The sequence below is a fragment of the Salvelinus fontinalis genome, chromosome 15 (genome assembly GCF_029448725.1).
Source record: "Salvelinus fontinalis isolate EN_2023a chromosome 15, ASM2944872v1, whole genome shotgun sequence".
Taxonomy (NCBI): Eukaryota; Metazoa; Chordata; class Actinopteri; order Salmoniformes; family Salmonidae; genus Salvelinus; species Salvelinus fontinalis.
Window position 1 is genome coordinate 33987149 of NC_074679.1, and position 52967 is coordinate 34040115.

The window sequence follows — 52967 nt, forward strand, 5'->3', positions numbered from 1 at the left end:
TGTGTATGTATTGATATGCAGGCTACGTGTGCCTTTACATGTTTTTTATGTAGTTCTGTCCTTGAGCTGTTCTTGTCTATTGCTGTTCTGTATTATGTCATTCTGTATCATGTTTCATGTTTCATGTGGACCCCAGGAAGAGTAGCTGCTGTTTTTGCAACAGCTAATGGGGATCCTAATAAAATACCAAAATACCTCTTTACACAGCCGCTGGAGGAGAAGCCCTGCAGCGCTCCCGTGTGGTGAAGAAGGTGGATGTGGATAGACAGTTCTACACAATACAGCGCTCACTGCCACTGCAGTACGCACCTGCCGGACCCAGTAAAGAGGGTAGACCAAGGTCAGTTAGCGATCCACTGAGATGCAGCAGAGGAGATCAGACCCAATGTAGAAACTATGGTACATCACCACAGACACCAGGCTACAGAGGGTGTCCCGTACGGGCCGACCCAGGGCCGGCCCCATCCACACCAGCACGGAGATAGTGTAGAGGAGGTCTGAGATTGATAGGTTGACCAGGTACACGGCCAAATTGTTGCCATTCCTCATTAGCAGCCAGGCCACCTAGAGAGACAGGCAGTTAGCCCGGGGAAGCCTACGAGGAAGAAGAGGGAGTACGGCGCTGGGTATACAGTATGTGGCGGTCCACCCGTTTTGTCTTTAATGCAGGGGTCAGGAAGGTTAGAATTGGTCTGATTGCGTGGTGCTACTGTTGGGTCCGTCTTTGCCTTCTCTGAGTTAGATGACTCTGCATGCTCTGTGCTGTAGTCAACTACTCTAATTGTATGGTTCAATGAGAAAAGGGATGTTGGGAGCCCCTCTATTCCATGTGAATTCTATGCATGCAAATTAATTTTCTGGAACTTGTGAGAATGGCTCTACCAATGTTAGTTGAGTAATGGGTATCCAAATATATATGAATAAATACTGTAAATGTTACGTATGCATTTGATGCACATGCATATTTCCCTGTTCCTGTCACCATGAAGACTTACCTGAAAAGGACAAATTGATAAGTAGGAATGTTATCTGGTTGATTTACCTCTGAAAAGACGGCGGCCCCACAAGCACACGTAATGTAACATAATGGTGTGCATGGACTGTTTAGGAGTGTATTTGTGGAAGGTGATGTGATGTTTTCCTCTTTTGTTTCATTGAGGTAGAGCGGACAAACAGCCTTACTGCATCAACCCACTGTTCTATCTCCTCTGTCAACATTTGATCACGCAAATTGTTACACTGCAACCATTTCCATGTACTCACAACAGGAGAGGAAAGTTTGGGTGAAGAAAACAGATGGCTCTTGTGTTCTTACACAGATGCCTGTCCAACAGTAGACATATTTCTCAGATATGTTTTGTTAAAAGTACATTAGGATACAAACATGGTCAAACAAAAATCGTGACACCCTATTTGAATGTAAATAATGATCATCTGGAATTTTGATGACATTTGTATCAAACATAATTTATTATTCCACATTTCTGTCTATTGGCATAGTTCAACCACGAAGCAGGACACTATAACCTAATTTCCTTCATGTTTATGATATTAATCTCCTCTATAGCGTTGGATGAAAATAGAAAAAGCTTTCATTATACATAATGGCAGATGTCACAAAGCGATGGATTTGTAGACTGTAAACAAGGTGAAATTAGTGTGAACAGTGCTGTTTTAGCTCTGTTGTAGCTGTTGGAGCCCCAGATGGCTAATACCCCTGATGGTCCATATAGCAGATAATTGAATGTCACTCGCGTAGCAATTATGTCAACCCCTAACTACATTTAAAATCCCCCCTAAACATATTGTAAACTGAAAGGGAGGAGACTGCGTGAATTTTCTAGGATGTAATATTTGGCACTCTTATCTGCTGTATGAAAATAAAACATTGGTAACATATTGTTCTTCTAGGTGTTTCTTTACTTTTGCTCTCACACAATATTTATTTCGGTGCCAAATTTCTGTCTCCATCAAGGAAAATATTTGCATAAGGGTTTTCCTCAGAAATGCCCTCATTCAAATGGTGAAAGTTCAACGGAGGTACTCTTGTGAATAATGTTTTGATTAGTCCTTTACTCTATTTATGTATTTACATATTAATTACCATCATCCCTGTGCACAATGACAAATAGAACAACTGCTCCCCCAAAAATCCAAGAAAAAACCCATTTGCCTTAATGGTTTTAAAAGTCAAGATTTTATCAGGAATTTCATGGCTTTTGCTCTAGAACCTGCATTCTCTCAAGCACCAGGGATGTGACTGTTTAACTTAGCATCCTAAAGTGAATGTCAAACATTATTAGTCTCTAGCATTTCTTTGTCTTGAATGTCACACGAAATCAGCACTGCAGGTGAGAGAGAACTGTGTGCTGAGAGAGTGAATGGTGAACTCAACAATTAAACATGGGTGGTTTGCAGTTCATACATCATATTTATGTGCATAAAGCACACAAAACAGGAGAGTTGTTTTTCAAAGGTGACTGGGGACCTTATCAGTTATGGTGCAGTCAGAGACAAGAGTAATGAGTACAACAGAATTTGTGCAAACAGTGGGCCACTCATGCAATAGGCTTTTAAGCTGTGCATGAAGCTGTGGGCCAATGTCTCCACGTCACGTTGTGAGAAATCTGAAGCCCTAATACAGCAGCTAGTTAGTGTGGTGGACACCAGCCCACAGATTTGTGCAGAGCTTGACTGCTTGTTGCATGAGTGGCCCACTGTTTTCACAAATTCTGTTGTACTCACTACTCCTGTCTCTCACTGCATCATAAGAGCTGACAAGGTCCCCATAAAGAAGGCCTACCTAGTGTCTTTGCAGAGGCAGGAGTTCATAGATAGACGGATCAAGGACATGGTGAGCAGCGGCAAGGTCAGACGTTCTACATCCCCCTAGGCCTCACTTGTAGTGCTTGTGAAGAAAAAGGAGGAACAAGGTTTTGTGTTGATTACAGAGGCATCAATGCGAAGAACCCTTTTGATGACTACCCCACGCCTCAAATTCAGGAAATACTGGAGTCCTTACATGGAGCAACAGTATTCAGCACTATCTACCTCAAGAGCAGATACTGGCAGTTGGCCATGGACTCTGACAGCATCCAGAAGATGGCATTTGTTACTCCGGGAGGCTTAATTGAGTTTCTCGCTCTTCCCTTTGGTTTGAAAAATGTTGGAACATCGCTCCAAAGGCTCATGGAAACGCACACACCTATGTAGCATTTCAAATCTATCACCCCCATGATCTTCCCTGCTATAATCTACAACCTCTCTTGCTTGTCTCAGAGAAAGGACTGGAAAAGTTATATTTAGCATTAAAATTGACATTGTGACATTGTGAGTACACAATATACGCTTCAGGAAACATCGTCACTATCTTACTTTTGAGACTATTATTTCCGTGCAATCTAAATCTGATAGGTCTACATAATGGGGTTCTAGATTGCACACATTTGATGTGGATATATTTGATAAATTGCGTTATTCATTAAAAATGCCATTTAGTTGATATCAAATCACAAATGTGCAGGAAAATGCAGGAAGACATGTCTGTATTACAAGAGGTTTGATTTGATCAACCCTTTGGCAATAGGTTGATACACTGGCATTTCAGCTTTCAGTTGCAGTAGAGCTCCTGCGATTCTTAGTTTTCCTGTAGATGGCGCTAACTTTCCTCCTAAATAACTGACCGGAAAATACTTACAGCACAGGGTTTAGGCTACTGTTCAGAAATGCTAGGTACGTTGAAATTTGGGTTCCAATATCCAAGGTATGATCCCACTTCTTGTCCAAGACCTCTAATTCACACAGTATATCGAGTAGGGTGAAGAGTTGAATGTGACTCCAACGCACAAGGAACAGCAGCGTCACGGCGCAAACGAGGACTGTGGCCTTCCTGTAGTTTCTATCCTCTATGTAAACACTCTCCCTCCTCTTCCACAGGGCTCTAATGATGTTACAACTGCAGGAAATAATCACCACAACAGATTGAATAAAGTCCACAATGTTCATCAGGAGGTTGTGGGTCAGCTTCCAAGATTCCCCAGAGTTCTCAGGATACTCCAGAATACACACCATTGTCTGAAGTTCATCAACAAACATCACCTTTCTGTGAATCGTCGCCAGCACCCCCATCAGCAGACCAAACAGCCACAGGATGAGGCAGCCCACCAATGCGTAGCACTTCCACCACAGCCAACTGGCCCTTATGGTCCTCACCAGCGCTAAGTAGCGGTCCACACTAACCATTGCCAACAGGTAGATGCTGGTATAGAAGTTGACCAGGATAGACTGATTGACTATGTGTCACAGGAAGTCTCCATATGGCCAGTTGTTGTCGTTGAGGATGTTCATGGCCTAGAAGGGCAGGCAGGCCACGAGGAGCAGGTCAGTCAGGGCCAGGTTTCCCAGGTATATCTCTTGTATGGGGCACTGGCCCCTCTGGAGATGGAAAACCAGAAGGATGAAGCCATTACCCAGCAGCTTCACCACACACAGGGTAAAGGTGTAGGGAGGGATGATGCTGTAGACCAGGATCCATTCTGTTGTGGAGAGGAGTCTAGATGGTGGGAAGTACTGTTTTCTGACAGTAGCATTGCCATGGAGATCACCAGCTCTGTGGTTATAGGAAAATATCTTATCTGTGCTTACTATTCACTAAGAAACAACAATATTAATGTAAATATTGTGACTCTGAAGTTGGATACTGTATTTGGCATGGAAATAGAAGCCACGGGGGAAAACACTGTAATTAATCTCCTGAACATTGTAGCCAGATATCTTTCAAAAATGTATGCTGAAGTCCAAACTCTTCAAAACTCCCTTGTAGGGTTACCGTATTCCAGTTAAGCTGTGGTTGCTTAAGTATGCAGAATCCACATACATGTTTAGTATTTCTGGTGTTGTTTGACAAAAGAGGGATTTAAGCATGATGTTTTAATAAAGACATGACAGGAGTCCTTGGAGTAATTGATCACACATTTTTTTATTACTATTTCTTCTAAAATGTGATTTAGTAACTCATGAAAGGTTTATCATGTGCGACTCTGAGTAGAACATTCTTAAAAATACAGATGGCTGATCAAACAACTATGCTTTCTTCTTGTCAAGTTGAATAACCTCTAAAAAGTGGCAGTCAGTGTGTTGGTCTATCAGTATTAATTTGTACTAAATTACTTTAGTCTCTATATAATTACTTTATTCAGATGCCTGGCTCGCAGAGCCATCTTTTTGAATGTCATGTAATAAATTGCTTACGTAGTGTTAATTTATTTTTGAAAGGAGTTTTGTAGTGTTGTTCATCTTTAAGCTACTCACTGAGTTAGGGAGAGATCTGCTGGAAAGTTTGGTTCTGTATACAACATTTTTTGACAACCTTGTCCCACCGTGTATGTCAACTTGTTTATAAGCCACTTTCAGTTTGCCTCCTGAAGCGCCAAAGGTTAGATCAGAATGTACGAATATTCAAGAGAGAACGTGTATTTTGTCAAGCGAACAGCTTGTTTGCCAAGTGTATAAACCCATTTAAGTGTACAAACCCATTTAAGTGTATAAACCCATTTAAGTGTACAAACCCATTTAAGTGTACAAACCCATTTAAGTGTACAAACCCATTTAAGTGTACAAACCCATTTAAGTGTACAAACCCATTTAAGTGTACAAACCCATTTAAGTGTACAAACCCATTTAAGTGTACAAACCCATTTAAGTGTACAAACCCATTTAAGTGTACAAACCCACTTTCCTTTTAGAATTATTTTAGAACATTATTATAACCTCTATGCAGTGGTCCGGAGCTTTTTGGCAGAGGTGTAAGAACACACATACATAACTGTAGGCCGAGGGCCAAGTAGCTGGCTTGATCTATGATTTCCTTTCTGTACCCCCTTTCTTTCGAGTAGATTTAAACTTAATCATTGAACAGCCTCTGTTTATATTTCATCATGAGTTGTTTGAAAGTGAATAACATTTTATTTGTCCCGTGCGCCGAATACAACAAGTGTAGACTTTACCGTGAAATTCTTACTTATGAGCCCTTTCCCAACAATGCAGTTAAAAAGTAAGAAAGTTAACAAATAGATAAAAATAAAATAGAATCACAATAAAATAATGTTTCTGGATTATAGAGTGTAATGGTAATGCATATTTTTACAGAAACATTCTATAGGTACTATACACTGAGTGTATAAAACATTAGCAACACCTGCTCATTCCATGACAGACTGACCAGTTGAAACCAGGTGACAGCTATGATGCCTTATTGAACTCACTTGTTTAATCCACTTCAACCAGTGTAGATGAAGGGGAGGAGACAGGTTAAAAAAGTATTTTTAAGCCTTGAGAAAATTGAGACATGGATTGTGTATGTGTCATTCAGAGAGGGAATTGGCAAGGCAACATAATGAAGTGCCTTTGAACATGGTAAATGCCAGGCGCACCGGTTTGAGTGTGTCAAGAACTGCAACATTGTTGGGTTTTTCACACTCAACAGTTTCCCGTGTGTATCAAGAATGGTCCACCACCCAAAGGACATCCAGCCAACTTGACACAACTGTGGAAAGGATTGGAGTCAATATGGGCCAGCATCTCTGTGGAACGCTTTCACCTTGTAAAGTCCATGCCCCCACAAATTGAGGCTGTTCTGAGGGCAAAAGGGGTGCAACTAGGAAGGTGGTGCTAATTTTCTGTACACTCAGTGTAGGCCCATGCTTTAGGTCCACTTAATGTGTCCGCCTTATTTCACTCTGGTTCATTTCTACATAGACCAAAACATCCACTTTAGTGTACAGAACAGATATATACAGTACAGACTACACCCCTCTGATCTTTCCCTTCTTTGGCACTCCAAAAACCATCAGTCATAGTCTCTGTAAACATACTTAGCTTCTGGTCTGTTATACTGTATGGCCGATATTCATCACAACAACCAATGTCTGTTTGCTGGCTAGACATCATCTTAGAGTTGAATAAGAATGTACTCTATATCCCCTTCTCACACATTATGACAATGTGAGGGTATATTTGGATTGTTACTCTGACCTGTCATTAACTACATTCAATCATTTCACATGGAATTGTGCATAGTAAGTACCAAACAAGTCATTGCAATCTTTATTGTGCAGTTTAGCTATTGAATAACTATTCCACAGTATTGGTCAGTAAAACATTCACTTATCATATAAAATAGATTATTATCAAGGACTTTACAGATGTTTTATTTGTATGAATTAATAAAAATGTCTAAACCATATAAAATCTAAAATCACTGAGAAACCTTTTTGAGATACAGGTATACCAGTGACTCGCTCAATAAGGAAGTGGTCAGATGACACGGATGCTACGCTACAGGACTGTTTTGCTAGCACAGACTGGAATATGTTCCAGGATTCATCCAATGGCAGTGAGGAGTATACCACCTCAGTCATTGGCTTCATCAATAAGTGCATTGACGACATCGTCGCCACAGTGACCGTACGTACATATCCAAACCAGAAGCCATGGATTACAGGCAACATCTGCATCGAGCTAAAGGCTAGAGCTGCCGCTTTCAAGGAACGGGACACTAATTCGGACGTTTATAAGAAATCCCGTTATGCCCTAAGACGAACCATCAAACATGATAAGCGTCAATACACGATTAAGATTGAATCCTACTACACCGGCTCTGACGCTCGTTGGATGTGGTCAGGCTTGAAAACTATTACGGACTACAAAGGGAAACTCAGACGTGAGCTGCCCAGTAACGCGAGCCTACCAGATGAGCTAAATGCCTTTTATGCTCGCTTTGAGGCAAGCAACACTGACTCATGCACAAGAGCATCAGCTGTTCTGGATGACTGTGTGATAACGCTCTTGGTGGCCGATGTAAGCAAGACCTTTAAACAGGTCAACATTAACAAAGCTGCAGGGCCAGACGGATTACCAGGACTTGTACTCAAAGCATGCGCAGCCCAACTGTCAAGTGTCTTCACTGACATTTTCAACCTCTCCCTGAGTCTGTAATACCTACATGTTTCAAGCAGACCACCATAGTCCCTGTGCCCAAGGAAGCGAAGGTAACCTGCCTAAATGATTACCGCCCCGTAGCACTCACGTCGGTAGTCATGACGTGCTTTGAAAGGCTGGTCATGGCTCACATCAACAGCATCCTCCCGGATACCCTAGACCCACTCCAATTTGCATACTGCCACAACAGATCCACAGATGACGCAATCTCAATCGCACTCCACACTGCCTTTTTCCACCTGGACAAAAGGAACACCTATGTGAGAATTCTATTCATTGACTACAGCTCAGCGTTCAACACCATAGTGCCCATGAAGCTCATCACTAAGCTAAGTACCCTGGGACTAAACACCTCGCTCTGCAACTGGATCCTGGACTTCCTGACGGGTAGGGGGTAGGCAACAACATGTCTTCTACGCTGATCCTCAACACTGGGGCCTCTCAGGGGTGTGTCCTATACTCCCTGTTCATCCACGACTGTGTGGCCAAACACGACTCCAACACCATCATTAAGTTTGCTTACGACACAACAAGGGTAGGCCTGATCACCAACAACGATGAGACGGCCTCTACGGAGGAGGTCAGAGAACTGGCAGTGTGGTGCCAGGACAACAACCTCTCCCTCAATGTGAGCAAGACAAAGGAGCTGATTGTGGACTACAGGAAAAGGAGGGCTGAACAGGCTCCCATTAACATCGACGGGGCTGTAGTGGAGCGGGTCGAGAGTTTAAAGTTCCTCGGTGTCCACATCACCAACAAACTATCATGGTTCAAACACACCAAGACAGTCGTGAAGAGGGCACGACAACGCCTATTCCCCCTCAGGAGACTGAAAAGATTAGGAATGGGTCCCCAGATCCTCAAAAGGTTGTACAGCTGCACCATCGAGAGCATCCTGACCGGTTGCATCACCGCCTGGTATGGCAACTGCTCGGCATCTGACCGTAAGTCGCTACAGAGGGTAGTGTGTATGGCCCAGTACATCACTGGGGCCAAACTTCCTGCCATCCAGGAGCTATATGATAGGCGGTGTCAGAGGAAAGCCCATCAAATTGTCAGAGACTCCAGTCACCCAAGTCATAGACTGTTTTCTCTGCTATCACATGGTAAGTGGTACCGGAGCGCCAAGTCTAGGACCAAAAGGCTCCTTAACAGCTTCTACCCCCAAGCCATAAGCCTGCTGAACAATTCATCAAATGGCCACCGGACTATTTACATTGCCCCCCCCCCCCCATTTGTTTTGTACACATCTGCTACTCGCTGTTTATTATCTATGCATAGTCACTTCACCCCTACCTACATGTACAAATTACCTCAACTAATCTGTACCCCTGCACACTGACTCGGTACCGGTACCCCCTGTATATAGCCTCGTTATTGTTATGTTATTGTGGTACTTTGTATTATTTTTTACATTAGTTTATTTGGTAAATATTTTCTTAACCTCTTCTTTAACTGAACTGTTGGTTAAGGGCTTGTAAGTAAGCATGTCACGGTAAGGTCTACACTTGTATTTGGCGCATGTGACAAATAAAGTTTGATTTGATTTAAAGAAAACACACAGTAGCAAAGCTAAATACAATGTGAACACAAAACACATTCACAAGTTGCTGTTACACAAAACAGTGATGCCAGTGCAGAAATATGTGCTTTAAAATGACATGGTTATTTGGGGTTTATAAATCATACCTTAGTGGAGTCTGTGTACTTAATGGTGGAGTTGAGATTGACAGTATGATAGGACTTCCTTCCCTTTCCACAGCACATCATCTGTCTACATACCCCTCTTGCCCTCTGCTTAAAGTGCTTCCCCACAATCACATACAGAAAAGGGTTCAGTGAGCTGTTGCTGTAGCCCAGGTAGGTAGCCAGTTGAGTGCTGATTTCTAATACATCCATCCAGCCACAGCCAGAGATGACCTCATAGTGATACAGGGTATCCAGGAAGATGACCACCTGGTAGGGCAGCCAGCAGAGGATGAAGATGGCCAGGACGATAAGCACCAGCTGGGCAGCCTTCCTCTCCGTGCCTGCCGCCGTTGTGCTCCTCCCCCTGCTCGCCTGGTTGTCCCGTAGGACACTGATGATGTGGTAGCTGCAGAAGGACACAATGGGTATAGGAACCAGAAAGCCCACTATGTTGACGGTCAGGTTGTAGCGCAGCCTCCAGCCGTCGTGGGGGTATGCCATGTAGCACGCCTCCACCCCCAGGTGGGGGAAGAACTGGACGGATCGGAAGAGCAGGGCTGGGAGGCTGAGAAGAGCGCCCACCACCCAGACAACCAGGCAGATCCCGCTGGCCCAGGCTGGTTTTCTTCCCCTGCCCTGGGACGACAGGGGACGGGCCAGCACCAGGTACCTGTCCACACTCACCAGCGTAAGGAACAGGACGCTGCAGTAGTAGTTCATCCCAATGACAATGTTCACCAGCTGACACATAAGCTCACCAAATGGCCAGTGGAACTCCTGTATGACCGCCACCACCCAGAAGGGCAGGCAGGACACCATGAGGAGGTCTGCAGCAGCCAGGTTCCCCAGGTAGATGTCTGCCACTGTGCTGTGTCTCTTCTGGAAGCAGAACACCCACAGCACGAAGGTGTTGCCCACCATTCCCAGCAGGCAGATGACGGACATGTAAACTGGCTGGATGGAGTACACCCAATCCCAGGCTGCTGTGTGGTTACACTCCATTAAAGGGTCCACCGACCAGTTTGAGACCATTTCAAGAGCTGTCTGAAGAGAGATTGTGTGTGTCAATGTTGGAGCACAATTTTATATTATAAAACATCAAAAAAGCTTTTAATTATGTCAATGCTACTGAACATGTGTACCACGACTAACTCATTTCAAAGTAAAGTAAACTGCTACCCTCTGGTTCAAAATAAAATGAATAATGTGCTAATGGACTGGGGAGGAAGAGAATGGAAGGGCTAATATTGATATTAGTAAGAGTACACAGGCTCTGCGTGCTGTTGCCTTGTGAAGCACACCTCAGCTCTTTACATAAACCACCGTGATGTACAGTCATCTAAATGGCTCTGCAGGCAACAGATGGTCCTTCTCTCTTATCTGGATGACATGTAGCACACTCTCTGTCGACTGACTCTGTCTACACCTCCCTCCCTCTGTACTGTAAGTCGGCACAGCTTCACTCAGTGGAATCCAGCAAGTATGTTTTCAGTCTCCCAAGAGAAAAGTAAAAGTGCATGGGGTACTCGCTCTGTGAGCTCTGTCTACACCTCCCTCACTGTACTGTAAGTCAGCACAGCCTCAGTGGAATTCAAAAAAGTGTGTTTTCATTCTATCAAGACACAAGTAAAAGAATGGGGTACCTTACAGTGAATGGGGGAGAATATTATTGTAGGTTACTCAGTATCACTCTTTTTGACTGAAGTTCCTAGGAGTACCACAGTTGTTTGGGGGACCCGGGCAGCAAAATAATTTCCTCTCTGCTCCTCATCAATTACTTCACCCACACAATGGTTTAAATTTCAGTTTCAAATTGTATTAGTCATATGTACAAGATAGACATGGTATACACTGTACAATGAAATGCTTACTTGCAGGTTCCTTTTCGACAATGCAACAACAACAAGAAATAATAAACGAGAAGAATATGAACGGCTAAATGGCTCAGTAGAAGATGGCTCAGTAGAATAGAATAAACATTTTACCATAAAATACAGGAAGGCACACTTTAAAGTACAATATCAACACATGTATAAGTGAAGGCGGGATTGGGGGGCAAGTGTTATGTATGTAAAAAAAAATCATAATATTTCTTGTCTCAGATATAGGACAGACTCTTCAGAACAAACTGATTTTATTTTGGGACTATCTGTTGTTCCATGTATTGAATCTGTTATTCTATGTGTTTGTATGGGCAGTAAGGACAAAACATTTTTTTCATCAAATTATATATTTTAAAAAATGTGATACTTCAAAGGGGTCTTAAACATTTTTAAACTTCTGACTTTCTTCACTGCAGCAAACCCTCCGATGCTTCCTGAAGTCAACAATCAACTCCTTTGTTTTGTTGACGTTGAGGTAGAGGTTGTTGTCCTGGCACCACGAATGCCAGTTCACTTACCTCCTCCCTATAGGCTGACTTTTCGTTGCTGTCACACCTGCTCCTGCGCTTCCTCCCCCTGGCGCTCGAGGGGCGACAGGATCCCCAGCATTACGAACTCAAGACACCGTCAGTACGCACACCTGCCTTCCCCCCGTCACGCACATCAGCAATCATTAGACTCACGTGGACTCAATTACTTGTGTCATTACATTCCCTATATCTGTCTGTTCCCAAACTCTGTTCTCTGCTTCGGGATTAATTGTTTCATATTCGTGTTACCCGTGTTCTGACGCTGTTCCTGTCTTGTTTCCTTGTCTGTTCCCGAATAAATGTCTGACTACCCGTAACTTCTTCTCCTGTCCGGCGTCGTTTTTTACAGAATCCCGAAGCCATCATACGCTGCCATCATACGCTGCCGATGGAACCGGGGGTGACTAGCCAGCTCGTCGGGGTTCCACGCCCTAGCTGGCTCGAGAGGTTTTGATTTCGAATTTTAAGACCCCTTGAAGTATCAAATATAAAAAATATGTCCTTGTTTTTTAAAGAAAAGCTCATTTTTGTCCATTAAAATAACAACAAATTGATCAGAAATACAGTGTAGACATTGTTAATGTTGTAAATTACTATTGTTGCTGGAAATGGCAGATTTTTTTATGGAGTATCTACATAGGCGTACATATGCCCATTATCAGCAACCATCGCTCCTGTGTTCCAATGGCACGTTGTGTTAGCTAATCCAAGTTGATCATTTTAAAAGGCTAATTGATCATTAGAAAACCCTTTTGCAATTATGTTAGGAAGCTGAAAACTGTTGTCCTGATTAAAGAGGCAATAACACTGGCCTTCTTTAGACTATTTGTGGTTTCAATTACAGGCTCAAAATGGCCAGAAACAAAGACCTTTGTTCTGAAACTCGTCAGTCTATTCTTGTTCTGAGAAATGAAGGCTATTACATTCGATAACTGAAGATCTCGTACAACGCTGTGTACTACTCCCTTCACAGAACAGCGCGAACTGGCTCTAACCAGAATAGAAATAGGAGTGGGAGGCCCCGGTGCAGAACTGAGCAAGAGGACAAGTACATTAGAGTGTCTAGTTTGAGAAACAGATGCCTCACAAGTCTTCAACTGGCAGCTTCACTAAATAGTACCCACAACACATCAATCTCAAAGTCAACAGTGAAGAGGCGACTCTGTGATGCTGGCCTTCTAGGCAGAGTTGCAAAGAAAAGCCATATCCTACAACAGGACAATTACTCAAAGCACAGCTCCAACCTATGCAAGAACTATTTAGGGGAGAAGCAGTCAGCTGGTATTCGGTCTATAATTGAGTGGCCAGCACAGTCACCGGATCTCAACCCTATTGAGCTTTTGTGGAAGCAGCTTGACCGTATGGTACGTAAGAAGTGCCCATCAAGCCAATCCAACTTGCGGGAGGTGCTTCAGGAAGCATGGGGTGAAATCTCTTCAGATTACCTCAACAAATTGACAACTAGAATTCCAAAGGTCTGCAAGGCTGTAATTGCTGCAAATGGAGGATTCTTTGACGAAAGCAAAGTTTGAAGGACACAATTATTATTTCAATTAAAAATCATTGTTTATAACCTTGTCAACGTCTTGAATATATTTACTATTCATTTTGAAACTCATTTCATGTATGTTTTCATGGAAAACAAGCAGATTTCTAAGTGACCCCAAACTTTTGAACGGTATATTTGATCAAATAATTTTGGGCCTGAGACCATACAAACGCATTGAATAACAGATTCGCTACATGGAACAACAGTCCCAAAAACATATATAAAGGAAGTTTGTTCTGAAGTGTCTCTCCTACATCTGAGAGATATACAGTTGAAGTTGGAAATGTACATACACCTTAGCCAAATACATTTAAACTCAGTTTTTCACAATTCCTGACATTTAATCCCAGTAAAAAATCCCTGTTTTAGGTCAATTAGGATCACCACTTTATTTTAAGAATGTGAAATGTCAGAATAATGGTAGAGAGAATGATTTATTTCAGCTTTGATTTCTTTCATCACATTCCAGTGGGTCAGAAGTTTACATACACTCAATTAGTATTTGGTAGCATTGCCTTTAAATTGTTTAACTTGGGTCAAATGTTTCGGGTAGCCTTCCACAAGCTTCCCACAATAAGTTGGGTGAATTTTGGCCCATTCCTCCTGGCAGAGCTGGTGTAACTGAGTCAGGTTTGCAGGCCTCCTTGCTCGCACATGCTTTTTCAGTTCTACCCACACATTTTCTATAGGATTGGAATAGGATTCTATTTAATATTTTATATTATATATAATATATATTTTTTATAATATTTTATTTTTCTAATTCTATAGGAATAAATGACCCCAAGCATTCTTCCAAAGTTGTGGCAAAATGGCTTAAGGACAACAAAGTCAAGGTATTGGAGTGGCCATCACAAAGCCCTGACCTCAATCCTATAGAAAATGTGTGGGTAGAACTGAAAAAGCGTGTGCGAGCAAGGAGGCCTACAAACCTGATTCAGTTACACAAGCTCTGTCAGGAGGAATGGGCCAAAATTCACCCAATTTATTGTGGGAAGCTTGTGGAAGGCTACCCGAAACGTTTGACCCAAGTTAAACAATTTAAAGGCAGTGCTACCAAATACTAATTGAGTGTATGTACATTTCTGACCCACTGGGAATGTGATGAAAGAAATCAAAGCTGAAATAAATCATTCTCTCTACTATTATTCTGACATTTCACATTCTTAAAATCAAGTGGTGAGCCTAACTGACCTAAAACAGGGAATTTTTACTAGGATTAAATGTCAGGAATTGTGAAAAGCTGAGTTTAAATGTATTTGGCTAAGGTGTATGTAAACTTCCTACTTCAACTGTATATTATTAGATACTTGAGGAATATTCCAGCGGTCAATAATTTAAAAAAAGAAAGGCGGCAAGAATATTTAGAAAACAAACAAAACATTGTCAGTAAAATAACAATTATTTATGGAATTAAAAGGGAACTACACCTGTTAATTTGGCCTCCTTTTTTGTCTTCCTCCTCAAGAAATGCTGGTGGGCATGACAGAAGCCAAACGTGAGTTGGGTTGGGAGTGTGGTTGGATGTGGGTGTTTCTTGGGTGTGTCCTTGCCACCACCAAGACACACCCACCTGTCAGAACCTTGCCTGCAGCTGTTTTCCCCCACCCAATCACAACAAACAACCCAATGGGCAAAAACTGGTTGAATCAACATTGTTTCCGTGTCATTTCAACAACAAAAAATTCTATGTGGAAAACTGATGACATTTTTTTTTAAAGTCATCAACATAAGGGAATTTTGTATTTTCTTTACCTAAATCCAATGACATGGTGAAATGTTTTGTTGATTTAATGTTGAATTCACATTAGTTGACAACTCTACCAAATGTAAATAAAAACTAGATGTTGAACTGGCGTCTGTGCCCAGTAGGAAACCCCCTGCAGGTTGAGTTCAATAACTACAGGCAGATGTATGGTGAGATGCTTTGAATAGGTCAGTAGCCTCCTGAATGTATGTACGTATTATAAACTAAGTGTTTTAATAACTTTCAAATGTAGTAACAGGTCCATGTAGAACAAACAACCCTTTACATAATACCATAGACACAGTGTTCTGCTAATTTCACAAAGTGACCTTTCACGTTTCATTGTCATTCCCAGCCGATACAGATACTGTGCCCATCGGCATTTTGTTAGGTGTTTAGGTGGCTACCTTGGCAAACATGTCAGTGGCCATACCTTCCTGTGTGGTGTCCTGTATACAACAGTTCCCTGATCCTGGTGCAGAATACACAGGGTGTCTCCCTCCCCATATTGACTGATACCATTCAATTCAATAACTTAAAAAAAGACAATTCAAGTAAAAGTTGTGTCTAGTAAAATGTTAATGCCGAGTGCCAGGTCTCTCTCAATTCAGTGACATCAGTATAAAGCCTGTCTGTCAGTCTGGACATCATCTTGTCTCTATGTGCTGACTCTTTTTATTTTTCTGAGAACACATACACACATAGTCACTGTTCTATTACCAATGGCAGTTAGGATGGCTAATATCTGACACACAAACAGGTACTATGTTGAAGTTTGAACAGGTCTGGCATTTGGCAAAAGCATCTGTAGTCCTCTCCATCTGTAGAAATAGGCAGAGTTGAGGCAAAGTTAATCAGTGACACATAGAATGAAAAGGCTGTTGCAAATGCTGGACATTTCTGCTGTACTGTATTTTTAGTAATCCCCTTCAGTCCCATATTGTGGATGTGTTGCATGCCAGGTCACTCTCCATCCAGAGACATCAATATCAAGCCTGTCTGTCGGTCTGAACTTCTTCACATCATCTTGCAGGTCTTGAAGATCTGTCTCCATAGATGCATCTGTAAACACAGACACAGTCCCTGTTATATATCCAATGGCAGTAGGATAGGTGATGTCTAACAAACAAACATGAACTACGTTGAAGTTTGAACAGGTCAGACTTAACATACCTAATTCTGGTCTCCCCATCAACGACCGTTGGTGAGCAGCCAGGAGGTGAGGCTGGAGGTAAGGACTTTGCCAGTGCCCCCTTGATTGGCATGGCAGTATAGATCAGCTCCTGGCCCCTCATCAAAGACACGGGTTGGTCACACACAAACACACACACACACAGTGCACTGCTTACGTGATCAATTGTGGTTCTGATTAGCATGGTGGAACCAACCCGATTGCTGCATTCACCTTTCTATTTCACTTCAGTTCTCATGATATGTGAAATGAGAATGGTAAACATAGCGATCAGAAGGTGAATTGGGACAAACTATGACCAGGTCAAACGTCACCAACCTGATTCAAGTGTCCTTCCTGTTCCATTTATAGCACTGCTCAAAGTGAGGGCATATCTGCGTGATGCTGAGGGTCCCCTTGTTGCATGTTCAGCTGTAAACTGAATCTCTCTCAAACAACTGCAGCAGGCAATCCTTATAAACAATGTACTTCCTCATATTATGAGGTGGTGTTGACTGGGAGGGGCTGTGACAGGGTGATACAATAGACAGCCAAGTGGTAAACTGCATTTTGTTGAAAAGAAAGGACAAAGCTTTTTGATAATGCACTTCACAACCAAAATGACTATATTACTTGTATCTGCTTTGCTGGGTAATTAACCTACTAGATTATCAAACCAGGTGTTTTTTAATAAAACTTTTCACATAACACACATTGTTGATGTAGCCATCTGTGTCATCAGGGCAGTAATTTGAGTCAAGCTAATTCTAGGTCGTCACTAGTTACGACAGCCACAAAGTGATTTTTTTTAACCTTTATTTAACTAGACAAATCAGTTAAAACCTCTTGAAGCAGATTTTTTTTTTTTTTTTAAATAACGTTACCAAGGTAAACGGACTATTTCTCAGGCCCAGATTGTAGAATATGTATATAAATATCCATTTAAAGGGGTATCAACCAGATTCCTTTTCCAATGGCTTCCTCAGGCTGTGACAAGGCTTTAGACATAGTTTCAGGCTTTTATTTAGAAAAATGAGCGAGATTTATCAAAACGCGCCAGTGGATGACCAGGTGTCCTTTGATTGGTTCCTGCGCAGAAGAGATTTGGCTCGACATTTTCTATCTCTGTAGAATTGAACAGTTTACCGTCTGGTTGAAATATGATTGATTGTGTATGTTAAAATCAACCTGAGGATTGATTATAAAAAACCTTTGACATGTTTCTACGAACATTACGGATACTTTTTGGAATTTTTGTCTGCCCTTCAGTACCAGAACGGACTTGTGGTTTTCTGAACATAACGCGCAAACCAAATGGCGATTTTGGTTATAAAACTAATCTTTATCGAACAAAAAGAACATTTATTGTGTAACTGGGAGTCTCGTGAGTACAAACATCCGAAGATTATCAAAGGTAAGCGATTCATTTTATTTATTTTCTGACTTTCGTGACCAAGCTAATTTAAGGCTAGCTTTTCTAGCAGTGATTGATACACTCACAAACGCTTGGATTGCTTTCGCTGTAAAGCATATTTTCAAAATCTGACACCATAGGTGGATTAACAACAAGCTAAGCTATGTTTTGGTATATTTCACTTGTGATTTCATGATTATAAATATTTTTTGAAATATTTTTGAATTTGATACTTTTTGGAATGTGTGTCTGCCTTTCAGGGCCGGAACGAGCATGTGGTTTTCTGAACATAACGCGCAAACGAAATGGCAGATTTTGGTTATAAAACTAATCTTTATCGAACAAAAATAACATTTATTGTGTAACTGGGAGTCTCGTGAGTACAAACATCCGAAGATTATCAAAGGTAAGCGATTCATTTTATTGATTTTCTGACTTTCGTGACCAAGCTAATTTAAGGCTAGCTTTTCTAGCAGTGATTGATACACTCACAAACGCTTGGATTGCTTTCTCTGTAAAGCATATTTTCAAAATCTGACACCATAGGTGGATTAACAACAAGATAAACTGTGTTTTGGTATATTTCACTTGTGATTCCATGATTATAAATATTTTTAGGATTATTTTTGAGCTTGGCGCGCTGCCAATTCAGCGGTTGTTTACGAAAATGATCCCGTAAAAGGGATCCGTGCGGCAAGAAGTTAAGAACAATTTTTTTATTTACAATGATGGTCTACCAGGGAACAGTGGGTTAACTGTCTTGTTCAGGGAAAGAAGGACAGATTTTTACCTTGTCAACTCAGGGATTCAATCCAGCAACCTTTAAAAGTAAATTTTTGTTTTCATGAATTTTTACAATATAGCCCATTTAAGACTTTGAGGCTGTGGTAACTAGTGGAAACCCCTAATTCTATGCTTTACAGATGTAGACTGACTGTAGCTCCAGATCACAGAAGGTTGGTGGCACCTTAATTAGGGAGAACGGGCTCATGATAATGACAGGAGCAAAGTAAGTGGAATGGTATCAAATACATCAAACACATGGTTTCCAGGTGTTTGATGACATTCCATTTGCTCAATTCCAGCCATTATTATAAGCCATTTTCCCCCCAGCAGCCTCCTGTGCTCCAGATTGGATTAGATTCAGGCCGGTGACGCTGCTACGGTTTGTTGCTCCTAGTTTACTGTATTAGTTAGACTCAGACATGAGTTCGCTACTACCATAACTGCATCCATTATTTCGTTTTGGACGAGACCATACAGAATACACTTGCATGAGCTACGAACTAACTTGCAAATCCAACTTGTAGGCTAACAGTAGCTAGCTTGTAGCTAGCTAGCTAGCCTGCCTCACTAGTATTATCAAATGATAACGTGACATAACCAGCAGTATCTAGACAATACACCAACTTGTATGTGCTATGACCTAAGTTTTAATGAGGTATGCTAAAGTTAGCTTAAACGTTAGCTAGCCTGCCTTGGTTTATCAAAAGATGTCCACCTACATAACCAGCAATAACGTTATCTAACGTTTTTAGGTAAGTTAAACCAGAGGTCATTATATTCCAGTATCTCTGGTTATACTCATCACCCCCGGTCATTGCACACCAAGCTAGCCTTACTGGTGCAAACATTGGGACCGACGAACTCCTACAAGCCATTCCGCATACTCTGGTCCTTCGGCAAAGAATGAAAACCATAGAACTTTGGCTGTGGAGGCATGGTCAAACCTTACAGGGCTTTTCAGTCTGCTTTCCTTTGAACGCATTGGGGATGATGAAACAACAGAGCCCCGTTCAATGAAGGGAAGCGGAGAGGCAATTTACACATGGAACTTGGCAAAAGGGGTCATGATATTATTTGTTGACATAATTTTGATCCAAACCCAACCTTCATTTACTGGTTCCAAACTTCGTTTTAGACAAAACTGACTTTATGGCCAAAATTATACTTTTTACACTTAATAAATAAATGTTTCTGACTCATATCGATGCCACATAGGCCGTTTTCAAAGGGATTACTTGCTTTTTAGCAGTGGTGGGCCGTCAGGGCCTGCAAGGCCTTCTCTGCTGGCCTAAACATCATCAGAATATATATATTTTTTAAATATACATTTTCCCACAAATATGTATTAAATTATTCCCCAGAGTAAGAGTTATACTCTTCATTTCATAGCTTTCCTCTTGGTTGCACTGCTCCCAGCCCCAGGTTGAGATTTGGAGGGCTGGTCTTTATGTTAGATCTTTTATCCAATCATATTCAGCCATCATGTGTTGCCAGGGGTCTAAAATCTGCCCTCAGGGCTTCAGAATCAACAGTGCGGGCGCTTGTAGCTTATAGTGAATGGAAATGAAAATTTTGTGTCAACCAATCAGCTTTAGAGTTGGCTATTGTACGCCTGCTGGCTGGCTCCAGTGTTACACAGGAGCCAGCTAGCAGGCGTAGTGCGTGCACGTCTTTTGATTGGATTACCAATACTGAGAGGCAGGTCCTATAGAGTTCTAGGAAACTGAATTTGATAAACAAATTAATTTGCGTACTACTAAGCTGTTTTTTCAACCCACAATGGCGGAAGGAGGAGAAGATATCGATTTGGTCGAGGATATAATTATAACGCCATTCTCAAGACGAACTTTTCAAGAAAAGTTAGACATTGTAAGGAGAGGTCGCCCGACGCCACAAAGCCTGTCACAGGCGGGAAAAGGCTTCGTTCGCTCGCCACTTTCAAAGTTTCAACTACGAGCGCTGTCAATGGCTCACAGGCTCCTTGGCTCCGAGAAGCACTGCAACTGTACTGCTGGGAATGCCTATTATTTGCAAGTGATCGATTTGGTGTTTGGAGCCACACTGGCTTTGCAAACTTGAGTTGTCCAACCAAGGCAGCAATGAGACACCAAAGTACGGCTGGGCACTAACAAGCAATGGTGCTTTTGAAAACTTTTGGGGACACCGGAGTGGATCTACAGCTCAAAGAACAAGCGCGCAGGGCAACGGAGCTGCACAATGAAAAGGTGAAGGGAAATATTGAAAAGACTCATTGATTGTGTCATGTTTTTGGGTAAACACTGTTTACCCAAAAATGTCAATTTGTCAATTTCAAGGTGACGCAACGCCTGGTTATACTGCGTTTCTGTCTAAATGTATAGTGTCTAGAGCCATGGCATCATAATTATGGTAATAAGAGGTGGATTAATTCGGGTGGGACTGTGAGTGACTTAACTGAAGGCCCAGGCCCCAGGCCCCCGGCACGCCACTGCTTTTTAGGGGGAGTCACTCTTTAATAACTCAGCACAATATTGAACTTTGCTGTTCTCTGTGCCTTTTTTAAAATGATTTACTCAGAGAGACTGTGTCTGAATGTCTTCATCAGGAAGTCGTCTTATTAGAGAACAGTACAAGTGGCTAAGTCGTCGCTTCAGTGTGTTATTCCTTATGCATCTCTTTATGTGCGTATCTTGTAAATATCATATGGACAGGAACTTAAACACAGGTAGAGAAAGAAATGAAAGTATTCATGGAAGTCACCAGGGCGCGTACCCTGTTCACCCATGATTGCATGACACCAACGTCAACATTAAGCTTGCCGACGACACAACGACGGTAGGCCGGATCACCGACACGAGGAGACGGCCTAAAGGAAGGAGGTCAGAGACCTGGGAGTTTGGTGTCAGGACAACAACCTCACCCTCAACATCTATGTGGACTACAGGAAGCGGAGGGCACACTCCCATTCACATTGACGGGGCTGTAGTGGAACGGGTCGAAAGCTTCAAGTTCCTCGGTCTCCACATCACTAAGGACCTATCATGGTCCAAACACACCAACACAGTCGTGAAGAAGGCACGACAATGCCTCTTCCCCCTCAGGATGCCAAAAAGATTTGGCATGGGCCCTCAGATCCTCAAAGTTCTACAGCTGCACCATTGAGATCATCTTGACTGGCTGCATCACATCTTGGTATGGCAAGTGCTTGGCATCCGACCCCAAGGAGCTACAGAGGGAAGTGTGTACGGCCCAGTACATCACTGGGGCCGAGCTCCCTGCCATCCGGGACCTTTATACCAGGCGGTGTCAGCGGTGTAGTGGAAGAATGATAGAAGGTGATTTGCAGGCGCTGAGGCCCAGTGTGATGACTCAATCCCGATTTATGACATCGTTTGGATGGTCGGCCATCTGTGGGCTAACACAGGGGTCAAACACACCTTATTTGTGGTATTCTCTGGCGAGGTGCATTCCCACAGAACCCTGGGAGCATGGACAGATTGGAGGTGCCCTAAACAAAAAATCTTATAGGATTAGTGATTTTTCCAATAGAATCCTATAGAATTTTGTGTCACCTCTATCAGAATCCTATTGGACTACTTTTTTCCTATTGGAAATTATATAATAATCCTATTGGATCTCCTAGGATTCTAGCAGTCCTATAAGATTTTGTGTCCCCTGTATTAGAATCTTATTGGACTCCTTTTTCTGTATTGGGAATCTAAAGTAATCCTATTGGACCCTATATAATTCTCATAATCCTATAGGATTCATTGTCACTGCTATCAGAATTCTATTGGACTACTTTTGGACTACAAAAGTAATCCAATTGTATCCTACAGATTTTTGCTAAATCTTGTAGGATTTTGTCACCCCAATCAGAATTATATTAGAAAAATTTTCTTCATTGATCCCAATAAATGATAGTTTGTCATACATTCCAGTACAATACAACAAGAAGGGATAATCAACAAGGGTCTATGCGTTCTGTGGAAAATAAATGAATGACATGGAAGGGGTGTTCCACGATGTGCTAGCGGAGTAGAACTGACCTTCCATGGATATCAGGAATCAAGGTAAGACCCAAGTGCAGACTGTGTGAAGTAACAATGTTTATTGTAACCACAAGGGCAGGTCAAGGCAGGCAGGGGTCAATAATCCAGAGCAGAGGCCAAGGTACAGGACGGCAGGCAGGTTCAGGGTCAGAGACAGGCAGTGGTCAGGCGGGCGGGTACAGGGTCAGGACAGGCAAAGGTCAAAACCAGGAGGGCGAGAAAAAGAGAGACTGGGGAAAAGCAGGAGCTGAGAAAATTGCTGGTTTACTTGACAAGCAAGATGAACTGGCAACAGACAAACAGAGAACTCAGGTATAAATACACAGCGGATAATGGAGAAAATGGGCGAGAACTGTAGGGGGGTGGAGACAATCACAAGGACAGGTGAAACGGATCAGGGCGTGACAACGGAGTTATATTATTTTCCAGAGAATGCATAGAGCCCTGAGTTGATTATCCCTTTTAATATAATATGGCTATAATTTAACACATTTGCTGCTAGAAATGTGTTCAACATCCACTGAAGTAGCTAGCAAGTTTACTAGATACTACAGTAGTTGCCGAAGTAAGCAAACAAACAGATTTGCTAGTTTAGCTCCCTAGAGTAGATTGACGCACCGATGAGTCAATTTAAGTAACATAATTAAAAAATCCCCATCAAAATCCATCAATTTAAGCTAGAGATATGTTTTCTTGCATTGGATGCATCTCAATCCACTGCATCTGCGGATGTCTCACCACATCTGCAGTGAAAAGTGGCTGAGCAGAGCAGTTTTGTCAGACCATGAAAATAGGTATTCTCATGACGAACAAACTATTATGACCACTCTATGGAAAGGGGAGACTCTCACAAACACGATGGTGTCAGGGGACTCATCTGAAGTCGGTAGCATTGATTTGCGAACGTCTGTTTGTAGCATCCGAACCGTTTGGCTACAAACTAATGTGACCCCAATGTGGAAAGGGGAGATTCTCACGAAAATTAAGGTGTTCTCTGTTTTGCTCTACGACCCCCATTACAAAATGAATGGAAGTATGAATGTACTTTTGCGCCTACCCAAAAAGGGGTTAAATATGTGTAAGAAATATATATATTTCCTGAGCTTAGATATATATACACTGCTCAAAAAATAAAGGGAACACTTAAACAACACAATGTAACTCCAAGTCAATCACACTTCTGTGAAATCAAACTGTCCACTTAGGAAGCAGCACTGATTGACAATACATTTCACATGCTGTTGTGCAAATGGAATAGACAAAAGGTGGAAATTATAGGCAATTAGTAAGACACCCCCAAAAAAGGAATGGTTCTGCAGGTGGTGACCACACACCACTTCTCAGTTCCTATGCTTCCTGGCTGATGTTTTGGTCACTTTTGAATGCTGGCGGTGCTTTCACTCTAGTGGTAGCATGAGACGGAGTCTACAACCCACACAAGTGGCTCAGGTAGTGCAGCTCATCCAGGATGGCACATCAATGCGAGCTGTGGCAAAAAGGTTTGCTGTGTCTGTCAGCGTAGTGTCCAGAGCATGGAGGCGCTACCAGGAGACAGGCCAGTACATCAGGAGACGTGGAGGAGGCCGTAGGAGGGCAACAACCCAGCAGCAGGACCGCTACCTCCGCCTTTGTGCAAGGAGGTGCACTGCCAGAGCCCTGCAAAATGACCTCCAGCAGGCCACAAATGTGCATGTGTCTGCTCAAACGGTCAGAAACAGACTCCATGAGGGTGGTATGAGGGCCCGACGTCCACAGGTGGGGGTTGTGCTTACAGCCCAACACCGTGCAGGACGTTTGGCATTTGCCAGAGAACACCAAGATTGGCAAATTCGCCACTGGCGCCCTGTGCTCTTCACAGATGAAAGCAGGTTCACACTGAGCACATGAGCACATGTGACAGACGTGACAGAGTCTGGAGACGCTGTGGAGAACGTTCTACTGCCTGCAACATCCTCCAGCATGACCGGTTTGGCGGTGGGTCAGTCATGGTGTGGGGTGGCATTTCTTTGTGGGGCCGCACAGCCCTCCATGTGCTCGCCAGAGGTAGCCTGACTGCCATTAGGTACCGAGATGAAATCCTCAGACCCCTTGTGAGACCATATGCTGACACATGCACATTTGTGGCCTGCTGGAGGTCATTTTGCAGGGCTCTGGCAGTGCACCTCCTTGCACAAAGGCGGAGGTAGCGGTCCTGCTGCTGGGTTGTTGCCCTCCTACGGCCTCCTCCACGTCTCCTGATGTACTGGCCTGTCTCCTGGTAGCGCCTCCATGCTCTGGACACTACGCTGACAGACACAACAAACCTTTTTGCCACAGCTCGCATTGATGTGCCATCCTGGATGAACTGCACTACCTGAGCCACTTGTGTGGGTTGTAGACTCCGTCTCATGCTACCACTAGAGTGAAAGCACCGCCAGCATTCAAAAGTGACCAAAACATCAGCCAGGAAGCATAGGAACTGAGAAGTGGTGTGTGGTCACCACCTGCAGAACCATTCCTTTTTTGGGGGTGTCTTACTAATTGCCTATAATTTCCACCTTTTGTCTATTCCATTTGCACAACAGCATGTGAAATGTATTGTCAATCAGTGTTGCTTCCTAAGTGGACAGTTTGATTTCACAGAAGTGTGATTGACTTGGAGTTACATTGCGTTGTTTAACCTGTTGAGGATGGGGGCGCTGTTGTCACTATTTATGCTAATCGTGTAATTTTTGAAACGGCTTCCCACAAAATTCTTGATCGTACAATATGCATATTATTATTATTATTGGATAGAAAACAGTCTATAGTTTCTATAGGAGTTGAAATTTTGTCTCTAAGTGGAACAGAAGTCATTCTACAGCAATTTCCCTGACATGGAGTCAGATTTCAGAAATTTTGGCCCCTGATCTGGAGTCAGTTAAAAGGTCACAGTTATTGCTATGAGTATACGGACACTGCTTACGTCTTCCCCTGGATGCCTTTACGTGATGACGATTTGAATGGGGTCGATTGCGCGTTCACAGGCACTACAAATTAAAAAACCCTGAGGCTAGTCACTCTTTTGGAGCTGCGTCATGCGCCTAGAGGACACCGACCCGCACCTGTTCCAAGCATTAGTGGAGGGAGTAATATTACTCTGGTCATGTTTCTACTCGTTATGGGAGTTAAAAACATCATAAGGTAGTTAATTTAAAGCGTTTTATAGCAATTTATATCCGTTTAGTGCGATTTTGGGACATTTATTTCTGAAACGCTGTGAATTGCTGGGCACGCTTCCAGTTCATCCCGAACGCAGTTGGCATTTCCACATGGCAAGAGGACAGCTTTCCACCAAAAGACGATTAGACCCAAGAAAGGATCCTTTGCCCAAGATACTGATGGAAGAACAGCTCAAAGTAGGACATTTTTATTATGATAAATCGTGTTTCTGTCTAAAAATGTTAGTGGCTTAGGACGCCATGTTTTTTGACGTAGCTTCGCTTGGCGCAAACTGTATTGAAAAGTAAGGATAATTTAAAAAATGTAATTCCGCGATTGTATTAAGAATTAAATTGTCTATCAATCCCTGTCCACCCTATATTTTTTAGTCACGTTTATGAGTATTTATGTATAAGAGTAGATCACTGTCTAATATGGAGCACGGACATTTTCTCACCAGCTGGGCTACATTTCACATTGTCTAACCATGATTTTGGTGGCTAAATATAAACATTTTCGATCAAACTCTATATGGATTGTGTAATATGATGTTACAGGAGTGTCATCTGAAGAATTCTGAGAAGGTTAGTGAAAAAATTAATATATTTTGGCGATGTTGACATCATCGCTCACTTTGGCTAGAATCAATGCTGGGCTTCTATGTGCTATGTGCTATGCTAATATAACGATTTATTGTGTTTTCGCTGTAAGACACTTAGAAAATCTGAAATATTGTCTGTATTCACAGGATCTGTGTCTTTCGATTAGTGTATGCTGTGTATTTTTACGAAATGTTTGATGATTAGTAAGTAGGTAAACACGTTGCTCTATGTAGTTTTTCTTGTCCATTTGTGACGGTGGGTGCAATTGTAACCTATGCCATCTACCTGAAATATGCACTTTTTTCTAACAAAACCTATCCCATACCATAAATATGTTATCAGACTGTCATCTGATGAGTTTTTTTCTTGGTTAGGGGCTATAAATATCTTAGTTTAGCCGAATTGGTGATAGCTACTGGTGTTGGTGGACAAATAAAAGATGGTGGATTATGCTAATGTGTTTTTAGGTAATAGATGTACATCTTTACATATTGTGTCTTCCCTGTAAAACATTTTAAAAATCGGACATGTTGGCTGGATTCACAAGATCTGTGTCTTTCATTAGCTGTATTGGACTTTAATGTGTGAAAGTTAAATATTTAAAAAATATTTTTTTTTTGAATTTCGCGGCACTGGTTTTTCAGTGGGGGTGGGGGGGGAGTGCCGCTAGCGGCACCCTCATCCTAGACAGGTTAAGTGTTCCCTTTATTTTTTTGAGCAGTGTATATATACAGTATATATATATATATATATATATATATATATATATATATATATATATATAGTAGGACAAACACGTCAAAACCTTGTTTCTTATGATTTATTTTTTCAATATTTTTTTTTGCCATTTATGAATGTGTTATTCAATGTGTTTCTGTGGCCTATAGTAGTAAAGGTCAAATCCAATATTACATTTTTTTATACCTAAAAGGGCTCCTAAAATTCTAAATCAAATACTCTCAAATCCAGAATGCGGTCGGATCATCACATAATTGGCATATATATTACTCTTACAGAATTTCCACGTGGGCGAGGATATTGGAAATTTAATCAAAGCCTACTAGATGATAAATGGTTTAGAACTATGAAAGAAGAATTTATAACTGACTTTTTCAGACATAACATAGGTACAGCAGATCCCCTTATTGTATTGGACACTTTTAAATGTGCCTTGAGAGGCCATGCAATTCCGTACTCGTCTATAAAACAAAAGCAATTTAGATCAAAAGAGTCCATATTAACAAGGAAATTGAAGGAGTAACAGTACAGTTAGATAGCAATATAAACTGTACCATAGAGGCACAGAATAAATTAGAGGAAAAACAAAAAGAAATGGAGGAACTTATTCAAGAAAGATCCAGTGTAATATATTATAAAATAATGCGAACTGGATGGAATATGTTGAAAAATGCACCAAATTATTTTTCAATCTTCAATATAGAAATGCTACCAAAAAAATGTATTGAAACTTGTTACAAATGATGGAGTCACGCATGATTCACAATGATATTTTGAAAGAGGAAGTAAAGTATTTAAGAATATGTTTTCGTTTCAGTCTCCTCCATCTCCACTACTTGAAACTAATTGTATGGATTTTGTTCCTAATAATAATGTAAAATTAACATCTGTACAGAAAGACTCATGTGAAGGCCAAATTACAGAGGAGGAACTTCTTGATGCAATTGGGGCCTTTAAGGCTGCGAAAACTCCAGGGCTGGATGGCATACCAGTGGAAGTATAGAAATCTTTTTTGGATATACTCAAAGGACCATTATTAGCTTGTTTTAATCACTCCTATATAAATAATAGATTATCAGACACGCAACAAGAAGGTGTGATATCATTATTACTGAAACAGGATCCAAGTGGTATATATAATGATCCAGTCTATTTAAAAAATTGGAGACCTCTTAGACTTCAGTGTTGTGATGCAAAAATCCTAGAAAAATGCTTGGCGCATGGAATTAAAAAAAGTATTGTCAGATTTTATTCATCCTAATCAGAAAGGTTTTTTACATGGATCATACATTGGAGATAATATAAGACAAGTACTGGAAACAATAGAATACTATGAAATATCAGGGACACCAGGCCTGGTTTTCATATCTGATTTTGAAAAGGCTTTTGATTAAGTACGACTGGAGTTTATATATAAATGCCTAGAACATTTCAATTTTGGGGAATCTCTTATAAAATGGGTTAAAGTTATGTATAGTAACCCTAGGTGTAAAATAGTAAATAATGGCTACATCTCAGAAAGTTTTTAACTATTTAGGGAAGTAAAACAAGGTTGTCCACTATCGGCATATCTATTTATTATTGCCATCGAAATGTTAGCTGTTAAAATTAGATCAAACAATAATATTAAGGGATTAGAAATCCGTGGCTTAAAAACTAAGGTGTCATTGTACGCTGATGATTCATGTTTTCTTTTAAAATCCCAATTAGAATCTCTACATGGCCTAATAGAGGATCTAGATACTTTTGCTATCCTCTCTGGATTAAAACCAAATTATGATAAGTACTATATTACGTATTGGATCACAAAAAAACTGCATATTTTACATTACTGTGTAGTTTACCAATTAAATGGTCTGACGGAGATGTGAACATACTCGGTATACAAATCCCAAAAGAAAGAAATGATCTCACTCCAATACATTTTAATAGAAAGTTAGCAAAAATAGATAAGATCTTACTACCATGGAAAGGACAATACCTGTCTATTTGTGGAAGAATCACACTGATTAACTCTTTAGTCACATCACAGTTTACCTATTTGATTATGGTTTTGCCTACACCTAGTGACCTACTTTTTAAATTATATGAACAATAAATATTCCATTTTATTTGGAACGGCAAGCCAGACAAAATGAAAAGGTCCTATTTATATAACCAATATGAATTTGAGGGTGAAGAAATGATTAAATGTTAAAGCATTAGACCTCTCACTAAAGGCATCAGTCATACAAAAGTTATACTTAAATCCAAACTGGTTCTCTAGTAAATTGGTAGGAATGTCTCATCCTATGTTCAAGAATGGCCTTTTACCCTTTATTCAGATTACACCTGCTCACTTTCAGTTGTTTGAAAAGGAAATGATCTCCAAAATATCATTATTTTTTAAACAAACCTTAGAAAGTTGGTTAAAATTTCAGTTTAATCCACCTGAAAAGACAGAACAAATAGTACAACAAATATTGTGGTTAAACTCAAATATACTAATTGATTAAAAAAAACATATTGTTTGAAGGAAAAAAATAAAATAAAAGGTATTTTAGTGAATGATATCATAAACAGGACTGGTGGAGTTATGTCACACATGCAGCTAACACAGACATATGGAAATGTCTGCTCTACCCAAAATTACAACCCCTTAATTGCAGCATTACCACAATAATGGAAGAGGCAAGTAGAAGGGGAAAAAAGTAAGGAACTTGTATGTCGGCCCTGCATCAAAGAACATAAATGGTTAAAGAAAAAAAAACATATACCAATTTCATTTAAGGACCAAAAAACTGACAGCTGTGCCATATAAATTGCAAAATAGTTGGGAAGAGATTTTTGATGAACACATTCCATGGCACATGGTTTATGAATTTGATACGCAAAACAACGCCAGATTCAAAACGTCAAATTTTTCAATTTAAATTACTATACAAAATTCTTGCAACCAATAGAATGTTATGTATATGGGGGATACAATCTTCCCACCTCTGCAGATTTTGCTGTGAGGAGACAGAGTCATTAGATCATTTATTTTGGTATTGTCCATATGTAGCTCGTTTTTGGTCACAGGTCCAGGAATGGCTGAAGAATTGCAACATTTGCCTAGAACTAACGCTGCAGATCGCAATATTGGGTGATTTGAAAAGCCATAGTCAATCAATCAATAATATAATAATTATTTTAGCAAAACATTTTGTTTTTAATTTAAAATCTGTAGAAGCTATGAGAATAGAAAGGTTCAGTACTTTTGTGAAGCATCACAGCACAGTTGAAAAATATATGGGAAATAGAAATCCAAAATGGATGGTGTTAAGAGATAGATGGGAGGGGTTGAATGGAGCTGAAGGGTGAGACTAATAACAAGATAACCAATGTAAAACATACGGGGTCTGTAAAATGGATATAGGTTCAGAAATGTTGTGAAATAGCACAGTTACAAATAGAAATCAAACTGGATGGACATCAGAAATTGAGGAAGGACTAGAAACAAACAAAATATAACTGTAGTAAAACAGATTGTGTCTGTATTGTGTCTGTACCACCCTTCCCCAAGTGGTAGGGTTTGCAGAGAATAATAAAGGTATATTCTTAAAAAAGTATGTATATCTATATAGGTATGTGTATGTATATGTGTGTATACGTTTGTGTATATGGATATATATATATTTACCCCAAAAATATATGGGGGATTGGAAATGATGCAGACAATTACATTGATGGAAACAACAATCTTTCCACAATATTAAGCTGATCCACCCCTTAAATAAAAAATACTCTTAAATCCATGTTGTGAGGCCAGTTACGTTAATAAAGAGTGCGCACCTAATTTTCTCTGCCATTTGAGTTTGAAAATTATATTAGAATTGTAAATCCTAAAACCACTGGCACATATGACAAAATCAATGGTACAAAACCAATGATATTGATCTGTTTTAAGCAAATGATTTTGTGTCATTGTGATTACTATAAACCTTTAAACTAACATAACTAATCTTTAAAATTATGTTTTGATGTTTAATCCATTCTAAGACTGCATGATGGGACTCTAATGATGATATGTTCACAAGCTGCACACACATCATCAGTTTCTCATTCAGAATTTGACAAGCACTTGATATTATTCTCACCAGGCCTCGAATTTCCCTGTGGCATCTCCCTTGTGTGGCCGTAATGCCCCCTAAAAACATGTGTGGCCGTTGGGCTGAATATTACAGGCTAAATATAATTCCCTTCTCCCAGCTGTTGTGCTCCAAAGCCCCTCTCACTCACATGGCTCTCTTAGACGTAGCTGTCACGTGATCGGGTCCTTCTCACAGGCATTTCAACTAAGAAGTAGGCTAAAAGTGAATGAAGACAGACATATCAGGGATGAAAATGTGAGCGTCCCTCTTATTGAATTTCGAGATGCAGTACCAGTCAAAAGTTTGGAAACACCTACTCATTCAAGGGTTTTTCTTTATTTTTACTATTTTCTACATTGTAGAATAATAGTGAAGACATCAAAACTATGAAATAACACCTATGAAATCATGTAGTAACCAAAAAGGTGTTAAAAAAATCCAAATATATTTTATATTTGAGAATCTTCAAATTAGCCACCCTTTGTCTTGACAACTTTGCACACTCTTGGCATTCTCTCAACCAGCCTCATGAGGTAGTCACCTGGAATTCTAGGTGAAGCTGGTTGAGAGAATGCCAAGAGTGTGCAAAGCTGTCATCAAGGCAAAGAGTGGCTACAATGAAGAATCTAAAATCTAAAGTATATTTTGATTTGTTTAACGCTTTTTTGGTTACTACATGATTCCATGTGTGTTTAAAAACAAAAGTTTTAATGTCTTCACTATTATTCTACAATGTAGATTTTTTTTTTTTAAGGAATAAAGAATGAGTAACTCTGTCCCAACGTTTGACTGGTACTGTATATATATACAGTTGAAGTCGGAAGTTTACATACACTTAAGTTGGAGTCATTAAAACTCGTTTTTCAACCACTCCACAAATTTCTTGGTAACAAACTATAGTTTTGGCATGTCGGTTAGGACATCTGCTTTATACACAACACAAGTCATTTTTCCAACAATTGTTTACAGACAGATTATTTCACTTATAATTCACTGTATCACAATTCCAGTGGGTCAGAAATTTACATACACTAAGTTGACTGTGCTTTTAAAACTTCTTAGGGCTGCAATCCCGTTAACGGGATCGATACGACAACAGCCAGTGAAAGTGCAGGGCACCAAATTCAAACAACAGAAATCTCATAATTAAAATTCCTCAAACATCTTATACCATTTTAAAGGTAATCTTGTTGTTCCCACCACAGTGTCCGATTTCAAAAAGGCTTCACAGCGAAAGCACCACAAACGATTATGTTAGGTCACCACTGAAAAACACAGCCATTTTTACAGCCAAAGACAGGAGTCACAAAAAGCAGAAATAGAGATAAAATGAATCACTAACCTTTGATGATCTTCATCAGATGACACTCATAGGACTTCATGTTACACAATACATGTATGTTTTGTACAGTAAAGTTCATATTTATATCAAAAAATCTCAGTGTACATTGGCGCGTTATGTTCAGTAGTTCCAAAAACATCCGGTGATTTTGCAGAGAGCCACATCAATTTCCAGAAATACTCATAATAAACGTTGATCAAAGATCAAGTGTTATACATGGAACTTTAGATCCACTTCTCCTTAATGCAACCGCTGTGTCAGATTTCAAAAAAGCTTTACGGAAAAAGCAAAAACCATGCAATAATCTGAGGTCGGCGCTCAGAGCCCAGTCAAGCCATACAGGTACCCGCCATATTGTGCAGTCAACAGAAGTCAGAAATAACATTATAAATATTCACTTACCTTTGATGATCTTCATCAGAATGCACTCCCAGGAATCCCAGTTCCACAATAAATGTTTGATTTGTTCGGTAATGTCCATCATTTATGTCCAAATAGCTACTTTTGTTAGCGTGTTTGGTAAACAAATCCAAAGTCACGAAGCGCGCTCACTAAAAGCAGACGAAATGTCAAAAAGTTCCATAACAGTCAGTAGAAACATGTCAAACGATGTATTGAATCAATCTTTAGGATGTTTTTAACATAAATCGTTAATAACGTTCCAACCGGAGAATTCCTTTGTCTTCAGAAATGCGATAGAACAGAGCTCGCTCTCACATGAACGCGCATGGTCAGCGCATATTCAGCTCATGATAGACCTTACTCAATCCCCTCTCATTCGCCCTCTCTTCACAGTTGACATCTAGTGGAAGCCATAGGAAGTGCAAAATTACCCATATCCCACTGTGTATTCGATAGGCGATGAGTTGAAAACCTACAAACCTCAGATTTTCCACTTCCGGGTTGGATTTCTTCTCAGGTTTTTGCCTGCCATATGAGTTCTGTTATACTGACAGACATCATTCAAACAGTTTTAGAAACTTCAGAGTATTTTCTATTCAAATAGACTAATAATATGCATATATTATCAACTGGGACTGAGGAGCAGGCAGTTTACTCTGGGCACCTCTGGGTACCTTTTCATCCAGGCTACTCAATACTGCCCCTGCAGTAAGACGTTTTAAACAGCTTGGAAAATTCCAGAAAATTATGTCATGGCTTGAGAAACTTCTGATAGGCTAATTGACATAATTTGAGTCAATTGGAGATGTACCTGTGGATGTATTTCAAGGCCTACTTTCAAACTCAGCGCCTCTTTGCTTGACATCATGGGAAAATCAAAAGAAATCAGCCAAGAGATCAGAAAAACCTGACCAGACCTCCACAAGTCTGGTTCATCCTTGGGAGCAATTTCCAAACGCCTGAAGGTACCACATTCATCTGTACAAACAATAGTATGCAAGTATAAACACCGTAGGACCACGCAACCGTCATGCCACTCAGGAAGGAGACGCGTTCTGTCTCCTAGAGATGAGAGTACTTTGGTGCAAAAAGTGCAAATCAATCCCAGAACAACAGCAAAGGACCTTGTGAAGATGCTGGAGGAAACAGGTACAAAAGTATCTATATCCACAGTAAAACGAGTCCTATATCGACATAACCTGAAAGGCCGCTCAGCAAGAAGAAGCCACTGCTCCAAAACCACCATAAAAAAGTCAGACTACGGTATGCAACTGCACATGGGGACAAAGATCATACTTTTTGGAGAAATGTCCTCTGGTCTGATGAAACAAAAATAGAAAAGTTTGGCCATAATGACTATCGTTATGTTTGGAGGAAAAAGGGGGCGTCTAGCAAACGGAATAACACCAACCCAACCGTGAAGCACGGGTGTAGCAGCATCATGTTGTGGGGGTGCTTTGCTGCAGGGGGGACTGGTGCACTTCTCAAAATAGATGGAATCATGATGTAGGAAAATTATGTGGATATATTGAAGCAACATCTCAAGACATCAGTCAGGAAGTAAAGCTTGGTCGCAAATGAGTCTTCCAAATGGACAATGACCCCAAGCATACTTCCTCTGAAGGCCCTGACAATTGTCAAAGATTCCAGCCATCATAGACTGTTCTCTCTTCTACCGCACGGCAAGCGGTACCAGAGCTCCAAATCTGGGACCAAAAGGCTCCTGAACAGCTTTTACCTCCAAACCATAAGACTGCTGAACTGTTAATCAAATGGCTACCCAGACTATTTGCATTGACCCACTTTTTTTGCACTGGCTCTATGCACAGTCACAGGACTCTCTCTACCCACACACTCACACAATTCATTCAGAAAGTATTCACACCTATTGACTTTTTCCACATTTTGTTGTTACAGCCTGAATTTAAAAGGGATTCAATTGAGATGTTTAGTCACTGACCTACACACAATACCCTATAATGTCACAGTGAAATAGTTTTTTTTACATTTGACAAATTAATAAAAATTAAAAGTTGAAATGTCAAGTCAATAACTATGTATCAATACACCCAATCACTACAAAAATACAGACGTCCTTCCTAACTCAGTTGCCGGAGAAGAAGGAACGATCAGGGATTTCACCATGAGGCCAATGGCAACTTTTAAAACAGTTAGAGTTTAATGGCTGTGATAGGAGAAAACTGAGGATGGATCAACAACATTGTAGTTAATCCACAATACTAACCTAATTGATGGCTGCATCATGTTATGGGTATGCCTGTAATCATTAAGGACTGGGGAATGGAGCTAAGCACAGGAAAAAATCCTAGAGGAAAACCTGGTTCAGTCTGCTTTCCACCTAGACACTGAGAGATGAATTCATCTTTCAGTAGGGCAATAACCTAAAACACAAGGCCAAATCTAAACTGGAGGTGTTTACCAAGAAGACAAAGGTGCTTCTACAAAGTATTGACTCAGGGGTGTGAATACTTATCTAAATTCAATATTTCTGTATTTAATTTAATACGTTTGCAAAAATGTCTAAAAACACGTTTTCGCTTGTCATTATAGGTTATTGGTGTGTACAGTAGATGGGTGATCTGTGTAATCCATTTTGAATTCAGGCAATAACACAACGAAATGTAGAATAGGTCAAGGGGTATGAATACTTTCTGAATGCACTGTACTACACTGACACACACACACAACATATGCTCATGCATACAAAACACACACATGCATGTTGACGCCACACACACACACTTTCACAAGCTTCACATACGCTGCTGCTACTCTGTTTATTATCTATCATAATTGCCTAGTTACTCTTACCCCTACCTACATGTACATATTACCTCCATTTCCTCAACTATTTTGTACCCCTGAACATTCACTCTGTACAGGTACTCCTTGTATATAGCATCATTATTGTTATTTTATTGTGTTACTATTTCCTTAAAAAAAAATGTTGCTACTCTTTTCTTATTTTTTTACTGCATTGATGGGGAAGCATTTCATGGTAAAGTCTACACCTGTTGTATTCGGCGCATGTGACAATACAATTTTATTTGATGATCAATATATCTTGTTATGGAAACATTTGGGAGATAAAACATTGTTCAATAATTCTCCTAAGCATTATGATACAAGCAGCTAGTAGGCTTATACATTATCCTGTTATCATTGTTTCACATACCAGTATCCTCATCAGCAGTGACTTATGACAAAACAGACAAAAGTAAAAGAAAAGTCGGACTAAATAAACGTTCACACAGTAATCTTCTCTTTTGTAAGATGTGCTTTAAAATGAGAGGCAGCAGTTCAATGATGTTTACCCTAAATATAATCTGAACTAACAATTTATTGTGATTATATAAGCAGTTCTTCAATATTTATAAATGTTCTTACACTAGTGAAAAACACTAGCCTATGTTTGACATATAAATTTACAGTACTTAATCTTACAAACCTTGTCGGCTGGAGCGAGAGTCTTCTAGACTATGTGTAAATCCAGAAGTGCCGTGCGTCTGGTCAGTCCAGTCAAGACGTTTCCGCACAGTGCTCCTCTACCCTGTGGTCGGCACCAACTCACTCTCTTAAAGGAGGAAGGAGTCCATAATGGTGTCACTCCATCCGTGCACTTTTTTCTTCCATTTTTTCCCTTTTTTTTACATCTTAAATTCAAACAAGATCACTTGAGTGTGAAATATGATGACACTTGAAATTACCTGGTTTGTCTTGTTGAACATTTCAGTCAAGCTTTAAATGATGTGAGCTTATAAAGGCTTCATCAAGGCTTTATAAACACTAGCAAACGTTTAGCTAGTTAGCAGGTTCAACTATGTGATGGCGTATGACTGCTGAATGCTGTGGTAGCCATGCTGGTTAAGTGTGCCTTGAATTCTAAATAAATCACTGACAGTGTCACCTTCAAAGCACCCCCACACCATCACACCTCCTCCTACATGCTTCACGGTGGGAACCACACATGCGGAAATCATCCGTTCACCTACTCATCAAACCAAAGGACAGATTTCCACCGATATAATGTCCATTGCTCGTGTTTCTTGGCCAAAGCAAGTCTCTTATTTTTATTGGTGTCCTTTAATAGTGATTTCTTTGCTGCAATTCGACCATGAAAGCCTGATTCACGCGGTCTCCTCTGAACAGTTGATGTTGAGATGTGTCTGTTACTTGAACTCAGTGAAGCATTTATTTGGGCTGCAATCTGAGGTGCAGTTAACTCTAATGAACTTATCCTCTGCAACAGAGGTAACTCTGGGTCTTCCTTTCCTGTGTTGGTCTTCATGCGAGCCAGTTTCATCATAGCGCTTGATGTTTTTTTCCGACTGGACTTGAAGAAACTTGAAAAGTTATTGATATTTTCCACGTTGACTGACCTTCATGTCTTGAAGTAATGATGGACTATCGTTTCTCTTTGCTTATTTGAGCTGTTCTTGCCATAATATGGACTTGGCCTTTAAAAAAAAAAAAGGGGTGGATCAGCTTAATATTGTGGAAAGGTTGTTGCTTCCATCAATGTAATTGTCTGCATCATTTCCAATCCCCCATACATACATACATACATACATACATACATACATACATACATACATACATACATACATACATACATACATACATACATACATACATACATACATACATACATACATACATACCTGTATAGATTGACATACTTTTTTTTTTAGAATATACCTTTATTATTCCCCACAATCCCTACCACCCTTACCTCAATTGGAGTAAACTAATAAACAGTAACACTTAGGCTTCTACCTTCAGTTTATACATATTGTACACATTTTACAGACACAATCTATTTTACAATAGTTATATTTTGTTTGTTTTTAGTCCATCCTCTATTTCTGATGTCAATCCAGTTTGATTTCTATTTGTAACTTGTGCTATTTCACAACATTTCTGAACCTATAAGGTGACTACCTCGTGAAGCTAGTTGAGAGAGTGCCATGCTGTCATCAAGGCAAAGGGTGGCTACTTTGAAGAATCTCAAATAGAAATTATATTTTTGTTTAACTCTTTTGCTTACTAAATGATTCCGTATGTGATATTTCATAGTTTTGATGTCTTCACTATTATCCTACAATATAGAAAATAGTAAAAATAAAGAGAAACCCTTGAATGAATAGGTGTGTCCAAATTTTTGACTGGTACTGTGTATTTTTTTGATACCTAAAGGGGCCCTTCTAAATCAAATAGCTAAATGATCTTTGGTATGACCATCATAAAACAATTCCTTATGTTAGCTCAGGACTCAAACATTTCCCAAACACCACGCCCGCTAAAGTTCTTCTCTGTATAGCGCGATCAATAAAGCAGCAGAATTCAATTGTCATAACGCTTCCAGTTAATCTAATAATAAGGGCTCAGTTAATTATGTAATGTTTAAGTATTACACATTCCGCAATAGAAATGTAAAGGTGATTTCCGATTGAGCCGACATGCAGCGTTTACCACGAACGTAGTCTCCGCTAAAGCGGGAACATTGCCTTTAAATTTCAATCAAGCTGTACAGGTGAACTTCTGTGATGCGGATTGAATAGAGCCGTAAGTGCTTTTCCACATGGAATTTGCGCTGTTCTTTATCCATGCATGGGCACCAAGCAGACTAAGACTAAATAGGTTTGATATTGACCCAAAGCAAAGTGACCTTGTTATTTCTCTGCCTCAATGCTGCTGCAGCACTTAGTGCAAATATAGCCATCAATTAGCGTAACCACTGATTGTCTGGTAGTGGTCTCTAAGAAAACAATGATTTATGGGTGGGTTTAAAACAAATAAAAATGTCAGATGCCATTTATATAGATGGAAGACCTATTGTGTCACCCAATACAAGGCACATGTACTCTAGAGTACATTGAATCACCAGTTGAAGAACATGTAAATATTTTTTGACGTTAAACAATAACACAAGACCTTGAGCAAGAATGGCCTTGTTTTTTTCCCCAATGTGAGATGGTGGTCAGTGTGAGTAATGATCAGTGCCAGAAGAGAGTGGGCATTAACCTCTGAGTGCTGTCCTCTACATGTGAAGGGTAGCCATGTGGCCAATGGTGATGCTAACACACTAACGGCTCCTCTGTCACATCACCAGGGATCTTGGCACCACCCCACTGGGTACAAACTGGTTAAATCAACATTGTTAAATTGTCAACATTTTGTGACCAATGTAAAGTCACCAATGTAAACTGTTGTTATGAGGGTGAAATTTCAACCACAGGATTATGTCATCATGGTAACACATTTTCAACATTGACAAACCCTGTATAAAATATGTTGAATTTGTACCTTTGAAACAATGTCAGATCTTTAACGTGTAATATCCACTGTAAGAAAAAAAACTGTAGGCTGGGAAGCACCTCCTACTGGAGAGTTGATCTATCTAGAGCAGGGGTGTCAAACTCATTCCACGGAGGGCCTAGTGTCTGCAGGTTTTTGGTTTTTCCTTTCAATAAAGCCCTAGACAACCAGGTGTGGGGAGTTCCTAACTAATTAGTGATGTTAATTCATCAATCAAGTATAAGGGAGGAGCGAAAACCCGCAGACACTCGGCCCTCCGTGGAATGAGTTTGACACCTGTGATCTAGAGCCACCCTTTGGTCTCCCATCCAGGGTTTTAACCAAGCCCAGCTTAGTTTTGATATTCGTCACTGACTGTGGGGTTGGGTAAAATGCAGAAGACACATTTCAGTTGAATGTATTTAGTTGTGCAATTGAATAGGTATCCCCTTTACCTTTTATCTTGAGAATGATTGTTGAGAAATCTCCACTTAATAGATTCACTGTTGCTATCAAAGTCATTCCAAAGGACAGGTTCAACAGAGCAAATGAATTGTAACCATCATATATCATCAATCATATATGATATATGATGATAGATGATATATGTATCAATCATATATAATCATTTATGCATTTAGGCCTACATAGCTAAACTGCTAAACAAATGTAGGGAGCATATAAATGCCCACATCAGATTCAAGCTTCTGGGGAAAAGCTGCATCGATCATGACGAAGGTCTGCGTATTCAAACTGCTACCAAGCTGCTTATCAACACCACTGCGTTTTTGGGCATGCAATAATTTGCTTTTAGAGGACATGACGAGAGGGAAAGCTCTGCCAATAAGGGCAATTACAAGGAGCTTGCAGAGGTAATTGTGCGTTACAGCGCTTTACTTGCTAAACATATGGAACTTTCTACTGTCTTTTCTGGGATGTTGAAAACAATTCCGAATGATTTGATAGCTTCCATTGCATCATCCAATAAAAGTTAGATTAAAGAGAGAGGTTGACGCAGCGCATTTTTTCTTGTGCGCTCAAATAGACTTTCCACCTTCCTCCGGTATTTATTTAGCAAAGATGATAACACAATCATTCCAGACAGACACAAGCAAAAACTCATGACATAAGTGTTGCAGCAGCCTAGCCTACACCTAAACATTAGAGATCTGGCATGCTGTATGGAATGAAAACAAGACTATTTTTCAGTCTGATCAACTGTAGGCTACTAATAAGAGCGGCTGCATACAGCCTATGCGCCCTGTCCATCTGGACATCAGGATAAACTAATTGATAACGTTATGTATTTATAGTCCATTTGTGTGTCAGGAGAAAATGTGAATGTGGTCCAATTTAGTTTATATTCAAAATTGGGCTGGCTAGGCTGCCTATACGTCCAGTATGATTAACTGGAATTGTCCAGTATGATTAACTGGAATGAATTAGTTGCATAGGCCTGCATGACGCAAACATGCGTAAAGCAAGCTTAGCCCTGTGAGTTCTATTGTCTATCAGTTGTTGTCTGTGTCTGGGTAGAGGAACTCCCCCTCCTAATCTAGTCTAAATATAATTGATATGAACAAATGTAAGGTAGCTGCAGTTTGACAGGGTTTTCATCCCCCCTAGGGACAGGAGGTTTTTTCAGGAGTTTTTTAAAACCATGTGACCTGATTAGGAAAAACTGGTCCCATCATAGCCCATATTAAACCTTTTTATAACTGATTAATCACTGTCATACCTTATAGGGTCCAGTGTTTTCCTAGTTAGGTTAACATATAAGGAAAAACTCCAGGGCCCAGGGTGTAAAAATTGACACATCGCTCTGGGACCTATGGTGCCACCAGTCTGCTTGCAGCTGTCAGTTATCATCAGGTATGTGGATGATCAGGGCTTTATTCAGGAACGTTTCTTGGGCTACTTTGATGTGTCAAGTGGGCGAGATGCGTAGTCTGTGTTTGACTTCATGAATTTTGACATGTCTGAGTTTAACTTCATAGAGAAACTTGTTGTCCAAACCTTTAAAGTTTGATTTGATTTAGTCCTACTAATTAAGTTACAATTTTGGTTGAAGTGGAGATGTGAATCCAACAAATCAGTTATTCATTTGTGGACAAGCTGGAATTAAAGCCAGGATACATCTCCTTAAAATGTGTGTATGTGGTTGCATTGGCAACCAAACACAATTTACTTTTGCTTCTCGACCAGTTAACAAATTATATGTTGGATTCAGTTTTCCGTCTCAACAAAAAACAAGGCTATAACAATCTGCGCAGAATCTCAAACGGCATTGATCACTTGCACCATGTACTTAAATAATCTCAATTGCAATCCAGGTCATTTGGTTGTGCTAGTACATGAAGCACAGTAATAACACATTAAGTTGTATAAATAAACAAAATATCTAACATTGTATTCCCATTTGAACTTTGTTATGCTTTTAAACGGTTGAAAGCGAAGTGACATCACATTTAGGTGACAATTAAACAAAGAATCTGACATTGATTTTCCATTGTAATTTGGTTGTGCTTTTAGATGGTTGAAAGCATAGTGATAACACATTCACATTTCAACAAACTTTTAACTGTCTTTTTGAGTGGGTGAAAATAGGTTGTAATCTATTACCTGGCCTGATGACTCCTTGCTGTCCCCAGTCCACCTGGTCGTGCTGCTGCTCCAGTTTCAACTGTTCTGCCTGCGGCTATGAAACCCTGACCTGTTCACCGGACGTGCTACCTTGCCCCAGACCTGCTGTTTTCAACTCTCTAGAGACAGCAGGAGCAGTAGAGATACTCTGAATGACGGACATTTACTCCTGAGGTGCTGACCTGTTGCACCCTCTACAACCACTGTGATTATTATTATTTGACCCTGCTGGTCATCTATGAACATTTGAACATCTTGGCCATGTTCTGTTATAATCTCCACCCGCCACAGCCAGAAGAGGACTGACCACCCCTCATAGCCTGGTTCCTATATAGGTTACTTCCTAGGTTCTGGCCTTTCTAGGGAGTTTTCCTAGCCACCGTGCTTCTACACTTGCATTGGTTGCTGTTTGGGGTTTTAGGCTGGGTTTCTGCACAGCACTTTGTGACATCAGCTGATGTAAGAAGGGCTTTATAAATATGTTTGATTGATTGAATCTCATTGATCAACATATCAACCAAATATGACCCAATTTTCCACATTGAAACGTGGTGTGCCCAGTGGGACCTTATTTCCCCTCCTCCTGTCCAATGTTTCCTCAATTTCTTTCTGGCACTGAGCTCATTTCAGGTCTGCTGCGTGCAAACTTGAACATTGGAAAATCTGTGCAACTTCCGGTGCTTGTTTACGGTACTATGAACACTGAGTACCCGGTTTAAGTTATAGTTTTCACAGTGGCCAAGCAGGCTACTGTGTCTATTTGATCAGAATGTAGGCCAACCAGAGTGACCTACCATCAAAAACAATGGAGAAAATGCATCCCCTAACATTTTAACATGGAAACGTCCTTTTAAAGACATTAAAAAAAACTCTTCACCTGACTTACTTTTCAAAGATGGCTAGAAATGCACACATTTTGTGCTCTTGTAGAAAGCAACCACTCCTCCATTGTTGACAAAAAATAGCTATAACTGGGTTAATAACTCACAAACTACTAAAGAAAATGAACACATTTGCACAGGTGGCTACATGCAGTTCTCGCTTTGATCTCAAAACAAGCACATCTACTCAAAACCGCTCATGCTGTCCAGTTCAAAGTGAATGGTACAGATCCATATATGGCAATGGTTATTTGCATATAGTCCTATTGCAGCTCTGATTTGGTTATGGCGCACCAAGTCTTGCATGTCAATGGAATAGAATCCTACTCCAATGCGCATTGCCTACACAAACATCTCTTGCACAGTGAGTTTTGCATACTAAGTCTTGCATAGTGTTTCGGTATGTTACATTGAAATTGGCTAATATTGAGTTGATTCGAACACAATTTCCACAGCAGGGCGAAACGTTGATAGAGTCCCCTGTGTACTCCTGCAGCTAAGAGGGAACATTGCTCCTGTCTCATATGACAGGTCCTACATGTGGTGGGCCCACAGTAGGCTTCAACCCATCATCCAACAATGTAATATTTCACTGGTGTCATGCAAGACTTCCTGGTCTGGCAACCATTTCCTCCACTTTTCTCAGCCCTTTCCTTTCAAAAATGAGATCATCACAAAAGTTGAACATATGGAACTTAAGTTGACGGAAACCTGAAAATCAAACTCTCCCATTTTATGCCAGCAACTCCAGTGAGTTAATTGGAAATCCTCTTAAGACTCAGGAAATTGCCAATCTTTGTCTAAGGGTTTCTCAAGTAGTGAATTTCAATCAGTTCATCCATTGACTTTCAAAATGACCACAATACCGAACACTCTTCATCATTGCAAGACAAGTCAATCAACTGTGCTTAGTGCATGCTCTCAGTGCATCACAAACACCCATTGGAGCACCGTGCTTAAGGTGCTGTCAATAAATGCTCCACCTTGCAAGGGAACGGACACTCATTTCCCTCCAACATTTGTCCCGTCTATTTTTCCCACATCTATTCTCAGATTTGGACAAATGCAGCAACCGCATGACACTTCCCTTTATCAGTCCCACTTAAAAAGGAATTAGCAATCTTTGTTGAGATCAACCGGCGACTTTTTGTCAGCCCCCTTATGTTACGTTGTTTGTTTTGGAACTGCGAGCACATCTGTAATGGCTAACAAGTCTTCCATGTGCATTATGATCAAATTATATTTATGTTTGCGCTCTGCAGGTGACCATATGGTGTCCATGAGTAACACAGTAATAAAACAACACACATATGGTATGTGGTGGGGGAAAAAACACTTAAACACTGCATGTATCAACTGGGGAAAACATTGTCTGAATAACAATGTCCTAGAGAGTGCATGTCTCAAACACCACACTGTTGCACTAAAACATCAAAGGGTGACTCAAACACCTTGTTCCTGTGAAGTGCTACCCTTTTATCAAGACACTGTTTGAAACAGATGGCAGAAGCCACAAGGTAAATGGTGCACTTCCATGGATAGTGTACTCTAACTCTATGCATTGACACTGCTATAGAGATGCAATACTTTCATACAGACCAATTGCAAGCAGTTGCACATATAGACACATGATACACTATGTATACAAAAGCATGTGGACACCCCTTCAAATGAGTGGATTTGGCTATTTCAGCCACACCCATTTCTGGTGTATAAAATTTGGCACACCGCCATGCAATCTCCATAGACAAACATTAACAGAAGAACGGCATTACTGAAGAGCTCAATGACTTTCAACGTGGCACCGTTATAGGATGCCACCTTTCCAACAAGTCAGTTTTGTCAAATTTCTGCCTGCTATAGCTGCCCCGGTCAACTGTAAGTGCTGTTATTGTGAAGTGCAGACCTCTAGGAGCAACAACGGATCAGCTGCGAAGTGGTAGGCCACACAAACTCACAGAACGGGACCGCCGAGTGCTGAAGCGCGTAGTGATCAAAAATCATCTGTCCTCGGGTTCCACACTCACTACCGAGTTCCAAACTGCCTCTGGGAGCAACGTCAGCACAATAACTGTTCATCGGAAGCTTCATGAAATGGTTTTCCATGGCCGAGCAGCTGCACACAAGCCTAAGAGCACCATGCGCAATGCCAAGCGTCGGCTGGAGTGGTGTAAAACTCGCCGCCATTGATCTCTGGAATGACTTTACCATCTGGCAGTCCAACTGACAAATCTGGGTTTGGCGGATGCCAGGAGAACGCTACATGCCCGAATGCATAGTGCCAACTGTAAAGCCAACCGTAAACCGGGATTCATCCATGAAGAGCACACTTCTCCAGCATGCCAGCGGCCATAGAAAGTGAGCATTTTCCCACTGAAGTCGGTTACGACGCCGAACTGCAGTCAGGTCAAGACCCTGGTGAGGACGATGAGCATGCTGATGAGCTTCCCTGAGACGGTTTCTGACAGAAATTCTTCAGTTGTGCAAACCCACAGTTTCATCAGCTGTCCGGGTGGCTGGTCTCTGACGATCCCGCAGGTGAAGAAGCCGGATGTGGAGGTCCTGGGCTGGCATGGATACACGTGGTCTGCGGTTGTGAGGCCGGTTGGACGTACTGCCAAATTACGGATGGCCGGCAATGAGACGGGAGGAGGGGTGGGCCTGGAAACAGGAGGCAAAGGGCTGTGAGACAAGGGCTTAATCCTGGACACATGAAAAGTGGGATGTATACGAAGAGTACAGGGCAACAGAAGATGAACAGCAGTGGGACTAAGGACTTTAGAGATGGGGAAAGGACCAATAAAAGGGGGTAAAGTTTACGGGACTCCTCTCGGAGGGGCAGGTTCCACGTAGACAGCATACCCTCTGCCCGAGACGATAGCGGGGAGCCAAAGTGGAGGTAGAGGTAGTCTTGAGGAGAGCAGACCGAGCTCTCCTCCAGATACCCTCAGTCCAGGTGTTCGTCCGCCGGCGTATGTTGACCTCTTCTTCTTGCTTCGGGAAGATCGGGGGCTGATACCTCATGGAGCACTCGAAGGGAGAGAGCACAGTGGCCGAGCAGGCGTACTCCACCCACACAAGTTGTCGGCTCCAGGTGGTGGGGTTGGTCGAGACGAGGCACCTAAGCTTTGTCTCCAGGCCTTGATTGGCACGCTCAGACTGGCAATTGGACTGGGGATGAAATCCGAAGGACAGGCTGGCTGACGACCCAATTAGGGTGAACGCCTTCCAGAATCAGGACGCAAATTGAGGACCACGATCAGAGACAAAAAAAAGATTTCACCTTTATTTACCAGGTAGGCCAGTTGAGAACAAGTTCTCATTTACAACTGTGACCTGGCCAAGATAAAGCAAAGCAGTGTGACAAAAACAACAACACAGAGTTACACATAAACAAACGTACAGTCAACAACGCAATAGAAAATAAAAATAGAAAAATATATGTACATTGTGTGCAAATGTAGACGAGTAGGGAGGTAGGCAATAGAGGCGAAATAATTACAATTTAGCATTAATACTGGAGTGATAGATGTGCAGATGATGATGTGCAAGTAGAGATACTGGGGTGCAAAAAAGCAAGGGGGTAAGTAATAATATGGGGATGAGGTAGTTGGGTGTGCTATTTACAGATTGGCTGTGTACAGGTACAGTGATCGGTAAGCTGCCCTGACAGCTGATGCTTAAAGTTAGAGAGGGAGATATAAGACTCCAGCTTCAGAGATTTTTGCAGTTTGTTCCAGTCATTGGCAGCAGAGAACTGGAAGGAAAGTCGGCCAAAAGAAGTGTTGACTTTGGGGATGACCAGTGCAATATACCACCTGGAGCGCGTGCTACGGGTGGGTCTTGCTATGGTGACCAGTGAGCTGAGATAAGGCGGGACTTTACCTAGCAAAGACTTATAGATGACCTGGAGCCAGTGGGTTTGGCGACGGACATGTAGCGAGGGCCAGTCACAACGAGAGCATACAGGTCACAGTGGTGGGTAGTATATTTTGGGCCGCAGGGGCAGTATTGAGTAGCCTGGATAAAAGGTGCCCATTTCAAACGGCCTCGTACTCAATTCTTGCTCATACTTGCTCGCATATAATTATTACTATTGGATAGAAAACACTCTCTAGTTTCTAAAACCGTTTGAATTATATCTGTGAGTAAAACAGAACAAATTTTGCAGCAAACTTCCTGACAGGAAGTGGAAAATCTGAAATCGATGCTCTGTTCTAGGGCATGCCTATAAATGTGCTTGATATGTATTAGTATACATGCACTTCATACGCCTTCCACTAGATGTCAACAGGCAGTGAGAGAAGAAATGGAGTGTATAACTTGATCTGAGGTCGAATAAGAGCTCTTGGCATGACGTTACACCAATTTCCTGTTTTCTGGAAGGCGCGAGATGGGACCGGGTATTGCCTTCTGAAAAGCTGTTGTTATAGACGGCTAATATCTCCTGCTTTGATTTTATTTGATAAATGTGACAATATCATCGTAAAGTATGTTTTTTCAAAATAGTTTTATTAGATTATTGAAATTTTTTCGGGACGTTAGGCGTGTTGCGTAGTCTGCGTTTGTTCACGAAGGAGAGCTTCGCTCCACTTTGCTAGGTTTACGTGCTAATTGACTGGAGAAGAGGACATTCTAAAACCAAACAACGATTGTTCCCGACAAAGGACCCCTTGTACAACATTCTGATGGAAGATCATCAAAAGTAGGACCCATTTTATGATGTTATTTCATATATCTGTCGAACATGTGTACTATTAGTTTGCGCCCAGATTTTGGGCACTCTCTCGCTATAACTAAGCTGGATGTCGTAATGAAGTTATTTTTAGAATTCTACCACGGCGATTGCATTAAGAACTAGTGTATCTATCATTTCCTATACAACATGTATTTTTTAGTAACGTTTATGAATAGTTATTTGGTCAGAATAGATGAGTGTCATAAAAATATCCGGACATTCTGGGAAAAATATGCTACGTTAGCACAATGTATAACCACTGATTTCAGCTCTAAATATGCACATTTTCGAACAAAACATAAGTGTATGTATAACCTGATGTTATAGGACTGTCATCTGATGAAGCTTATCAAGGTTAGTCAAAAATTATATATCTTTTGCTGGTTTGTTACAATCGCTAACTTTTGCTGCTGGTAAATGTCTTGTGTTTCTGGCTATTGTGGTAAGCTAATATAATGCTATATTGTGTTTTCGTTTTAAAACACTTAAGAAATCGGAAATATTGGCTGGATTCACAAGATGCTTGTCTTTCATTTGCTGTACACCATCTATTTTTCAGAAATGTTTTATGATGAGTATTTAGGTATTTCACGTTGGTGTCTGTAATTACTCTGGCTGCTTCGGTGCCATTTGTGACGGTAGCTGTGATGGTAGCTGCAATGTAAAACTGATTTATACCTCAAATATGCACATTTTTCGAACAAAACATAGATTTATTGTATAACATGTTATAAGACTGTCATCTGATGAAGTTGTTTCTTGGTTAGTTTGGTTGGTTCTTGGTTAGTTAGGTTGGTTTTGTGCATGCTACCTGTGCTGTGAAAAATGTCTGTCCTTTTTTGTATTTGGTGGTGAGCTAACATAAATATACGTGGTGTTTTCGCTGTAAAACATTTAAAAAATCAGACATGTTGGCTGGATTCACAAGATGTTTATCTTTCATTTGCTGTATTGGACTTGTTAATGTGTGAAAGTTAAATATTTCAAAAAAATATATTTTGAATTTCGAGCCCTGCACTTGAGCTGGCTGTTGTCATAAGTGTACCGACACCGGGCTTGCAGCCATAAGAAGATATGGGATAGGAAGCCGATTATAGATTTAATTTTGGATTGGAGATGCTTAATGTGAGTTTGGAAGGCAGACAGATTATTTCACTTATAATTCACTGTATCACAATTCCAGTGGGTCAGAAGTGTACATACACTAAGTTAACTGTGCCTTTAAACAGCTTGGAAAATTCCAGAAAATTATGTCATGGCTTTAGAAGCTTCTGATAGGCTAATTTACATCATTTGAGTTAATTGGAGGTGTACCTGTAGATGTATTTCAAGGCCTACCTTCAAACTCAGTGCCTCTTTGCTTGACATCATGGGAAGATCCAAAGAAATCAGCCAAGACCTCAGAAAAATGTTGTATCCCTCCACAAGTCTGGTTTATCCTTGGGAGCAATTTCCAAACGCCTGAATGTACCACGTTCATCTGCACAAACAATAACACGCAAGTATAAACACCATGGGACCACGCAGCCGTCAACCGCTCAGGAAGGAGACGCGTTCTGTCTCCTAGAGATGAACGTACTTTGGTGTGAAAAGTGCAAATCAATCCCAGAACAACAGCAAAGGACCTTGTGAAGATGCTGGAGGAAACAGGTACAAAAGTATCTATATCCACAGTAAAATGAGTCATAAATCGACATAACCTGAAAGACCGCTCAGCAAGGAAGAAGCCACTGCTCCAAAACCGCCATAAAAAAAGCCAGACTACGGTTTGCAACTGCACATGGGGACAAAGATCATACTTTTTGGAGAAATGTCCTCTGGTCTGATGAAACAAATATAGAACTGTTTGGCCATAATGACTATCGTTATGTTTGGAGGAAAAAGGGGGAGGCTTGCAAGCCGAAGAACATCATCTTAACCGTGAAACACGGGGGTGGCAGCATCATGTTGTGGGGGACATCAGTCAGTGAGTAAAGCTTGGTCGCAAATGGGTCTTCCAAATGGACAATGACCCCAAGCATACATCCAAAGTTGTGGCAAAACGGCTTAAGGACAACAAAGTCAAGGTATTGGAGTGGCCATCACAAAGCCCTGACCTCAAACCTATAGAAAATTTGTGGGCAGAACTGAAAAAGAGTGTGCGAGCAAGGAGGCCTACAAACCTGACTCACTTATACCAGCTCTGTCAGGAAGAATGGGCTAAAGTTCACCCAACTTATTGCGGGAAGCTTGTGGAAGGCTACTCAAAACGTTTGACCCAAGTTAAACAATTTATAGACAATGCTACCAAATAGTAATTGAGTGTAGGTAAACTTCTGACCCACTGGGAATGTGATGAAAGAAATAAAAGCTGAAATCAATCATTCTCTCTACTATTATTCTGATATTTCACATTCTTAAAATCAAGTGTTGATCCTAACTGACCTAAAACAGCAAATTTTACTAGGATTAAATATCTGAAATTGTGAAAAACTTTGTTTAAATTATATTTGGCTAAGGTGTATGTAAACCTCCGACTTCAACTGTAGATGAATACTGACAGGTTGTTTCTCCTCATACCCTCACACACTTAAAATGTTTACGAGAGAGAGCGAGCGAGAGAGAGATAATGGCTAAAATGTTGAGTGTATTGATACATATTGTGTTATTTCTTATTTTATATTATATAAATAGTTCCCCCAAAAAAATTCTCGCTGTAAATGTGCATAGATTTCATAACATATTTCATAACATTCAGTGCCCTCTACTGGTGAAATAGTCAATTGCATACACATCCTCAAGTACATTAACACATACATCTGTTTGTACACATATACACATGCACACACACGGTGGACACACACAGTGCACACACACACACACACACACACAAATTGCCTGGTCAACTGTCAGCAGTGATTTCATTTATTTCAAGATGCTGAAGTGTGATTTGTGATGACTGAGCATGATATGGTCAACTAAGTGAACAGATTATATTTGTTCTGCTGGTGGCGTCAACGAACTGTGACAAAACAACAAACTGTAACGCTACATGGAAAAATGTCATAGATTACATTTTATAACACCTGAGCTGTGCTTTTATTGCAAACAAATTAACTTACACTCTAATACATCAAAAGAATGAGATCGGAACGGAAAACACAAAACAGTCACCTTGGTTGACTTGCTAATGCTTCATTAGGCAGAAATGACTGATATCACAAACAATCAATCTTTCACATGCTCTCTGTGTCAGCATCAGCTCAGACATTAATCACAGAGGACAGAAAGGGACAGAACATTCACTGGTAATACCACTGGTATTCTCTCTCTCTCTCTCTCTCTCTCTCTCTCTCTCTCTCTCTCTCTCTCTCTCTCTCTCTCTCTCTCTCTCTCTCTCTCTCTTTCTCTCTCTCTCTCTCTCTCTCTCTCTCGCTCTCTCTCTCTCTCTCTCTCTGTGTGTGTGTTCAACAGATCATGCATAAAACATGGCCCTAGAGGGGCATCTCCTTTGATTTTGGCCAACAGCCCTGAAAGAGATACTCCATGGAGGCTGACTGCCTGCAGGGCTGGATGAGCCAGCTAGAAGATTGATACACGTCAGTTGCCATGGTGACAGGAGACCTGCCCTGCATGCTGATATCCAATCAGATCCCCAGTAGGTAGTAACAGGGTCTTGACAGGGCTCTGTGGACAGGTGTCTTACTATGACGTTGTCACTCCACATACAATATATATAGTCACAAGACTCATTGGGAAAATGGACAAAATCTCAGGAACAACTATTTATGAATCCTGATCACTTCTGTGTCCCTCTGTGCGCTTGGTATGCTACTGTAGAGATGCAGCTGTGGGCTCAGGTGGATTAGAGGTCACATTAGGGCTGTGGCAGTCATGAAATTCTGTCAGCCGGTGATTGTCAAGCAAATAACTGTCGGTCTCACGGTAATTGAGTGTTAATTAACAAGTCCTTGCTTCCACACTGATGCAGACATTTGAACATCTACATGTTATAAAGTCTAATAAATCCATATAATATAGCCTACATCTTCACAATAAATTGATTATTTATTTTAGAAAGGTCTAAAGAAGCAGTTAGGTCCTGATGTGGCTATGGCAAATGGCTGTGGGCTACACTAGCTCATTTAGCAGACAAGATTTGCTTATAATTCTGTGGCATTATTTTATAGTATGAAGAATGACAGATATAGGGAAGATAATCAAGGAGGTGATGTAGTCCAGGTGAGTGTCATGAGGCGCTGGTGTGTGAGACGATGCTGACAGGTGTGTGGGATAATCAGCAGCCTGATGACCTAGAGGCCGGAGAGGGAGTATAGATGACACTTCAGTTGTTCTAAAAACGTTGGGCTATATGTTTTGACTTTTAATACATTGTAAGGCTGCATGATGAGACTCTAATGATGATTTGAAAAAAGTTGCTTGAGCTCTGCTTTGTTGCCTGCGCAGGCTGTACACACTCCAATATCCATGCCTTTTGTGGCCCGGAGTGCTGCGTTGTGCCCTTCTCCTTGTGTGCTGTGCAATCTGAAGCGCCTCTCATTCACATGGCTCTCTGTCACCTGATCTGGTCTTTCTCACAGGCTACAAGTGAAGACAGACACATCGGTTACCCAACTGCGCGCGTTCTTATCCAATTCTGAGGTCCATATTGAAGATATTGGAAGAACTGTCCACATTTACTTTTCGTAAGCCAACAAGATGAGTAGGCCTAACGAACAGCAAAAGCACTAGCCTATGTCAATTTACTATCCCCCGTAGTACAAAAGTCGACCTATTCTATTCTCTGTGAGAAATCAATATTCCAAACATAGTCTGGGACAGTTGTGAGGTGCAGTAAATCCCAAATTAATACAACCACTAGCATAAAAAAAGCTGAAGCAACAGATCAGAATGTTTAGTTTAAAATGATGATAAACTATTAGGATATTTTTTCACATGATAAGCACAGCAATGCGCACATGTCAGTAAGCTATAAGCATGTTCCATTAGCGGGAAAACACCATTATTAAAAGTGACCACCAATGTGATTATGCATGTAATGCTTTTATTATAAAGGTACATTTTTATGGTGAAAATGATCTTCCCCAAACTTGAAACTCAGGAAAATGTAAATGTGCTTATGTATGCCAGTTAGGATCTGAAACCCTTGTAAAGTGGATTCATGTGCTTAATTTTAAGAAGTTATTTGGCCACTTTAGTTGTAATACAAACCT

At 40.8% G+C, this 52967-nt stretch overlaps 1 protein-coding gene and 1 pseudogene across 1 annotated transcript; both read right to left on the reverse strand.

Annotated features, from left to right (window-relative positions):
• Positions 1-345: 345 nt before the first annotated feature.
• LOC129812112 (B2 bradykinin receptor-like) lies at positions 346-5607 on the reverse strand (annotated as a pseudogene).
• A 4074-nt stretch (positions 5608-9681) lies between these two features.
• Positions 9682-10719, reverse strand: LOC129812113 (B2 bradykinin receptor-like). The gene has a single exon (XM_055864047.1). The coding sequence runs from the start codon at positions 10717-10719 to the stop codon at positions 9682-9684; it is 1038 nt and encodes a 345-aa protein (XP_055720022.1).
• Between the last annotated feature and the right edge of the window lie 42248 nt (positions 10720-52967).

Coding starts and splice junctions, on each gene's coding strand:
- LOC129812113 (XM_055864047.1), bottom strand. CDS start 10,719: ATGGTCTCAAACTGGTCGGTGGACCCTTTAATGGAGTGTAACCACACA.